General features: G+C 45.1%; 1 protein-coding gene across 1 annotated transcript; it reads right to left on the bottom strand.

Moving 5' to 3' along the window:
- Positions 1–30,216: 30,216 nt before the first annotated feature.
- LOC123398257 (zinc-finger homeodomain protein 9-like) lies at positions 30,217–32,322 on the bottom strand. Its single transcript, XM_045092747.1, has one exon. The coding sequence runs from the start codon at positions 31,784–31,786 to the stop codon at positions 30,626–30,628; it is 1,161 nt and encodes a 386-aa protein (XP_044948682.1). The 5' UTR covers positions 31,787–32,322; the 3' UTR covers positions 30,217–30,625.
- Positions 32,323–72,089: the final 39,767 nt, after the last annotated feature.

The following is a 72,089-nucleotide window of genomic DNA, read 5'->3' as shown; positions in this document are numbered from 1 at the left end:
AATGAATCTTTTATACTACCTTGAAGGCTAGTGCACTGGTCTTGTTTCTGAATCTGCCCAAGGTTAGTGCACTGAACGTCATTGGCTCCTGCACATAGAGCCCTACAGTATTGTTAGTCTAGACCATTGCATTTGTTGTATATCTACCAAAGTCGTTCAGTATTCATTGGTGCATTGGTCAGTGGTGGTACTGGGTCACTTCTTTCTAGTATTGATATTACATGTACTTGCTTGTTACATTTCTACCGAGATGATCATTTAGCTAGCAAACTTTATACCAGAAGCAGTATCTAGCAAACCTACGAGTGGCCTGGCAACTTGGCAAAGAAAGGCCTGCTAATTTGTAACTTATGTCATCCAATCTTCAAAAAAACCCATTTTCCTGTCCTGAACTAGTAAAAGTAAGATTATGACTTCATTTTCCTGACTATAAACTGTAGCGTACTTGACATATTTTTAATCAATTTCGAATATAGCCTTAGGATAGTATGGCGCATCAGATATTATGTGTTAACTAAACTTATAGCCATTCAAATCAGCCCTCTATACAAGTCCTTCCACACCTATATATTTGTATCATTTCAGAACCAAAAAGGAGAAGTTATGTAATAGAATGTAGTAAGTGATGCCATTTGCCTATTTTTTTTAGCAAGCATCTTCCTATTTAACAGTACATAGCAGCTGTTGCATCATGTATGGCTGACGAGCGATGGCTACTGGAGTACCTAGCAAACACAACTTACTACAAATTCTATAGCATTCAGAAATATGATGTTGACAGTTCTTTCTTTACCAACCCAGTATATATAGTTGCAACCATAAATTACTGCTACAATCAAATCAGCAGACTAAAATTCACATGGACAGAAAACATTGTAGACAAAAACATTCGACGACACATAACGGAAACAGAGATTGCCAACAGTTCATGTTGATTTTTTCTTAAGGAAAAGGTAAAGCACCTGCCCTGTTCTACAATAAACTGACAGATGGACTCCACCTACTGTTGTCGTTCTCTTGCAGATGAAGGCTGGTTGACAACTCAGCTATAAGTATCACCAAGCAAGCCGTATGAGCTTGACAAATAACTGAAGCGTGCGAGAAAATTTGAGAAAGTTATGGCGCAAAACAAATAGATACACTTACAGCTCCATCCGCACATGCTACTGCCTTGAGAAGAGTAGCAAACATATAAACATGAAACAACGAATTCAGGGAAGCAGCTGTGATTGGTCGACCAAGTGTGACGTTATGCAAACTGGATGATTGGTGCCGAGGTGGAAACTGTTTAATTTATCACTAAGGCGTGCCGTATCAGCCAGACAAATAAATGAGGCTTGCCATATCAGCCAGACAAATAAATAGCCCATAGGAGGGGAAATTAAAACGTTTCTGTGCGTAAGCATGATAGATCCTGATCGAATGGGAGGCTGAGGGTAGGCTCACCGGTGGTTAGGTTGCAGGCGTCGCTGGAGAAGTCAAGCGCAGTGACGCAGTCGGTGTGTCCCCTGAGGATGTTGAGGTCGAGGTGGTGGTGCTTCTTGGCCGCCTCCTGGAAGAAAACACACAATTCAGCTGAGACCACACTCACCGCACATTCCAATATTTATATGGAACTATGAATGTCTACATTTCAACAGAAAGTGCAGGAATGGATGAACTATGAAGATTATGTTCTCCTAGGATACACTCTGAATCGAATCTATTGGACTGTAATCGGAGACACCAGTGACTGATCCCTGTGTGTGAGAGCGAGATCGGTAGTAGCTAGCACGTGTGCGGAATCATGGATCCCATCCGAGTGTGCAGTATGCGCGCGAGCGAGATGGGGGTGGAGACAAGATGAGATGGGGGTGGACCTTGTCGGCGGCGGAGGCATGGTGGTGCTAGGGCCGTCCCTTCTTGTTCTGGGCGGCGGGGCGGACCTGCTTGGGCAGGTCCAGGGCAGCGGCGACGGCGGAGGGGGGCACGTGCGCGATGTCGGCGCGCTTGCGGCGCAGGTAGCCGGCGAGGAAGACGAAGGCGACGGCCCCGCCGAGCAGCACCGAGAGGATCGGCTATTTACTGGTGTTGCGCTGCAGGGGCGGAGGAAGGGGCACCGCCGGTGGAGAGGACGAGGACGGCGTGGGTCTTGCAGGGGGACTTGAGGTGGAGGCCGAGGAAGGTGAGGTCGGGGAGGTGGTGGCCCTCCGCGGCGGCGGAGCTAGGGTTCGGGGAGACGACGGGCGCTACTGGGCGGTGGAAAGGGGGTAGGGGGAGGCCGCGGGAGAAGAGAGGAGGGCGCGAGGGCAGCCGGCTTAGGAATGGCGCACCCCGAGCGGTGCGCCATTATAATTTTTTTTATATAGTAATGGCGCATGTATATGAGGTGCGCCTTCTCTACGTTGTTAATCTGCGAAGTAGTAGCACAGTGGTGCGTGGGTTTTGCCTGCTAGCAGGAGGTGGCGGGTTCGAATCCTCTTCCCCCCTCCTTTTATTTTTTTCCTTTTATTTTTTTCTATGCATTGTTTTCTTGTGCTGGTTCCACCTTGGTTTGAGAAGTTGATGTTGTGGTGTGCATCACACCATGAGGGTGATTTATCTTCCCTCACAACAACATCTAGTTCCTAGTATTTTTTTATGCTTGCAAGTAGATGCCTATTGATAGGAGTTGAATCTTGTGAATAGGTGTTCTAGTGGTAAGTATGCCGACAGCAGCGGCGGTGGAGCGGGGGAGGGTGCGGGGGGTGCTCGGCGGCGAGGGGGATCTTGCGAGGGGTGATAGAGATCGAGATGGAGGGGATCGAGATTGAGTGTCCTCATGAATATTCAATATGAAAAAATATCATCAAATTTGAAGATGTCGAAATACAATCGAGAAATGAAGGCTACAATTTAAATACAATCGATCTTAGCTAGCTATTTATTCACAATCTTCTTGCCCTTATTTTTCGTAAATGGAGTTCTTCTCTTAAACGGACGTCCTTTAGGTAGGGTGGTCCTTCTTCTTCTTGTGGTGTATGCTGGTACTTCATCATCGTCGTCATGTTCCATCTTCGGGTCGCCGTACTTGTCGAAGTCTTGCTCATTGGCGACTCCATCCATTCCGATGATCTTCCTTTTGCCTCTCCTCACGACAACACGACTGGGCTTTGGCGGGTCGGTAATGAAGAAGCATTGGTCCACTTGGGAAGCCAGTACCCATGGCTCATTTTTCGCGGTGACGTTTGCGCCCGCGGTCTTGGATTTGGCTTCGGGTATAACCATGGTGGTGAAATACCAGTCTTCTTTTATGACGCTCTTGGCCCATCTGACACGGAACATCGGGACCTTCTCTCCAGCGTAGCTCAGCTCCCAGATCTCCTCGATCCTTCCGTAGTATCTGTCCTTGTCGTTACCGGTGTAGGATTCCATCGTTACCCCGGAGTTCTGATAACCATCGCTCTTCATGTCCTTTCCCTCGGTGTAGAATGTGTAGCCGTTGATATCGTACGCCTCATACGTCATCAGGTTGTGCTCGGCGCCCTGTGACAAGGCGAATATGAGTTGTTCTTCCACGGAAGAATCCTCATGTAAAGGGTACGACAGAAGCTTCTGCTTGAACCAACGCGTGAAACATGAGTTGTGCTCTTTGATTATATCTCCGTCCGTCCTCTGTTGGCCTCGGCCATTGTACGTCTTATCAATAAAGGTTTTGTGCTCTACGACCCAAGGATCGACCACGTCTATGTGTTGTAGCGCGACTAGGTTTGCTCTTTCAAAGTCGGCGAGTCGACCCTCGAAGTCGACATGCATTTCGCGGCGACCCTCACAGTGACCCCATCATGCGAGCCTGCCGAGGTGCCTGTTGACGGGCAGACCAACGGGGTTCTCGATGCCTAGATAATTTGTGTAGTAGGAGATGTACTCTTCGGTCAGAAAGCCCGTGGCTATGCTTCCCTCTGGACGTGACATGTTGCGAACGTATCCTTTGATGACACCATTCATCCTTTCGAACGGCATCATGCTGTGCAGGAACGTCGGCCCGAGTTGGATGATATCCTCCACGATATGGACCAGCAGATGCACCATAACGTCGAAGAATGCAGGCGGGAAGTACATCTCAAGCTCGCATAGTATCACGACGATCTTTTCCTGTAGCCTTCTGAGTTGCCTCACGCCAACCGACTTCCGAGAGATGACATCGAAAAAGTTGCATAGGCCAAATAGCATTTCACGGACGTGCGCGTCCATGATCCCACGGATTGCAACTGGAAGTATCTGCGTCATCAGCACGTGACAGTCGTGAGACTTCATCCCGCTAAACTTCTGCTTCGCTGAGTCTAGGTATATGCTTATCTTCCCCGCGTAACCGTAAGGAAGTTTTACTCCTATGAGGCAAGTGAAAAACTGATCGATCTGCTCCTGACTTAGTGTGAAGCACACGGGAGGGAAGTCATTTCCGGTCTTCTTGGAATTTTTGCCTTTGCAACAACTTTCCGTGTCCTGCTTCGCCTCATCATCATCATCATTAGCGTGAAGCTCCTCCCTGATGTCCATTGATTTCAAGTCTGCCCTTACTTTCGGTCCATGGTCCTCTCTGGCATGTTGAGCAGGGTACCAAGCAAACTCTCGCACATGTTCTTCGTGATATGCATGACATCAAGGCTATGAGGCACACGGAGGATCTTCCAGTACAGCAAGTCCGAGAAAACAGACCTCGTTTTCCATACGTTCAACAGTGGCTGTGGCGCCTTTCGCTTCTTTCCCGGCTCTGGCGCCTTTCCCGGCGGTGGGCCCTCTTTCCAATTTTTCAACAGCTCATATATTTCCTCGCCGCTCCTCATAAGGGGGCGTCTTCGGGGTTCGGTTTCACCATCGAACAGATCCTTGCATTTTCTCCATGAGTCATCGTCGCAAAGCCACCTTCGATGTCCCATGAACACGGTTTTTGAAGACCCGGGATCTCTATCTAGCTGGCGATACATTGTGTCATCCATGCACCTGACGCATCCAGAAAATCCGTGGACCACCGGCCACGCGACATATCCGTAACCGAGATAGTCGTGCACCGTCGTGAGCAGAGTGGCTCTCATAGGGAAATATTCTTTCTCTGCGGCGTCCCACGTATTGGCTCCCTGGTTGTTTCGGCCCTTCAATTAGCATACTCGTGTGAATGTACTTCCTCTTCATGCACAACCAGGGGGGAAGGTTGTACATCCACACAAACACAGGCCAGGTGCTATGTGTGCTTATCTGGCTGCCAAACGGATTGACTCCATCGGTGCTCGCGCCCAGCACGATGTTCCTTGGATCGTCCCCAAATTCTGGGTATTCGTAGTTCAACGCTTGCCACTGGCTCGCATCCTTAGGGTGACTCAGCATCTTGTCTTTTTTATTTATCTCCGGATCATTTCCGTCATCTTCTCGCTTTTTATCCTCCCTATCCGCATGCCAACGCAGGAGCTTTGCTACCTTAGGATCCGCGAGATACCGTTGCAGATGAGGAGTGATCGGAAAGTATCACACCACTTTTCGAGGAGCTTTCTTCCTCTTCTTGTATCGACTGACGCCGCACACCGGACATATGGTAGACTCCGCGTGCTTGTCCCGATAAATGATGCAATTGTTCATGCACACATGGTATTTCACGTGCGGTAAATCCAGAGGACACACGACTTTCTTTGCCTCCTCGAAACTGGTCGGGCACTTGTTCCCCTTGGTAAGACGTTCGTGCCAGAATGACATGTTCTCGTCGAAGCATGCGTCGGTCATTTTGTGTTTTACCTTCATCTCCAGAGCCATGAGCGTTACTTTCAGGCGGGTATCCTCGGGCTTGCATCCTTCATACAATGGAGTAACCGCGTCTATCTCCAGTTGATCCAGCTTGGCTTTCTCTCGGGCGGCAGCTCTTGCGTTGTCCCTCTGCTTGAGAAGCAGCTCTTGAATATGAGGGTCCATCGTCGTCTGCTCCGGCATCTTCATCTTCATGATCATGCCCTTCGTCTGCTCCGGCATCTTCCTCATCATGATGTCCGGCATCTTCTACATGATGACTGTGTCCTGGAGATTCTTCGTCTTGTCGCCCGCCCTCGCCGCGGTTGTCTTGCTCATGCCCTTCCTCATTTCTTTCCCGGCCCCCATGGACGACTTCATAATCATCTTCATCACCTTGCCACCAATAGCCATCCATGAAACCACGCAAGAGCAGGTGGTCCCGCACCTTTACGGAATCCGGGTCCATAAGGCTCTTCAGCTTGCATCTTCGACACGGACATCTTATCTCCGTCTCGTTCTTTTGAAGCATCTCGGCCTTCGCGGAGCTCAAAAACCTATTCACGATGCCTTCATTCATCGTGCGGACCATGGTCGCCTGCGTGGTAGAGCAAAACGATATTTTAGAACCAATTTTTTTTTGGCATGACTTTGCCTAAAAATAGGACAAAAAAGAATGCATAGTGCCAAATTCTCGCCGAAACGAAAATGAATCAACATTCCGGGAAAATATTGGCAACTATCGCATTTCAAATACCGGTACCTGCAAACACAAACATATATGCAACACCACAAACATATGCAACACCACAAACATACGTAGATCTAGCTAGGCCATAAAAAGTGCATGTGCACATTGTTGGAGGGAGAAAAAAGTAGATCTACAACATAAAAGCTTTCCCCTTACTTACCTATCAAAAAAAGGTAATTTAACCACTTAATTTGGGTGAATCTATGATGCAAATGAGGTGAGGAGGAGGAGGCACCCGAGACAAGCTTGGAGGAGGAGGTGGAGAGAATGAAAGTGGGGAAAGTGAGTGTGGTAGGTGGCTCTCCAAAATATCTAGCTGCTCCCAGGTTACTAATGGCGCACGACCTACATATGCGCCATTAGTAACCCTGGTTACTAATGGCGCACCTCATGTGGTGCGCCATTAGTAGTTCTGCAAAAAAAATAGTAGTGGCGCACCACCAACAGATGTGCCATTAGTAACATTGGTTACTAATGGCGCACTAGCTGTGGTGCGTCATTAGTAGTTTGCAAAAAAACCAAAAAAAAATTATATTAGTGGCGCACTACCAACAGATGCGCCATTAGTAACCCTGGTTACTAATGGCGCACCAGCTGCTGGTGCGCCATTAGTAGTTTTGCAAAAAAATAATATATATAGTAGTGGCGCACCGAGTGTGTGGTGCGCTAGTAGTGTCCATCACACTAATGGCACACCTGCACAAGGTGCGCCACTACTATATAGTAGTGGCGCACTGCTTGTGTGGTGCGCCATTAGTATCTATATCATCTATAGCCCTTTTCCTAGTAGTGCAACTTGCTTGCTCACGAAGACCTAAGGCAATTTTGAGGAAGCCCATCATTGGAATATACAAGCCAAGTTATATAATGAAAATTTCCTACTAGCTATATGGTGGTGACAAAACGAGAGACTCTCAATCATGAAGATCATGGTGCTTAATAAGCACAAGTGTGGAAAGATAGTAGCATTGTCCCTTCTCTCTTTTTCTCTCACTTTTTTGGTGGGCTCTTTGGCCTCTCTTTTTTGTGGGCATCTTTGGCCTCTTTTTGCAAATGGGCTTCGGTGCCTCTTTTATTTCCTCACATGGGACAATGCTCCATCAATGATGATCATCACACTTACAAATCAAAACTTAGAGCAATGTTGATTCTATATGGAATGCCTTCGGTAGTGTACCGTGACAACGATCTAGCATGGCATAGACATCAATGGAAACATCATGCTAGCTATCTTATGATCATGCAATGGTAATGTAGAAGTTGTGGCACATGTCATGGTGCTAGTTGCATGGCAATATATCTCGGAATGGCTTTGAAAAATCCATAGTAGATAGGTATGGTGGCTGTTTTGAGGGAGGCTAATGGTGGGTTTTATGCACCCGCGTAAGTTGCACGGCACTAAAGAAGATAGTGATGGTGGAAGGTGAAAGTGCATATAAACCATGGACTCAACATTAGTCATGAAGAACTCATATACTTGTTGCAAAAGTTTTAGTAGTAATCGAAACAAAGTATTCAACACATACTCCTAGGGGAAGGGTTGGTAGGTATAAACCATCGTGCGATCCCGACCGCTACACAAAGGATGACAATCAATAAACTAATCATGCTCAGACTTCATCACATAGCGGTTCACCATACGTGCATGCTACGGGAATCACTAACTTCAACACAAGTATTTCTAGATCCACAACACCTTACTAGTATAACTTCAATATTACCACAACCACAACTCAAAACTAATTGAGATGAATCAAACTTCTCTAACTACTCAATGCACGTGAAGGTGGAAGTTTTCATATCCCTCTGGATAACTACCCCTTTTGAGACTACTTTCGTAGCATAGATCAACTACCACGCCACGCGCTTCCGTGCTCTAAGAGACAGAAGTGAAACACACAGAGCAAAATCTGTTGGGGAACGTCGCATGGGAAACAAAAAAATTCCTACGCGCACGAAGACCTATCATGGTGATGTCCATCTACGAGAGGGGATGAGTGATCTACGTACCCTTGTAGATCATACAGCAGAAGTGTTAGTGAACGCGGTTGATGTAGTGGAACGTCCTCACGTCCCTCGATCCGCCCCGCGAACAATCCCGCGATCAGTCCCACGATCTAGTACCGAACGGACGGCACCTCCGCGTTCAGCACACGTACAACTCGACGATGATCTCGGCCTTCTTGATCCAGCAAGAGAGACGAAGAGGTAGAAGAGTTCTCCGGCAGCGTGATGGCGCTCCGGAGGTTGGTGATGACCTTGTCTCAGCAGGGCTCCGCCCGAGCTCCGCAGAAACGCGATCTAGAGGAAAAACCGTGGAGGTATGTGGTCGGGCTGCCGTGGAAAAGTCGTCTCAAATCAGCCCTAAAACCCCACTATATATAGGAGGAGGAGGGGGAGACTTGCCTTGGGGTCCAAGGACTCCCAAGGGAGTCGGCCGAGCCAAGGGGGAAGGTCTCCCCCTCCCAAACCAAAATCCACTTGGTTTGGAAGGTGGAGTCCTTCTTCCCTTTCCCACCTCCTTCTTTTTTTCCTTTCCTCTTTGATTTTCTTTCCTATGCGCATAGGCCTCTATTGGGCTGTCTCACCAGCCCACTAAGGGCTGGTGCGGCACCCCAAACACCTATGGGCTTCCCCGGGGTGGGTGCCCCCCCCCGGTGAACTCCCGGAACCCATTCGTCATTCCCGGTACATTCCCGGTAACTCCGAAAACCTTCCGGTAATCAAATGAGGTCATCCTATATATCAATCTTCGTTTCCGGACCATTTCGGAAACCCTCGTGACGTCCGTGATCTCATCCGGGACTCCGAACAACATTCGATAACCAACCATATAACTCAAATACGCATAAAACAACGTTGAACCTTAAGTGTGCAGACCCTACGGGTTCGAGAACTATGTAGACATGACCCGAGAGACTCCTCGATCAATATCCAATAGCGGGACCTGGATGCCCATATTGGATCCTACATATTCTACGAAGATCTTATCGTTTGAACCTCAGTGCCAAGGATTCATATAATCCCGTATGTCATTCCCTTTGTCCTTCGGTATGTTACTTGCCCGAGATTCGATCGTCAGTATCCGTATACCTATTTCAATCTCGTTTACCGGTAAGTCTCTTTACTCGTTCCGTAATACAAGATCTCGTAACTTACACTAAGTTACATTGCTTGCAAGGCTTGTGTGTGATGTTGTATTACCGAGTGGGCCCCGAGATACCTCTCCGTCACACGGAGTGACAAATCCCAGTCTTGATCCATACTAACTCAACGAACACCTTCGAAGATACCTGTAGAGCATCTTTATAGTCACACAGTTACGTTGCGACGTTTGATACACACAAAGCATTCCTCCGGTGTCCGTGAGTTATATGATCTCATGGTCATAGGAACAAATACTTGACACGCAGAAAACAGTAGCAACAAAATGACACGATCAACCTGCTAGTCTATTAGTTTGGGTCTAGTACATCACATGATTCTCCTAATGATGTGATCCCCTTATCAAGTGACAACACTTGCCTATGGCCAGGAAACCTTGACCATCTTTGATCAACGAGCCAGTCAACTAGAGGCTTACTAGGGACAGTGTTTTGTCTATGTATCCACACAAGTATTGTGTTTACAATCAATACAATTATAGCATGGATAATAAACGATTATCATGAACAAAGAAATATAATAATAACTAATTTATTATTGCCTCTAGGGCATATTTCCAACAAAATCAACTAGCTCAAAAGATATAAGTGAAACACATGTGAGCTGAATTGCCTAACCAAAGGATATAAGTGAAGCTCAACAAAATCACGGTGACTGCATGTCTCTCTCTCTAGGTGTGCAGCAAGGAAGATTGTGACACAAAAATAATAAAAGACTCCTACGATACAAGACGATCCAAGAAAACACATAAAATGTGGTGAATAAAAATATAGCCCCAAGTAACATTACCGATGGATTGAAGACGAAAGAGGGGATGCCTTCCCGGGGCATCCCCAAGATTAGGCTTTTTCGACATCCTTGAATCAACTTGGGGTGCCTTGGGCATCCCCAAGCTTGAGCTATTGCCACTCTTTATCTCTTTTTCTGTAAGAACTTCACCCAAAACTTGAAAACTTCACAACACGAAACTTAAACAGAAACTCGTGATATCATTAGTATAAGAAAAGCAAACCACCACTTCCTTAGGTACTGTAGCAAGCTTAAATTCTACTTATGTTGATGTTGGGTTACTGTATTTTCAATCTTCCATGGCTAATACCCACCCCCCGATACTATCCATAGTTTCATCAAAATAAGCAATCAACTCAACATAAACATAATTTGTTAACAGCAGACCAGTATGTAGCAATCTGTATACTTCGTATACTTCTGGTACTTCAAAACTTCTGAAAAATTACGACAGCCTGAAGAATTTGCATAGCAATCAGCAGCAAAATGAATCAACTCAAAAGCTCTCACAGGAAAAAATGGAAATTATTTTCGTGAGTAGAAAGTTTCTGTCTTTTCCAGCATGATCAAACGATCATCCCCAAGACTAATCATAACGATTTTACTTGGCACAAACGAAAAAGAAACACAAAAAACACAATCATAACATAATTATGAAAGTGTGGAAAACACAAAACAGAAAGAAAAAGGATAGATTTGTTGGGTTTCCTCCCAACTAGCGTTATTGTTTAACGCACTTAGCTAGGCATAAGGTGATGGAATCACGTATAGTCATCTTTGGTGCTCAAACCATAAGTAGTGTGATCATTTATCATCTTAAGATCTTCATCTTTATTGGATGACTCACCACTAGCTTTAGGAACAAAAACAGACTTGACGGTCTTTTTGAGAGTGAGATTTGGAGTATTTTGCACAGCGGCAAAAGCGGAACCCAAGTTGGTTATGACATCTTCTAGTTTGCCAATTCTAGAGGAATCATTAACTATAGGTTCCTTCTCCCTTAAATTTTTCAAAACCATTTCCAACTTGGATCCGTACTGAGTAATTTGATTGTGGATCTTTCTATCCAAATTATCAATAAGTTCAATTGTGGCAAAAAAAAATTCAATGGCGTCAAGCCTTTGCATCACGTGTTCCAAGGTCAAGGTAGTTCCATTAACCATGAGCGGGGGTGAGCCTACCAAATTCATGATAGCTCCATAGGAGTCAACAGTATGGCTCCCCAAAAAAATATCCACCTACGATGGTATCAAGAATATACCTATTCCAAGCAGAGATTCCAAAGTAAAAACTGCGAAGAAGAACGGTAGTGGATTGCTTACGAGTAGATCTACTTTGAGCATTGCAAATCCTGTACCAAGCGTCCTTTAAATCTTCTTCCTCATTCTGCTTGAAATTGAGAATTTCGTTCTCAGGGCTATCATTTGGAGTGGTGGGTCTAACCATTGATGGACTATCCCACACACAAACGAGCAGGAAGTAAGCGAGTGAAACGGGCAAAAGAGAACGGCAAAAAGGCAAATGAAAATGGCAAAGGAGAAAGGCGAATGAAAACGGCAAATGTGAAGTGGGGGAGAGGAAAACGAGAGGCAACTGGCAAAAAAGGTAAATGCAAGAGATGAGTTTGTGACACTTACTTGGATAGATCTTGACTTGAGCTCTCCCCGACAACGGCGCCAGAAATCCTTCTGCTGCTGGCTACGCCTATAGGAATTTCCTTGCCAAATATGCAAAGGATTCCCCCGCGGCCTTGGAGCCTTCCGTTGGTGTTCCCTTGAAGAGGAAAGGGTGATGTAGCACAACGGCGTTAAGTATTTCCCTCAGTTTGAGAACCAAGGTATCAATCCAGTAGGAGGATCGCGTCAAGTCACAAGTACCTGCACAACCACAAAGAGCTTGCACCCAACGCTATGAAGGGGTTGTCAATCCCTTATACATTGTTTGCAAAGTGAGAACTGAAAGCCAAAATTAAACAAAGCAAAGTAAAAGTAAAAGTGGAGATGATAATTGTGAATAGACCTGGGGGTCGTAGTGTTCACTAGTGGTTTCTCTCATGAAAGCAAGTAGACGGTGGGTGAACGAATTACTGTCGAGCAATTGATACAACCGCGCAAAGTCATGACGTTATCTATGGCAATGATCATACATATAGGCATCACATCCAAAACAAGTAGACCGATACTTTCTGCATCTACTACTATTACTCCACACGTTGACCGCTATCCAGCATGCATCTAGTGTATTGAGTTCATAAGAACAGAGTAACGCCTTAAGCAAGATGACATGATGTAGATGGACAATCTCAAATCTATGATGAAAGCCCATCTTGTTACCCTTGATGGCAACAACATGATGCATGCCTTGATGCCCCTTTTGTCACTGGGAAAGGTCACCGCACGGTATGAACCCAGAACCAAGCACTTCTCCAATTGCAAGAATCATAGATCTAGTTGGCCAAACAAAACCCAAGACTCGGAGAGACTTACAAGGATATCAAATCATGCATATAAGAAATCAGCAAAGACTCAAATATAATTCATAGATAATCTGATCACAAATGCACAATTCATCGGATCTCGACAAACTCACCGCCAAAGAGGATTACATCGGATAGATCTCCATGAAGATCATGGAGAACTTTGTATTGAAGATCCAAGAGAGAGAAGAAGCCATCTAGCTACTAACTACGGACCCATAGGTCTGAAGTTGACTACTCACGAGTCATTGGAGAGGCAATGATGTTGATGTAGAAGCCCTCCAACTCCAAAGTCCCCTCCGGCACGGCACCGGGAAGGGTCTCGAGATGAGATCTCGCGGAAACGGAAGCTTGCGGCGGCGGAAAAGTGGTTTCGTGGACGCCCTGATTTTTTCTAGGATTTTAGGGAATAAATAGGCCAAAGAGCTAGGGCAGGGGAGCTCCAGGGGGCCACAAGCCTGGTAGCCGCGGGCCCCCCTGGCCGCGGCTACAGGCCTTGTGGGCCTCCTACCTTGGCCCTCAAGTCCCCCGATCTTCTTCTGTTCTGGAAAAATTCATTTCGGGGATTTTATTCCGTTTGGACTCCGTTCTAAAATCAGATATGAAAAGAGTCAAAAACACAGAAAAAATCGGAACTGGCACTGAATTAATAAGTTAGTCCCAAAAAATATATAAAAGGTATATAAAACATCCAAAGTTGACAAGATAACAGCATGAAACCATCAAAAATTATAGATACGTTTGAGACGTACCATTGTCCTCACCCAGTGACAGAAGGGGTAGAGAGGCACACATTGTTTTGTTGCCATCAAGGGTAAAAAGATTGGGTTTATATCTATTGCATGAATTTATCCCTCTACATCATGTCATCTTGCTTAAGGCGTTACTTTATTTGTTATGAACTCAATACACTAGATGCATGTTGGATAGCGGTCGATGTGTGGAGTAATAGTCATAGATGCAGACAGTATCGGTCTACTTGTCTCGGACGTGATGCCTATATGTATGATCATTGCCTTATATATCATCATGACTCTGCGTTGTTCTATCAATTGCTCGACAGTACTTCGTTCACCCACCGTAATACTTTCTATCATGGGAGAAGCCTCTAGTGAACACTATGGTCACCGGGTCTACTTCACATCATATTTTTAGCTCTACACTTTTACTTTGTTGCACTTTCCACCTTCAGATCTCACCTTGCAATTAATCGTGAAGGGATTGACAACCCCTTTATAGCGTTGGGTGCAAGTTTGTTTGTTTTTGCGCAGGTACATTGGTGACTTGTCTTGATACTCCTACTGGATTGATACCTTGGATCTCAAACTGAGGGAAATACTTACTACTACGGTGCTGCATCACCCTTTCCTCTTCAAGGGAAAAACCAACGCAAGCTCAAGAGGTAGCAATTAACTTCTAAGGTAATGGGATTTGGCAAGGTGGTCATATCTCAAGATTTATCTATGGAGAAGTTTATGCTTGTTGAGTCCCTTGCATACAATTTGCTTTCGGTTCGTCAGCTTGCAATTATGGGCTTTGCGACATTCTTTAATCTTGATATCGTGGCCCTTTTGTGGAGCAAGACTCTTAAAGTAGCCTTTGTTGTACATGTCAAAAACGGTCTCTATGTGGTGAACTTTTTAGAGCGACATGCTAAGATCACGACTTGTCTAATGGCTAAAGTTAATATGGGCTGCTTGTGGCATCGCTGGCTAGATCATGCCAATATGAGATCTTTGCAAAGTCTCCTCAAAGGGGACCATGTTCGTGGACTAACCAATGTGTTTTTTGCCACAGACCTTTCTTGTAGTGCTTGTATTGAAGGAAAGCTTCATGAAAGAGCTCACCGTCCCACAACTATCATCTACTCTAAAAGGACTTTGGATCTCCTTCACATGGATCTCTTTGGTCCTCCATCGTTTGATAGTATTGGGGGAAGAAAGTATTACTAGGTGATTGTGGATGATTACTCAAGATACACTTGGGTATACTTCTTCAAGACGAAGAGTGAGACTCAAGAAACTGTCATGGACTTTGCTAATGAAGCTCAACGTCAACATGAGGCAAAGATGTTGATGATTAGAAGTGACACTGGCACCGAGTTGAAGAAACATACCTTAAATGAGTTCCTTAGGGACGAGGGGATTAAGCATCAATATTCAGCACCCTATACCCCCCAACAGAACGGTGTGGCATAAAGGAAGAACCGGATGTTGATGGACGCGGCAAGAACCATGATGGCGGAGTTCAAATCTCCATACAACTTTTGGTCCGAAGCCATTAGCACCGCATGTCACGCATCCAATCGGCTCTACCTCTGCAAAGTCTTGAACAAGACTCCATATGAGATTCTTACCGGAAACAAGCCCAATCTCAAGTACTTCTGGGTGTTCGATTGTAAGTGTTTCATACTCAAGAAAAGTGTTCGTTTGTATAAACTCTCAATCTTACCGTGTTCTCAACAAGTCCATCGGACTCATTGAGGAGACGTGTAACATGGAGTTTGATGAAAATAATGGCTCCCAAGTGAAGCAAAGTGGTCTTTGTGATGTAGGTGATGAAATTCCTCCTCAAGCCATAAGAAGAATGGGGATTGGTCAAATACTCCCCATTGAGGAACCCCTTGTGGCCGGAGGAGAAGGACAATGCTCTACTCAAGTGGAGCCATCACCCTTGCTAGACCCACACGCTTCCGAAGAACAAAGTGAAAGCCCTCAACCCCACGAACATGATCAAGGACAAGATCAACCTCATGAAGATGGTGTCGCACCAAATGATTTCCAAGATCATGCTCAGGACTCCGAGCTTGCTCAAGATGTAGTGCAGCCACAAGATCAAGGGCAATCTATCGAGCAAGCTCAAGACGGTGCTCAAGATGTTCAAGCAGAAACCCCTAAATTATCAAGTAGGGAAGTCTTGAAGCGTCGCGTTGCCAGGATAGCTAACAGGCTCCGATTTCGACAACATATCTTAAAGAATGTGCTTGGTAGCTTCAATAAAGGGGTAACCACTAGTCAACAATTATCAAACTTTTGTATGCATCACGCGTTTGTTTTGTGTGTTGAACCCCAAAGGGTACATGATACGCTCGATAATGAGGACTGGCTTGAAGCCATGCATGATGAACTTAACAACTTCGAGCGCAATAAAGTATGGGAATTAGTGCCCAGGACAATGAAGGAACATAATGTGATTGGAACCAAATGGATCTTCAAGAACAAGGAGGATACTAATGGTGTTGTCATTCGAAACAAGGCAAGACTGGTGGCTCAAGGCTACTCCCAAGTCGAGGGTATCGACTACGGTGAAACCTTTGCTCATGTCGCTTGTCTTTAATCTATTTGCATGTTGCTTGCATTTGCTTCTCATCATGATTTTAAATTGCAACAAATGGATGTGAAGAGTGCTTTTCTTATTGGTCCTTTAAATGAGTTGGTATATCTTAAACAACCCCAGGATTCGAGGATCCCAAGTTCTCCACTCATGTATACAAACTCAAGAAGGCACTTTACGGCCTTAAACAAGCCCCACGTGCGTGGTATGAGTACCTTACTTAATTGTTGCAAGATCGTGGGTTTGAGATTGGGAAAATTGATCCCACCCTTTTTACCAAAAAGGTCAGAGGGGATTTTCTCATATGCCAACTATATGTTGATTATATTATTTTTGGTTCTCCTAACGAATCTTTCAATGAAGAATTTGTTGCACTAATGACCGAGAAGTTTGAGATGTCTATGATGGGAGAGTTGAAGTTCTTTCTCGGGTTTGAAATCAAACAAGGAAGAGAAGGTACCTTCATGAAACAAACCAAGTACACTCAAGCCATGCTCAAGAGGTTCGAGCTCGATGACGACAAGCCGTTAAAATTTCCCATGCTAACCAAATGCAAGCTCGACAATAATCCCAATGGTAAAGCAGTGGATCAAAAGGTATATCGCTCCATGATTGGATCCTTGCTTTACCTTTGTGCATCTAGACCAGATATCAAGCTGAGTGTGGGAATTTGTGCACGGTTTCAATCCGCACCAAAGGAAAGCCACTATGCGGCAGTCAAACGAATCTTTCGATATTTGGGTCATACCCCAAACTTTGTCTTATGGTACCCCAAAGGAGCAAGCTTTAGTTTAGTAGGTTACTCTGACTCAGATTGGGCTGGAGACTGTGTCGGAAGGAAGTCAACCTATGAAGGATGCCAATTCCTTGGTCTTTCTTTGGTAAGTTGGTCTTCGAAGAAAAAAAACAGTGTGTCACTTTCTTCCACCGAGGCTGAGTATGTAGCTGTCGCAAGTTATTGTGCTCAATTATTACGGATGAGGCAAACTTTAAAGGATTAAGGTGTCACTTGTGACAAAGTGCCTCTTCTGTGTGACAATGAGAGTGCCATCAAGATATCTCTAAATTCGGTGCAACATAGCAAGACCAATCATAAATATTCGTCATCATTTCATTCGAGATCATATCAAGCAAGGAGATATTGAGGTCCTCTTCATCAACACTCAAGAGCAACTTGCTGATATTTTCACTAAACCTCTAGATGAAGCAAGATTTTGCGAGTTAAGGCATGAGCTAAATATCATTGATTCAAGTAATGAGGATTGAAACTAGGCACATCACACCTAACTCATCATTATATTTTGCTCTAGGTGTAGGCATGGACATAGGGGGAGTGTTGTTCTCTCAATGAACTTTCCCTCCCCCCATTATGCATAAATTGTTCAAGTCTTTCACATCAGCCATTTGTTGATGGCACTTGTGCTTCAAAGACGAGTTGTGGTCATGAACCCAAGGATAATTCTTCGCGGTGTCATACAATTTGTCTCAAACATTGGAGGCTCCGGCCACCGCCCTCTCTTTGTTAGAAGATTTGGTTCTGTGTTCCAATGCGTGCGTGTCTATTCTTATCTTCATTTGGGTTTTCTGTGCTTCTTCTTTTTCACTCGCAAGGTTCAAAGTTTTTCATTATTTGAGGAGAGTGGAGCAAAGTTTCCATGTATTTTCACCAAGAGGGGCATGGTACTACCGCTTCTAGCACGACAGTAAATTTTGACTGCCGCTGGATGAGCGGTACTACCGCTCAGCTAGCGGTAGTAAAATTTTACTACCGCGATGAATGCGGTACTACCGCACCGCCAGGGCCGCAGGGGGTTATTTTAGGGCAGGGGCAGTTCTTTCTCCCCCATACCCATTCATCTCGTGGATCTCTCCTTCTCCTCTCTCTCCTCTCAACAGCTGTTGTTAGTGGGACTGATGACGAGTTGATGGATATACTTCTCGCCCCTCGTTGGTTACCCCAAGTGGAAGGTGGAGATGTAGTCAGCACCAGATTTCCCTTACACGGGGATTGTAAGGTTTATCGAACTAGGAGGACTCCGAGGATCAACAAGTAGGTGTCCGCTGCTCTAGCGCTAGCAGAAGACGTGGACCTGCACACACAACAAATAACTTTTCTCCCAAGGAGTACAGAGAGGTTGTCAATATCTCCGGCCTTGTAGTTTGCAAAGGATCAAAACACAAGCGGGGATAGTGATAGTGATTGCAACGGAAATGTAAATAAAAACAGTAAATGGTGGAGGTGTAAACAATGGTGGTGATATGGACCGGGGTCACATGATGTTCACTAGTGATGTCTCTCTCCCAAAATATGATAAACAACTATGCATGGGTAAGCAAATTACAGCTGGGCAATTGACAGAATTATAAAAGCACCACAATGCTAATCATGCTACTAGAAAGTTCGAGGCTCAAAAGTAAAGGGCAGTACGCCAAGACAAGTACACCGTTTATTCATCAGCATCTACTTACTAATCATCCACTTTGAGATATCTATCCAGAACATCTCGCTGGTATTAAGTTGCAAGCCCCATCCAAAGTGTAAATTCAAAGCAACGGACAACTGCATTAACGAACTTTGCATAAGGTAAACAATCCTTGCAACCGTGGTTACAAGCACCGTTGTTTTCTCCCTAGTGGCAATAGCACATCCCCTAGTCTCATGTTTCTGTCACTCAAGCTAGACATCATGGGGCATGAACCCACAATCATGCATAACGCTCCCTCTTGGAGTTACAATCTACTACTCGGCCAAAGCAATAAAAAGCAACGGAGAACATGCATGAATTACCCAAGAACGTAATATAAAAGGAGAACCAAATATATAACTCATCACAATCTGAACATAACCTCATAATCCATCGGATCCAGCAAACTCAGCATAGCAACAACAGGTAAATTACATAGATGCATAGATCATGTAGGGCAGCACACAAGGGCTAAGCATTGAAGCACAAGATTGGAGAGAAGACATCACATAGCTATTGATCATGGACTCATGGTCCAAGGAGGACTACTCACGGCACGTCCAGGAAGCTTCCATGGTGGTGGAGAAGCTCCCGGAGGTCAATCCTCCCTCTGGCATGGTGCCGGGAAGAGGTCTTGTGGCGCTCCCAATCTCGGAAGTGTTGTGGCGGCAAAACGGTGGAGAAATTCACGATTCTGGATCTATATTCAGGGTTTTTCGTCCAAGGGGTAAATATAGGCCAAAGGAGGGCGCCAGGGGGTGGACCAGCCGCCCAGGCGACCTGGTGGCGCGGCCAAGAGGGGGGAGGTGGCCGCCTGGGCGAGGCCTGGCTCCCCTCTGGCCCACCTTTGTGCTTCATGAAGCTTCCGTCACGCTGTTTTTTATATATTTTTCTCGGGATCTTTGTGGCTCTGAAAATTGGGGTAAAGTCCGTGCAATTAAAAGATTTCAGCACACAGACACTGGCACTGGGTGCACCGAGTTAGTGGGTTAGTCCAATATGTGTAAAAAGGTATGAAAGTGTAGCAAAACATATAACAATGTCACCCAAAATAGCATGGAACAAACAGAAATCATAGATACGTTTGGGACGTATCAGGGACTCGTTGGATCTCCTTCTCCGGCCACCCTTCTCTGATTCTTCTTGGTGGGATCCTCTCCCTCGTGTCATGGACCTCGGTACTGCCCCTCGTTCCCTTCATTTTTGCCTCGTTTTTGTTGAATCTATAATTAGGGGCATGTATGTTTGTTCTTTGTATCATGGCACCATATCTTCATGCTAGGAGGGTTGAGGAGTTCTTGTATGGTAGATCTTTCGTGTGTAGGGTGAAATACGTGAGTTTGGGTCTTCGGCAGTACCGGATCTGCCAGTTCCATGGTCATATCTAGCACTTAGTCGCCCGTGCGGTACTACCGCTCCTCCTAGAGCGGTACTATCGTTGTGGAGCGGTACTACCGCTATCAGAGTGGTAGTAAAATTTTACCACCACTCGAGCAGCAGTACTACCACCGTTCCGCGGCACATATGTTTTGCTCTTCTAGCTCTCTTTTATCTGGGATTTTCTGGTTCATTGTGATATTTGCCTTGACCTTTTTCTTTGTCGCTTTCTTGTGTTCGTGTGTGTATCATAGGTGCTGGCTCCACGTGCTCTAACACACCTCGGGATGCCAGTTCCAAGAGACCTCGCTCTTCAGATGTACCCGAGGGTTCTCAAGCTCCAAAGCGCAATTTCAAGAAGCTACCTCACAAGAACAAGAATAGTGTTGATTGGGATGTTATGCCTCTTGCAGAGTTTCAGCTTCGCCGAAAGGTCAACCCCTATGACAGCGATAGGGTTCAGTTCCCTGGAGGTGACATGTTCTAGTCTAAGCATTAGTTTCTTATTTATGAAGATGCCATCAAAACAAAGAAGAATATGTATGTACTTGTGTGGTGGATTGATATGAACCATCTCAAGAAAGATCCAGCATACTTTGGTGAAGCTCTAGCCATGGTGGAACAACTTCAGATTGAGGAGCTCATCACATTTCATCATGATTTTGATCCTGAGATAGTGGCCCAATTCTTTGTTACTATCCACTTTCACCCTGATGACTACCGCACTATGACCTCGATGACAAATTGGGAGCAAGTGACTGCTACATGGAGGGAGTTCATGGACCTTCCGCACGTTCATGATGAGGGGCTTGAGCACCCAGTTGGCTTGCGCCCACACGCTAAGTCTTCTGCTCTAGCCAAGGAGAAGTTGCTACTGTACTATATTGTGAAGGAATCCCCATCTGGTGAGGTCTCCTACGTTATGCCCCCATTCTTCGATGTCATCCACCGTATATTTTGCAACACACTGTTTCCACGCATTGGCAACAAGGACCAGGTGCATTCTTATCTGATGGATATGCTTATGATGTGTCAGAAAGGGCGGACTCGCTCCTCTGGACCACTTGATGTATCTCACATCATGTGGAGCGAGCTTCACTCAGTAGTCATCCACCATAAGGTCCCAATCTACCGCCCTTATCTGTTTTACCTAATCAAGATGAAGTGGGCCAAGGCCTTCCCAGCTATTGAGTTGCATGCTCCTATGTGGATTCGCCATGAGCCTATCAAGCTGCGATAGAAGGACAAATGGGCCAACACCACCACTACACCTGCTGCTGCCACTAGGGATTCTGATGAGGATGCGGTTGTGGCTGAGGATGAGGCCATTTCAGCGTCACGTGTCCCTTCCTCTGCTGAGCCATCATGGGCCAAGAAGCTCACGGATAGGATGAAGACCTTGTTCTGCATGCACACGAAGGGGCGGTACATGACGCATGTTGCTCAGAAGGAGAGCCGTCAGTGTGACAAGCTGATTATGAGGAAGCTTGACGGGCACATCTCGAGCGGGTCTGAGCAAGACTTCACTCCTGAGGCTGTGTGGATGCAAAAGAACAATCTGCAGTGGGCTGAGTGTGACAAGTCGTCTAATGAGGAGACCGAAGACACGGCTCATGATGAGTATGTTGCGGGGTCAGACGACTGAGTCCTCTCCAGTTCGAGCTACCACATGTGTCGTATGTGTCCTCTCATCCTTTTTGGTGTCCCTATGCCAAAGGAGGAGAGAGAGTGTAGGATTTGCGAGTTTCCTCGTTTTTGTTGTTGATTTATTTGTTGAACTTTAGTTGCTTTGCTGGTTGTCTTTGCTTTGTGTGTGAGACTACGAGACGTCATACTTTATCATATGGTGTGAGACATATGCTATCTCTTCTCTATCTTTATTGTCTCATTATTATCCAGTTTATCAATAGCTTGTGAGTCTTATTATCTTGTGCCCTTATCTTCATGCTGACATGCTATGCCTTGCTTCCATGCCTAATGTTTATTCTATTTGTTGCAAGGATTGCCTTGTCTATAAAATCTAGGGGGTGCCTTTCTTCGGTTGTGTGCTGGGCAGTCTATATCCTTGTTCTTAAGTATGCACATATCTAGGGGGGTTGTCTCTAGTTTGTAGATTTTGGGTTTGCATATGCTTTCACTATATCCTTTTTGTGCAAATCATGTATTGTCATCAGTCCACCATAAAGGGGGACATTGTTAGGGCATATTTCTCCCTAAGTGGTTTTAGTGATTGATGACAATGCTTGTGTGGACTAATCGTGTGCATTGAGCATTTCACATAATTCATGACTAGGCACAAGACAATTCGATGCCCCTCGGAGTCTTTTGAAGACGGTTGCTTTCTACGTTTCTCTTTGGTGGATTTGAGTCGTAGGAACGTCGTACTATTAAGAGGGGGTCCGCGTCGGAAAGGTTTGTGTGGAATCATCACGCACACATTTCTATTTGCACCACCTTTCCCTTGATACAAATGGAGCTCCAACCTTGTATTCCTTGTATGTGCAAAAGGGCAGTGGTAGTACCGCTGGCACAGCGGTAGTACCACCCTGAGGGCGGTATTAGTTTTCTACTACCACTGTGTGGGTCGTAGTACCGCTCCCAGAGCGGTAGTAGTTTTTTACTACCGCTCCATCAGACTTTTTGTGCATCCTTTTGCCTCCACAGTGGTAGGCAAGGTAGTATTTTCTTACTACCGTGGTTGGTGAGCTGCTCGGCGGTAGTACCACTCTTAGGAGCGGTAGTACCTCTTGGCTAGTGCAGTTGGTGGGTGGGTAATCGTTGGATTGTACCCCCTACTACATAAAGGTGCCTTCTTCCCTGAGAAGCTCACCTCTTACCTCCCCAAGCTCCATCGTTGCTCCAAAGCTCATTCTTCCCCGATCTCTCTCCCTAGACAATCAAACTTGTTGATTTCTTAGGGATTGCTTGAGAAGGCTTTGATCTACACTTCCACCAAGAGATATTTGATCCCTCACTAATCTCTTGCGGATCTTGTTACTCTTCGGTGTTTGAGCACCCTAGACGGTTGAGGCACCTCAGAGCCACATTCCATTATGGTGAAGCTTCGTGGTCTTGTTGGGAGCCTCCGAGATTTGTGTGGAGATAGCCCCAACCTTGTTTGTAAAGGTCCGTTTACCGCCTTCAAGGGCACCAATAGTGGAATCACGACATCTCGCATTGTGTGAGGGCGTGAGGAGAATACGGTGGCCCTAATGGCTTCTTGGGGAGCATTGTGCCTCCACAGCGCTCCAACGAAGACGTACTTCTTGTAAAAGGGAAGGAACTTCGGTAACACATCCTCGTCTCCACCGGTTCCAGTTGCGGTTATCTCTTACCTTTACTTTGAACTTATTATGGTTGTGGTGTATTCCTTGCTTGCAATTGTTATCTTTGTTGTTAGCATCATATAGGTTGTTCACCTAGTTGTTCATATAGAGAAACTTTTGTTGCTAACGCTAATTTTTTAAGACAAGCTAAAAATTGGTAGTTGCCTATTCACGCCCCCTCCCTCTAGTCAACCATATCGATACTTTCACTTGGCTAAGTCGGTCTGAGGGTCCCAGCTTGGATTGTCGATGTAGCAATCGCCACGGCGGTTCTTGATCATCATAGCAACCATGTAACTCCCGAACCCTGGGCGGTTTCCCTCCGAGAACTCAACTCCTCCTCGCGATAGCCCCACGGTGGACGCGAGCCGTCGTGGGTTTTTCACGGCAGATGTCCTCGTGAAAGGACTTAGTGGTGAGGCCATCGTCGCTATGTGACGACTCGAAGAGGTTGATCGGGAATGGGAGACGGATTTACCCAGGTTCGGCCCCTCCGATGGAGGTAAAAGCCTATGGCTTGCTTTGGTGTCTATATTGATGGAGATCTCGATTACAATGATGCGGAATAGCTAACCTAGTTCTCGAGAGTTTCTTGCTTGATCTTGCCGGCTCGAGGGATCCCCTTTATATATAGGTAGAGGCCTTGAGATTACAACAGAGTTTGGGTCGATAAACGCCCGTGACCACCTATTACAATTCTACTTTATCTAGTTTCCCAAGTTTGGAAAGCTTCTCGCGTCTTCCGCTTTGTGGGCCTTAACTCGCCATCTTCTGGTACTAGGCCGCCTGGTGGCTCAATTGGTAAGTTGCCGTGTTCAACCTCGTGTCTTCTGTGTGGCCTTCAAACACACGCTCCTTAAGCCGCACATGGCCTAACCCGACCCAAACGGCGGGTTATATCGTGGGGTCACATCTCCCACAAAATCGGCAGAGTATGTGGTCTTTGTATTTCTCGACCCATGCCCTACTCTTTCTCGACGGAGTACGTGGCCTGGACATCGTCTAGCCGGTCTCATGCTCGTTGCGGTCTGACGACGATCCCGCGGGCGGCGCAAGCAGTGTAGAGCTGCCGACGTTTTCATCCACGATTGCTTGTGCGGTCTTTGACTTTCTCACTGGCGAACTGCGGCTTTGATTGCTTGTGCGGTCTTTGACTTTCTCACCGGCGAACTGCGGCTTTACTAGCGTGAGCTCACGTGCGGCAAAGATGTTGGACGTTGGGAATAAGTACTTGGGACACGGACGTCGACGAATATTTAGGTCTAGGTCAAATTTTATTTAATGAAGTACGTCAAAACTGCCGTGACTTTTATCAAATTTAAATAAAAATCATTCCATTTGGACGAAAATTGTCTGGTTTGTTTAAATTCCGTCCAAAATATGTGTGAACGTTTGACGAGCACGATTGGATGGCCACCTCATGTAACCGATATTACGTGTGCTGCTGGAGTCCGCGTTTGGAGATGCCTAAGAAGAAAAAAACCACGCGTTCACATGGCGGACACCATCACCTTGCTACACCAACCTCCATTATTATAATCCCAGGTATTTTAACTCGCTATCATCCGTACCTGGGAAGAGACACCCTACGATAGGAGGAACATGCTTTGATTAAATTAACATATGCACGCATTGGGAACCTATCCAAAGGAAGATCAGCATAGGGAGAAGACGAATCTAGGCTGGCAATGCATCAAGCAGCAAGCTAAGGCAGGGCTTAGATTTGATTAGATTATTTGCTAGGGTTTGCCATCACATGAACCCCAACAACCCAGCAGCCAAATCTTTCAAGACCTTGCATGCCCATCACCATCACAAGATAAAGCATCATCCTCAGGAGCATTCGAATGATGAGTTCCCCTTAAAGAGGCATCACCAAATCTGACACAACAATATTTTTGAATCATTTTCGACAGGAAGAGTCCGAGTGTTTATTAAGTCCATAATGATCCGCAAGATGCATTCAAAATGTTAGAGCAAATTGAAATAATGGCCATAGGTATAACAAAAAAGGCCGAATCATAAAACATTTTATTAATAGGTTTATTTTATTAAATGGAAAATGCATGCCCAGGTAACCTCCACACGTCGACGTTGCTCTACAATTGACTGAAACTAGACTAGTGTTGTACAGTACAACAGTACTGTTTTGATAGCACGCTAGTTTTTTACGATAGGAGAGTGAGACAACACTAGTAGGTGCCCATAGGAAAAGAACCGTTCATTAAAAAGAAAACATGTTTGTTGTCCCGGCTGAGGTGACACGGACGAAACCTAGCGCGCGCCGTCAACCGTCCTCATGTCCCCCTTCATCCCCTCGCCGTCGGAGGAGGAGGCCACCCGAGCAGTGGACGACGGTTAGCGGGGTCGACTCCTTCTCGTGAGGTCGCACGAGCTTGGATTGGGGAGGCTCAGTCCCCTTTTTCTTTTTCTGCCTCAAACGACGGATCTAAGGTCGATGGTTTAGGTTGTGTGCGTGCGGGCCTCAAGGCTTCCTCCCGACTGCTATTCTCCGGCGTGGTGATTTTGTGGCATTCTCTCTTGTGAGTGACACTCGCGACAACTTTGTCGGGACACGTCTGGTCTTCGACCCACCTGCTCTTCTCCGGCGAGTCACGGCTGATGCGGCCCCCCACATGCCTTGTTGGATGCGTCCTCAAGTTGGGTCAGCGTCGTGCTACCCTTTGGTGGCTCCTGTATGGGAACTGGCTCGTCGACACATTTTAACTCGTGGGAAGGTGTGGTGCTTGGTGGCTGTCTGGTGTTGTTGGCATGGTTGCTCTACGAGAGTTGGGCGAGTCAACGGAGGTGCAGTGTGTGAGGGTATTGGTGGTGTTGGGTATGCTTCGAGTGAAAGTTTGACCCGTCTTGTCGGCTTGCAGTGTCGGCGTATGTGGGCATCATTTCACCGCTCCGAAGGCGTCGCCATGAAGACACGTATCCTTCTACACCTTTGGATCCTTGTGTTCAAGTGAAAAACCTCAGCCCTGGTCAAGTCGGGTGATCGACATTGTTGCTGCCCTCTTTGGGGAATTGCCTTGAAGAGCTTCAGATCCCTTTTGCATGCTCCATGGGTTGGGCGCTCAATGTATTGTGTTCATACCGCTATGCGGATGTTTTCGTGCCTTCATATACGTGACAATGATGGTGGCCTCGGGCAGTGTCCTGACTGCGGCTGTGTTTTGGTGGTCCGTCTCATCCGATGTGTTCGAGGGGTCGCCATGCCTCATTTTGTTTGTACGAAGTCGGATCTGCTGGGGAGGGGCGTTGCGGTGATGATGACACGAGACGGGTGTTCAATTATGGCGTTGGCTCAACGCACGTCCAATGCTTTTCTATTGCAATGCTCATCGATAGAGTCGAGTTGCGTGGTCGCCAGCGTGTGTGGTTGACTGTTTGTCATCGACCGGTGCTGGCCTTGGCGCTTGTTTGCGGTGAGGGCTATGTTGGTGGTAGTCGATGGAGGAGTCGGAGACGCACTCGCGGAGGTGTGATGACGATGACACAATCTCACCGACTCTTTTTCTCGTCCACGGTGTGTGTGCGTCCTTGCGTGGGTTTCCATATCACCCAGGCTGCCTTTGCTTTTGCGGGCATATTGTGACGATTTTATTCCGATTTTCCATTAATTAACCGAGCAACTCTAATGAATTTGATATCCTTTCCATCCGACTTAAAAACATGTAGTAAGTTCTTATGATCATAATTTCCATCTCTGAGTTTATTAGTTTAAGTTGTTTTGACTACAAATATAGCATGCTTGTTTTGGTGCTAACGAATTGGGCCTCCAATGTTTAGGCAAGGCAAAAAATTGGCTACCAGTTTGCGTTTTCAATCTCTCAATACTTGCCAAATGTTACGGTACTAACTTAATGGCTAGCTAATTTTTGGCTACCAATCAAGCATATACCCCTAATAAGATTATAATTTTAATAAGGGGAACTAAACCCAATTGCTCTACGTGCCTCATCCATACAAAATTATTTTTTCTAATTAATTTAGGATTGCTAACCACGCCCACGGCATGGTTCGAGCATACAAAATCCTCATCTCATTTGCTCCAACATAAATCTAGTCACGACCTTACATTGCGGTATGTATCCTCATATGCCTCCATGTGACATCTCTTCCACTATGTCAATCGAGATCTCCACCCTTCACAAAAAACCCTCTCTTATTTTATATTTCCAAGTTACAAAACCAAGACATGGCCACAACCTAAGCATGGATAGCCCGATCCGACCAACCTGACCCGAAAGCCTCATGTCTCACCCAGGCTCGGCCCTCATTTTCAAACCCAAGCCCACCCCCCCACCACCGTAAGGAAAAAAAGCTACGACGGTATTTTTAAGGTTTTTTCTAGATTTTTGTTTACTATATCACCTTGAAATTAGGTAGTATTTTTACCTGATCGGCACGGCTCATGCTTTGGCTCAATGCTATAGACGGTAGAGCAAAAATGCTTGGTCGCATCAGTCCATGACATAACGAGGGGGCTAAATGCATTTGTCATCCAAGACGATGAAGGAGATGATGAACTGATCCATGAGCATATCTTACAACATGCGAGGAATCAATCCATTGGAACCATCAAATACTTTACTTGAATGATGTATGGTTTCTCCGTAATTTTCAATGAGTAGTTTCTGGTACAACTATGTCAACATCATTAGATGTTGCACCAAGTAATTGCATTGCAAATTGATCTGCAATGCCTATGACAACAAAGACAACCATGAACAACAATGTGGGGATGGGGATTCTTGCCCATCAGGGTTCAAGTTAGACTTGACATTGATGCTCACAATTTTCTAATTTATTTCTAGCCTTTTGATAATGCGCGTTCAGTGGGAGGGATGTTCTTGTCCACTACGGAGGTGTGTGTGTGCCAATTTTATCAATCTCAAGGTGATGGTCCGTTTCGGTCTCTCAAAAATGCTTAGGATGTGCGTGCGTGTGTTTGTAGGAATGAGTTTATGCATATGTGCCATGTTAAAAGCAACTCTTAATTCCTTGGGAAAATTGTGTAAATGTACAAATTTATGCCTTGCTCATTTCCTTTGCGGCTTGTTCTACTTCTACCATACTCACATTAGGGAACACCGGCTTGTTCTACTTCTACCATACTCACATTAGGGAACACGATTGCCCACTCCTTATAAGTGGGACGGGGGATACTTGCATCAAGAAATATATGGAAGAGTTAGCAATGGTTAGAAATATATAGAAGTTTGAAGCTCTCTTTAACCCCACAAAAGAAAATCCCCCAAGGAAAAAAGCTTGTATGATTATAGTGGTTATAGTAACCGAGCAAAAGGGAGAGAGCTAAAAGAACCTTTACAAACATGTTTTTATTTTCCTTTCTGAGGGAACCTTTACAAACATGTTGGTTGAGGAAGCAAGCATGTTGGCAGCAACCCAGCATTTTATTTTTATAAGGACCTGACAACCTAGGAGGTTTTATCAGGCGAAGCAGCGGCGCAGGGATCGCTCCGGCATGCAGAAAATACGGCCCGGCCCGGAGCGTGGCCGCGATGCGATCACAATGGACGTCTTCCCGCAGAAAGAACCAAAAAGAAGAGAGCGGCACGCACGCACGGACACCACCACCTGCACAAAGTGCATCATCGAGACGAAGGGATTGAGAGCAAATCATGCGCTGGGGTTAAGGGCGCAGGGCGCAGCCGGGGGTCGGATCCCATCGATTGCATCCTTCCTTCCTTCGGGAATTGGGCAGGGAAGATCATCATCACTCATCACAGGCAGAGGACCGGGGAGGAGCACAACAAGACATGTGAATTATACGCCACAGCGAAGTAAGAAAAGAAAAAAGAAAGAACCTGCCGTGTCAGGAGGCCATGCCGAGGCTAATGCCATCACGAGGGTAGCTGCATGATTTGGCTTGTCAGCGGGCCTTTTCAGTGTCAATGCCGCCATCAGCTTTTCAAGCGCGAGGGCGGGCGCCCAGGCCAGCGCGACAAAAGGCATCCCCCCCTCACACTACTCATATTCCCGTCCGGTCACCAGCAACAGTAACACGGGCATGCGCCACTGCTGTGCTCTGGTTAAGGGCATGCAATTGCAAAGCCGGGTTGGTTCCTGCCTAATTGCATGGTTGCATGCCTACCCTGATCCGGCCCCAACCCACATCTCGTCACCCGCGCGCCCTAACCGCACGATCGACTTGATGGCTATCTTCTGCGTGCGCTTTTTTTTGTTTCCGCCGTGTAGAAGCGTGGCGTGGATGGAGTTCATTCATCTATAATGGTGTGGTGGGGGTGGATGGATGGGTGGTGGGGTGCCCAAACGGGACGGGTTTGGGAGGAGCTAGACACCAGAGAGAGAGAAAGGCAGCATACACGGAAGTAGAATTACACGAGACAAGAAATGTGTTGTGCGTGCGTGGATGAGAGAGAGAGAGAGGGGGCACCGGCGACTATTCTACTCCTATGTTTCTATACCAAGTAGGTGGTGATAGCGAGCGTGCGTGCGTGCGAGGAAGATGCTAGCTTCTATAGATGGCGCAGCAAAGGTGATGCTTTGTTTAGGCGCACGTTAATCCGGCCCAACGCCGCTCGTAGCGTAGTAGGGATGATGCATGCCGCTAGCATTATAAAAATGGCGCTGATGATGATGGGGTTTAGGTTTAGGTTAGGGAAACCGCGCAAAAGGCCCATTATTCTAGCAGGAAAGCGCAGGCGCAAGTACAGTCTAAGCCAATTGATTAATGGACGAACAGGAGTAAGTAAGTAAGCAAGCAAGCAAGTGCTGCTGTTTAGCACAGAGGCTGCCTCCGATCTGTACACATTCCATCACGAATTCATTAGAACAAGGGAGCATGAGATGATACTACAGCTGCTACTGGTAGTACAAAGCCTAGCAAGGAAATAAAATTCTTGTGTTACGGACTGACGGACGGACGGACGGACGGAAGCTGAGCTTACAGTTACAGGGACAAGAACAGACCAAGAAAGGTGCCACTTTTGAGATCAGATAATCTAATTAATCCTAAATCGCAAGCTTCCATCGGATCCCAAGATGAGATAAAGCTTAGATTTCTAGACATGCATCAGGCGGCGCCCTTTCTTGGGGTTAATTTCTTAGTAGAACCAACGATCCAAACTCTAAAGAAAGAAAAGTAATGCAATGATAACCGAAATGAAAGCTAAATGTCTTTGTCTTTCTCTTCGCTGCCTCTGCTCTCCCTTGTTCACGCCGACTGCGGCGATGAGGCTCCGTTCACCGTGCGGCCGGCGGCGAAGATGGGGGCTGGGGTGGCGGTGGCGGTTGAGGCGGAGGAGGCGGTACCGTTCATGTTGAAGCCGGTGGCGGTGGGGGCGGGGGAGCTGTGGCTGGCGGAGGGGTTGAATGGCGCTGCTGGTGGTGCGCCGGTGGCCGGGGAGAGACGGAATGGTCCGCCGGCGGCTGGGGCCGTGGGGGTGGTCGCCGCGGAGGAGGCCGCTGCCGAGGCGCTGCGGCGGGCGCTGTGGCCGCCGAGGTAGTTGTGCTTGTTGTTGTGCATCCATACCTTGAAGACGCCCTTGCTGACGCCGATGTCGCGGCACCACTCGTCGACCACGCCCTCGTCGCGCTTCTGCAGGCGCCACCCCAGGCGCTCCGACAGCTCCTGCATCCGCTGCTTCTGCTCCGCCGTGAACTTGGTGCGGAACCGCTTCCTGGCCGGCATCATCGCGTGCGGCGGCGGCGCCGTCGCCGGCGAGAGCTGGGCGGGGAGCCTACTGTGGCCCTGTGCCGGCGCCCCCGGCGCGCTGGAGTTCAGGGAGAGCAGCATGTGTGGGTGTGGCGCAGAAGACATGTACGGCGGTGGCTGCTGCGCCACCGGCGCCAGATGGTGCGCGGATGGAGGATGCTGCGGCGGGGAGACGGAGCGCTCGTCGTCGTACTCGGAGCCATCCGAGTCGGAGTCAGAGTCGTCGCCGTCGACGCCCGGGAGCCGGTCATCAGGCGTCTCAGGAGCGCGCTGCGGCAGGCCATGGAGCACGGTCGCCGGCATGGGCATGGGCATGGGCATGGGCGGCGCCGGCAGCAGGGCCGGCTGGGGCTGGGGCGGGGGCGGGGGCGGCGAGCCCTCCACCATGACGAGGCGGTGGAAGTTGCGGTGGCAGCCGCAGGCCGCGCACTTGTACGAGGCTGGGTCGGCGGTGTTGAGCTCCACGACCGGCATCCACTCGCCGCAGCCGTCCACGGCGTGCGCGCCGATGGCCGCCGCGTGGTTCTTGAGGCACTCCTTGTACGCGGGCACCGCCTCCAGCACCGGCGGCGGCGGCGACGGCACGGCCGCCTGCCGCACCTTCTTGACGGAGCCGTTGGGGTAGAGGGCCGGCCTGTACTTGACGTCCATGGCCTCCATGCTCCGCTCGGCGCTCGGCGCTCGGGGTGTCACTCGGCTTGACAAAGATTACTACCACTAGTGGGCTTTAGTTAGGGACGGGCGGGGGTCAAGGGAGTGAGGGAAAACTACAGGTAAGGATGTGAAGCTAGCGAGGCCAAGGCGAGGAGATAATAAGAGTATAAAAAGGCCGACGGCGACGCTCAAAGACCAACCCCCATTAATCCATGTCATTACTCATAAGACTATATACATACATATACATACTCCAGTACACAAAACAGAAAATTTTCCAAAGATCCTAGAGATAGATGGATGGATGGATAGATAGATAGATAGATCATGACGACACACTGTGTTGAATCGGTTGCAGCTGCAGCTGTATCCCGCGTCACGCGCACCGCCCAGGAGTAAACATGGACCGCTGATCAAAGAAGGTGAATCAACCAAGACATGCGCCACGGAAACCCCGGCCGTTTTTGGTTGACCTCCGTCGTTTTTCCGCTGTCAATTTGAAGCATCGCAGGAGATGGACCCGACGACGCGTGTACACCACTGTTGTACATTTGTCGCCCATGTATAGCTGTTAATTAATTAATACCATGACACCGGGGTGTATTTTTGTTATTATAATGGTCCTCAATTTGAGCTGTCAATGTATGTTTTTCATTAATTAGGTAGAAATTTGAGTACAGTAAGCATGCACTGTCAACCACATTTAACGATGGTCACCAACTACAGAATGCATACTACTCCCCCTCTGTACCTAAATACTAGTAATTTAAAAGAATTAGACTTAGCTCTCCCCAACTACAAGTATCTAGACGCGGAGGGACTAATATACTAGTAATAAATACTCCAAAACCTTGATTTAAAGTTGCTAGTACAAAGTCGAGACATTTATTTTGATACGAAGAAAGTACTAATGTATGTGACCAAGTAAGAAAATTTGTCAAATATTCTTATCAAAAGTTACAGACATTAACAAATCTTAAAACCATATTGCAAGTAATGCATTTGTAATCAACAATAGTAAATCTCAATACACAATCGGAAACCCTGCCGTTTTTGTTTGACCTCCATCACTTTTGCAGTGTCAATCTGCATATCACATAATAGATGAACGCGACGGTGTACCCCAGTGTTGTACACGGCAGCACATCTTTTTTTATTAATGGTCCTCAATTTGAGTTGTCAATGTATATTTTCATTAATTTGGTAGAAATTAGTAAGCATCAACAATCACCCACATTTAACGATCATCACCAACCACACAATGCATACTAGTATACTACTCCCTTCGTTTGAAAATACTTATCATAGAAATGAATATATCTAGATGTATTTTAGTTCTAGATAAATACATTTGTATTCATTTTAATGACAGTTAATTCCGGACGAGGGAGTAATAAGTACTCCCGAACCTTGTTTTGAAGTTCATATGAACTATATGTAACCAAGTAAGAAAATATGTCAAATGTTTTTATAAAAAGTTTCACACATTAGCAAATCTTAAAACCATAATGCAAACAATGCATTCACAACCAACAATTGTAAATCTCAATATACAATCATCAATCTTATGATATAAGTATATATCGCTCGTATTCAATCATCACCACTACTTATGTCGGTCCCAAGCACATACATGTGTTGGGAAACATAGTAGAAAACAAAAAAAGTTTGCCCTATGATCAACTAACACTATGACAATATAATAACAGTTGTGATCAGATCGTTACCAACTCCGAGTTGCACCACAAGAAGACGAGTTTGTGTAGATCGTTGATGAAGTCCCTCGAATCGTAGAAGAACGATCATGCGAACGGCCCGAACAATCCCTCAAACGGAAGACCGAAAACACGACCTCTCTACTTGGTTGCAAGCGTACGGTCTTCACGATCCGACAGCGCTGCACCGTCCAGAGCTAATTGTCACCAGAGAATTAAAGGAAGGAGATTAGAACCATACTAAGCTTCTAATTATGATTATTAGTGGATATAGGTCTAGCTCTAATTTACCAACGAGGATCAACTACAATTAGAACGAGAGGAGACTTCAAAAGTTGTGTATACAAAAGGATGGAAAACCTCTGGTATATATAGGTGGAGGGGAGAGGAGGAGGCAACACAAGGTGAAACCTCCCACCTTACGGTGGTCAAGGAGGGGGTTTTCTCCTGCAATTCGGCCTCCTCTCCCTCCTTTCATAGGAGGGTAGGCGCCACCTCCACTTGGGCCCTTGTGGCCCAAGTTGCCTTCCACCTCTTGCCCTTTTAAGCCCCATTTATATTGAATTAAATATAAAATCCTTCTAAATAATATAACAACCTTTTATTATTAAATTAACATCTCTAAAATTATTTTCCACCTATATATTAATTATCAGTAATACCCGGTATTGCCCGATAGTCTCTCAAACCCTTCAGGTGACCCCAAAATGCTTTCGAATCCTCTTGAAATTATTTCAAATATTAATGAGACAAATCCACAAATATGTTTTCATTACTCCAGCACTACTAACACTCAGCAGATAGCAATTACCTTAAGCTTGTCACCCTGTAGGTTTGGTAACTCATAGACATGAACAAAACCCCTCCGTTCAATGATAGCGGAACCGTGGACATCCATGTTGATCTCTATGAGTACACGAATGATATTCGAGTGAACCTTCGATTATCATGTTATATTATCTTTGCTTTGCAATACTTTACAAAACCGGTATATATCGACATCCTCTTCAATCATTCACATGCTCACTATATCGGTATCCTCGTTACTGGTTTTGTTCTTCTTTCTCGTTGATGTGTTTTGGCATCTCCGTGGCATAGTCGCCTGTGTCTAGCAAGACGATGATGGATGTCGTCACACCGGGAGGGGCCTAAGAATATCTCTCCGTCATCGGAGGTGCAAATCCCATTCTGGAGCTATCTAGTCCTTTGTCAAACTTTCAGATGAACCTGTAAGTTGTCGTTATGATCACTTAGTTACAGATGACGTTTCAGCGACCCCAAAGACCATGTTACGGTAAGAAGTGACTACAGTACTCTCACGGTATAAGGAACATAAAATACGTGTTGACACTCTGTTATAACAATTGATTTGAGACGATATTATCTCAAAGTATAACAAAAAAGTTTGGGCCAATTCAATATGGTCGCTTTTCTAACATCATACACTCAATGTTGTTTTAGGACTATTTTATACTTAACGATATCCTAAGATCCAGGAAACATGATCAACAATAACACTTGATACAATCTTAGAGGCAAGACTAGGAACCTTATTTTACCATTTATCATTCCACACATGCATATGAGTTTTCCACTAAATCACATATTCTAGAATCATACTCATGTCTACCACACAATTTTATTCTTGTAGACGGTCTTGGGCCTCCAAGTGCAGAGTTTTGTAGGACAACAACAAATTTTCCTCAAGTGGATGACCTAAGGTTTAGCAATCCGGGGGGTGGTGGTGGATGAAGATGGTCTCTATCAAACAACCCTCAATCAAATACAAGAAATCTCTTGTGTCCCCAACACACCCAATACAATGGAAAATTGTATAGGTGCACTAGTTCGGCGAAGAGATGGTGATACAAGTGTAGTATCGATAGTAGAAATATATTTTTATACTCTGAATAAATAAAAACAACAAGGTAAAAACTAATATAAGTGAGCATAAACGGCATTGCAATGCTTGAAACTAAGGCCTATGGTTCATACTTTCACTAGTGCAATATCTCAACAATGCTAACATAATAAAATCATATGATCATCCCTCCACATGTGACAAAGAATTGTTGGGGAACGTCGCATGGGAAACAAAAAAATTCCTGCGCGCACGAAGACCTATCATGGTGATGTCCATCTACGAGAGGCGATTTCCGATCTACGTACCCTTGTAGATCGCACAGCAGAAGCGTTAATAAACGCGGTTGATGTAGTGGAACGTCCTCACGTCCCTCGATCCGCCCCGTGAACCATCACACGAACCGTCTCGCGATCCGTCCCGCGATCCGCTCCGATCTAGTGCCGAACGGACGGCACCTCCGCGTCCAGCACACGTACAACTCGACGATGATCTCGGCCTTCTTGATCCAGCAAGAGAGACGGAGAGGTAGATGAGTTCTCCGGCAGCGTGACGACGCTCCAGAGGTTGGTGGTGATCTAATCTCAGCAGGGCTCCGTCCGAGCTCCGCGGAAACACGATCTAGAGGAAAAACCGTGGAGGTATGTGGTCGGGCTGCCGTGGCAAAGTTGTCTCAAATCAGCCCTAATACCTCATTATATATAGGAGGGAGGGGAGGGGCCTTGCCTTGAGGCTCAAGGAGCCCCAAGGGGTTCGGCCGAAGGGGGGAGGAGGAGTCCTCCTCCAATCCTAGTCCAACTAGGATTGGAAGGTGGAGTCCTTCTCTCTTTTCCCACTTCCCCTTTTTTTTCTCTTTGATTTTCTCTTATCCTGCACAGGGGCCTTCTTGGGCCTTCCCACCAGCCCACTAAGGGCTGGTGCGGCACCCCTAAGTCCTATGGGCTTCCCCGGAGTGGGCTGCCCCCCGGTGAACATCCGGAACCCATTCGTCACTCCCGGTACATTCCCGGTAATGCCGAAAACTTTACGGTAATCAAATAAGGTCATCCTATATATCAATCTTCATCTCCGGACCATTTCGGAAACCCTCGTGACGTCCGTGATCTCATCCGGGACTCCAAACAACATTCGCTAACCAACCATATAACTCAAATACGCATAAAACAAACCCGAACCTTAAGTGTGCAAACCCTGTGGGTTCGAGAACTATGTAGACATAACCCGAGGGATTCCTCGGTCAATATCCAATAGCGGGACCTGGATGCCCATATTGGATCCTACATATTCTACGAAGATCTTATCGTTTGAACCTCAGTGTCAAGGATTCATATAATCCCGTATGTCATTCCCTTTGTCCTTCGGTATGTTACTTGCCCGAGATTCGATCGTCAGTATCTGCATACCTATTTCAATCGTTTACCGGCAAGTCTCTTTACTCGTTCCGTAATACAAGATCCCGTGACTTACACTAAGTCACATTGCTTGCTGGGCTTGTGTGTGATGTTGTATTACCGAGTGGGCCCCGAGATACCTCTCCGTCACACGGAGTGACAAATCCCAGTCTTGATCCATACTAACTCAACGCACACCTTCGGAGATACCTGTAGAGCATCTTTATAGTCACCCAGTTACGTTGTGACGTTTGATACACACAAAGCATTCCTCCGGTGTCAGTGAGTTATATGATCTCATGGTCATAGGAATAAATACTTGACACGCAGAAAACAGTAGCAACAAAATGACACGATCAATATGCTACGTCTATTAGTTTGGGTCTAGTCCATCACATGATTCACCCAATGGTGTGATCGAGTTATCAAGCAACAACACCTTGTACATAGCCAGAAGACCCTGACTATCCTTGATCAACTAGCTAGCCAATTAGAGGCTTGCTAGGGACAGTGTTTTGTCTATGTATCCACACATGTATCTAAGTCTTCATTCTGTTGGGGAACGTCGCATGGGAAACAAAAAATTTCCTACGAGCACGAAGACCTATCATGGTGATGTCCATCTACGAGAGGGGATGTGTGATCTACGTACCCTTGTAGACCGTACAGCATAAGCGTTAGTGAACGCGGTTGATGTAGTGGAACGTCCTCACGTCCCTCGATCCGCCCTGCGAACCGCCCCGCGATCAGTCCCACGATCTAGTGCCGAACGGACGGCACCTCCGCGTTGAGCACACGTACAGCTCGACGATGATCTCGGCCTTCTTGATCCAGCAAGAGAGACGGAGAGGTAAAAGAGTTCTCCGGCAGCGTGACGGCGCTCCGGAGGTTGGTGATGATCTTGTCTCGGCGGGGCTCCGCCCGAGCTCCTCAGAAACGCGATCTAGAGGTAAAACCGTGGAGATATGTGGTCGGGCTGCCGTGGCAAAGTTGTGTCAAATCAGCCCTAAAACCTCCGTATATATAGGGGGAGGAGTGGGAGCCTTGACTTGGGGTCCAACGACCCCCAAGGACTTCGGCCGAGCCAAGGGGGTAACCCTCCCCTTCCAAACCGAGTCCATCTAGGTTTGGAAGGAGGAGTCCTTCCCCCTTTTCCCACCTCCTCCTTTTTTTCTTTTCTCTTTGATTTTCTTCCTATGGCGCATAGGGCCTTCTTGGTCTGTCCCACCAGCCCACTAAGGGCTGGTGCGCCACCCCCAAGGCCTATGGGCTTCCCCGGGGTGGGTCCCCCCCCCCGGTGAACACCCGGAACCCATTCGTCATTCCCGGTACATTCCCGGTAACTCCGAAAACCTTCCGGTAATCAAATGAGGTCATCCTATATATCAATCTTCGTTTCCGGACCATTCCGGAAACTCTCATGACGTCCGTGATCTCATCCGGGACTCCGAACAACATTCGGTAACCAACCATATAACTCAAATACGCATAAAACAACGTCGAACCTTAAGTGTGCAGACCCTGCGGGTTCGAGAACTATGTAGACATGACCCGAGAGACTCCTCGGTCAATATCCAATAGCGGGACCTGGATGCCCATATTGGATCCTACATATTCTACGAAGATCTTATCGTTTGAACCTCAGTGCCAAGGATTCATATAATCCCGTATGTCATTCCCTTTGTCCTTCGGTATGTTACTTGCCCGAGATTCGATCGTCAGTATCCGCATACCTATTTCAATCTCGTTTACCGGAAGTCTCTTTACTCGTTCCATAATACAAGATCCCACAACTTACACTAAGTCACATTGCTTGCAAGGCTTGTGTGTGATGTTGTATTACCGAGTGGGCCCCGAGATACCTCTCCGTCACACGGAGTGACAAATCCCAGTCTCGATCCATACTAACTCAACTAACACCTTCGGAGATACCTGTAGAGCATCTTTATAGTCACCCAGTTACGTTGCGACGTTTGATACACACAAAGTATTCCTCCGGTGTCAGTCAGTTATATGATCTCATGGTCATAGGAACAAATACTTGACACGCAGAAAACAGTAGCAACAAAATGACACGATCAACATGCTACGTCTATTAGTTTGGGTCTAGTCCATCACGTGATTCTCCTAATGACGTGATCCAGTTATCAAGCAACAACACCTTGTTCATAATCAGAAGACACTGACTATCTTTGATCAACTGGCTAGCCAACTAGAGGCTTGCTAGGGACAGTGTTTTGTCTATGTATCCACACATGTATATAGGTCTTCATTCAATACAATTATAGCATGGATAATAAACGATTATCTTGATACAGGAATAATAATAATAACTATATTTATTATTGCCTCTAGGGCATAATTCCAACACATTCAACACAATTATAGCATGGATAATAAACGATTATCTTGATACAGGAATTATAATAATAACTTATTTACATTGCCTCTAGGGCATAATTCCAACAGTCTCCCACTTGCACTAGAGTCAATAATCTAGCCCTCACATCACCATGCGAATTACATTGTAATAATTCTAACACCCATACAGTTGTGGTGTTGATCATGCTTTGCCCGTGGAAGAGGTTTAGTCAGCGGGTCTGCCACATTCAGATCCGTGTGCATATATTCACGTCCTCCTCCTCGACGTAGTCGCGGATGAGGTTGAAGCATCGTTTGATGTGTCTGGTCTTCTTATGAAACCGTGGTTCCTTTGCTAAGGGAATGGCACCCGTGTTGTCACAAAACAGGGTTATTGGATTCAGTGCGCTCGGCACCACTCTAAGATCCGTCATGAACTGCTTCATCCAGACACCCTCCTTAGCCGCCTCCGAGGCAGCCATGTACTCCGCTTCACATGTAGAATCACCTACGATGCTTTGCTTGGAACTGCACCAGCTTACCGCACCCCCATTAAGAATAAATATGTATCCGGTCTGCGACTTAGAGTCGTCCGGATCTATGTCAAAGCTTGCATCGACGTAACCTTTTACGACGAGCTCTTCGTCACCTCCATACACGAGAAACATCTCCTTAGTCCTTTTCAGGTACTTCAGGATATTCTTGACCGCCGTCCAGTGATCCACTCCTGGATTACTCTGGAACTTGTGTGCCATACTTATGGCCAGGCTAACGTCCGGTCTAGTGCACAACATTGCATACATGATAGAACCTATGGCTGAAGCATAGGGGTTGGTGCTCATGTGCTCTCTATCTTTATCAGTTGCTGGGCAGTGAGTCTTACTCAATCTCGTACCTTGTAAAACTGGCAAGAACCCCTTCTTGGACTGTTCCATTTTGAACCTCTTCAAAACTTTATCAAGGTATGTGCTTTGTGAAAGTCCTATGAGGCGTTTTGATCTATCCCTATAGATCTTTATGCCTAGAATGTAAGCAGCTTCTCCTAGGTCCTTCATACAGAAACTTTTATTCAAGTAATCCTTTATGCTCTCCAAAAACTCCACGTTGTTTCCAATAAGCAATATGTGTAGCGACCCGACTCAAGACGAGTCAAGCCTCTGGTGTTTCCGTACCATCCCAAGATCATGCTGGTACACACTCAGTACATCAATGTATATATCAAGAGTTCAATCACACAGCTTTATTAATCGAAATCTCATATCGAGTACTTTATTACAATAATGGATTACAATAAAGTGGCTGAAGGCCATCTCATGAGATATCTAACGAAGACTAGCGGAAGCATCAGGTAGACGAGTCCATCCGACTCCAGGGCATGTCGCTGAGCGTAGATCGTAGCCTCACTCCTGGTCAGAAAATTACTCTGCAACATGATACGTTGGAGCCGTGTAGTTCAGCATATGGAATATGCCGGCAAGTCATCAAAGAGGGGGTAAAAATAATAATCAACTATCTCTACATGCATATTTGGCAGGTGGGGCTATAAGTTTTGCATAAAGCCAATTTTCTCCTACAACAAGAGGGGCTGGAAGCAAAATATTACTACATTGTTTGTTGTTAACGAGATGGCTCCGCCAACCAATTCTCGTACCCGAGTTGTTGTTAACACCCACATCATTATTAAGTTGTGTCGAGAGTTCAGGGGAATTTCAATGCCTTCGGCTCAAGTTGTCCATGACCGTGGACACGGCTAATCGATTAGGTTGGGCACTCTGCAGAGTTTTGCACACGTTCCCCACAAGATTTGATCGCCTCCGAGTATGTCCTCGCACTTTAGGGTGTTTGAAGACCGGATGATCAAAACATGGTCTTTCAACGGGTCCCTCTGAATCCCTGTCGGTGCCCATCCATTCCTACCGTTCTTCTACATCTGCTAGCACCGCCTGTCCAGACTCGCCGCGTTGTCCAACCAAGCCAGAGCCCATAATGACTTGTGGCTGTGCAAGTAAGCCTTGGGTCTTGAAGCCTCCGCCCGTCTCTTCGAGCCTGGGTGAAGCTTTCCGCAAGATGTCATGGCCGTCTCCAGCATCCTGGGTCATCCACTGGTTTCTCCAGGGAGCCGATCAACCGTCCTTCACCTAGAGTTGCATTGCATCACGAGGTCTTGAAAATCTTGTCTTAACCGGTCTTGGTTATATAATCAACCTCGCATCACTCGTGTTATGCACTCAACCGAAATCCCGTCTACTCAAGCATAGCAATATGAAATTTGTCGTCCCGGGGCCAAGTATCGGGGTTTTTGTGTGCCTACCACATGATACTACAACCTATACTAAAATTTCCAAGTACCTAGGCAGCATGCAATTGGGCAAAGAAAGGTGAAACTACCATGCATCAAAAAACATAGGAGATAATATGATCAAAATGACTTGCCTTGATGATAGTTGTCTTGATCGAGCGCTTCTAAGTAACAAGCTTCGCACTCCGGGTGATCTACCGATACAAACAAATACACACGATAAGCACTACAATCAAACAACAAGTAAAAATAACATCACAAGTAAATAGTTGCTATGGCCTAAGTGAAAGAATTCACTACACGTCACTAAGGCAGAAACTTGTTTCTGTTAAAACCCCAAGTAAAAATATTTAAATTTTTTTAAAACTTATACCACAGTAAGATATAATCACTAGGAAGCAGTAGCAAAAAGAATCAAATCAAAATTATTTTTTAAACTCCTGGAATAAGCAAAACAAGGTTTAAACTAAATCTGATCTAATTCAAATTTGAAAATTTCAAACATAGACAAATTATATGTTTTTAAAAACTACAGAAACATTGTGATCTACTGGAACAAGTTTCAACTCCATTGGAATTCGGGATCAAAAGCTATGATCACAACAAACTTGAAACTTTTCTGTTTTGGAATTAAACAGAAAAAAGAAAACAGATTCTAACCGATACGTGGCAGTCCCTGATTGGTTAAGGGGGGTGAGTGCTGCGGGAAAACTAACAAACGGCCGAAACTTAAGAAAACCCTCTCGGCTAAAACTTAAGTGAAGTAAAACCGTCTCGGTCTTTGTCTGAAAACCGAAAGGGTACCTAACTTCTAATCTCAGGCGTTGGTGCAAGATCTAACGGTGGAATGAGAAACAGAGGGAGAGGCTCACCGTGGGCAGTGGTCTCCGACGAAGACAGAGGCCGTGGCGGCTCGGTGGTGGTCGGCGGCGAGGTATCCGTGGGCGGGGACGGCTGCGGGGGGGCCCAGGGGGTGGAGGCGGTCCTCCGGCGAAGAGTGGCAGCGCCGGCGAGGTGAGGGAGGCGCCGGGGTGAGCAGTAGGGAGGCTCCTGGCTTCGGTTTGCCGGCCGAACTCCGGCGGGCAGTGAGGTGAGGCATGGGGCGGCGGGACGGCGTGGCGAGGTGGGGAACGGGGCGAGGCGGCGGTGGGGAGTATTTATAGGGGGAGAGGAGGGCCGGGGAAGGAAATGGGAGAGAGATCCGGGAGAGGGGATCGGGCTGCCATGGGAAGGAAAGAGCACGGGGCTCGAGAAGGAAATTCACGTGAGAATAGGGAAGGAAGGAAGAAAAAGAGGGAAGGAAATAGAGAGAGAAAGAAATAAAAAAACGAAAGAAAGAAAGGGCAGGGGAAGAGAAAAGAAAAAAATAAAAATAAAGAGGAGGTGGCGTGGGGGTGGCCTGGCGCTGCGGTTGGGCAGGGGAGGCGCTGCGGTTGGGGAGGCAGCAGATCTCTCGCTTCCCTTTTTTAACAGAAATTAAAACGAAAAAGGAAACAAATAAAATAATTAATATAGGATATTATCTACCAAAATGATCAGAAAAATATCCTCTACCCGTTTAATATTTTTTCCGAGGCAAAAATAAAAACTAAAAAAAATGTTTTTTTCAGAAAAATAATAATCCCTTATGCTATATTTTCTTTTTGCAATTATTTTCACGATAAAACTTTGGCTTTCTTGGCTCAAAATATTTCAGAAATGCCTCACACTTTGGAGGGTCATTTTCCTGTGCTCTCTCTTGCGTGCAAGAGCTTATTTCCCGGCACTTCTCGTGTGAAAAAAAATAGAAACGCAAAAGCAAAAGTCGAAAGAATTCAAACGCAAACTTTATTTAAATCGATATGCATAGATGCTTAGCTACAATGTAAAACATTCCCAATTAGGAAAATGGGGATGTTACAATATGTCATCCACATATAATATTAGAAACGCCACACAACTCCCACTCACTTTCTTGTAAATACAAGATTCTCCAACCATTTGTATAAACCCAAATGCTTTGATCACCTCATCAAAGCGTTTATTCCAACTCCGAGATGCTTGCACCAGTCCATAAATGGATTGCTGGAGCTTGCACACATTTTTAGCATTTTTAGGATCGAAAAAACCTTCGGGTTGCATCATATACAACTCTTCCTTAAGGAAACCGTTAAGGAACGCCGTTTTGACATCAATCTGCCAGATTTCATAATCGAAAAATGCAGCTATTGCTAACATGATTCAGACGGACTTAAGCATCGCTACGGGTGAGAATGTCTCATCGTAGTCAATCCCTTGAACTTTTGAAAAACCCTTTGCCACAAGTCGAGCTTTATAAACGGTCACATTACCGTCAGCGTCCGTCTTCTTCTTAAAGATCCATTTGTTCTGAATAGCTTTGCGGCCTTCAGGTAATACTTCCAAAGTCCACACTTTGTTTTCATACATGGATCCTATCTCGGACTTCATGGCCTCCAGCCATTTGTTGGAATCCGGGCCCACCATTGCTTCCTCATAATTCGCAGGCTCATTGTTGTCTAACAACATAATAGATAAGACGGGATTACCGCACCACTCTGGAGCAGTACACAATCTCGTCGACCTGCGAGGTCTGATAGAAACTTGATCCGGAGTTTCATGATCATCATCATTAACTTCCTCCTCAACCGGCGTCGCAACGACAGGGGTTTCCCCTTGCCCTGCGCCACCATCCAGAGGGATGAGAGGTTCGACAACCTCATCAAGTTCTATCTTCCTCCCAGTCAATTCTCTCGAGAGAAACTCTTTCTTGAGAAAAGCTCCGTTCTTAGCAACAAACACTTTGCCCTCGGATTTGAGATAGAAGGTATACCCAACTGTCTCTTTTGGGTAACCTATGAAGACGCATTTTTCCGCTAATGTTCTAGGTTTTCAGGCTGAAGCTTTTTGACATAAGCATCACATCCCTAAACTTTAAGAAACGACATTGTTGGTCTTTTGCCATACCACAGTTCGTATGGTGTCATCTCAACGGATTTTGATGGTGCCCTATTTAAAGTGAATGCAACCGTTTCTAATGCATAACCCCAAAACGATAACGGCAAATCGGTAAGAGACATCTTAGGTCGCACCATCTCTAACAAAGTACGATTACAACGTTCGGACACACCATTACGCTGTGGTGTTCCAGGCGGTGTCAACTCTGAAACAATTCCACATTGTCTTAAGTGAGCACCAAACTCGAAACTCACATATTCACCCCCACGATCAGACCGTAGGAACTTGATCTTCTTGTTACGATGATTTTCAACTTCACTCTGAAATTGCTTGAACTTTTCAAATGTTTCAGACTTGTGCTTCATCAAGTAGACATAACCATATCTACTCAAACCGTTAGTGAAGGTGAGAAAATAACGATATCCGCCGCGTGCCTCCACACTCATCAGACCACACACATCGGTATGTATGATTTCCAACAAGTCACTTGCACGCTCCATTGTTCCGGAGAACGGAGTTTTAGTCATCTTGCCCATGAGGCATGGTTCGCATGTGTCAACTGAATCAAAGTCAAGTGACTCTAAAAGTCCATCAGTATGGAGTTTCTTCATGCGCTTTACACCAATATGACCTAAGCGGCAGAGCCATAAAAACATGGCGCTATCATTGTTAACTCTAACTCTTTTGGTCTCAATGTTATGTATATGTGTATTATCACTATCAAGATTCAATATGAACAATCCTCTCACATTGGGTGCATGACCATAAAAGATATTACTCATAGAAATAGAACAACCATTATTCTCTGACTTAAACGAGTAACAGTCTCACAATAAACAAGATCCAGATATAATGTTCATGCTCAAAGCAGGCACTAAATAACAATTATTTAACTTCATAACTAATCCTGATGGTAACTGAAGTGAAACTGTGCAGACGGCGATTGCATCAACCTTGGAACCATTTCCCACGGGCATTGTCACTTCATCCTTCGCCAGCCTTCGCTTATTCCGCAGTTCCTATTTTGAGTTGCAAATATGAGCAACAAAACCGGTATCGAATACCCAGGCACTACTACGAGAGCTGGTTAAGTACACATCAATAACATGTATATCAAATATACCTGATTTTTCTTTGGCCACCTTCTTATCAGCCAGATACTTGGGGCAGTTGCGCTTCCAGTGACCCATACCCTTGCAATAATATCACTCCGTTTCAGGCTTAGGTCCAGCTTTTGGTTTCTTCGTTGGATTGGCAACAGGCTTGCCGCTCTTCTTTGAACTACCCTTCTTTCCTTTGCCGTTTCTCTTGAAACTAGTGGTCTTATTCACCATCAACACTTGATGCTCTTTACGGAGTTCTGACTCTGCGACTTTCAGCATCGCGAACAACTCGCCGGGTGACTTGTTCATCCCTTGCATGCTGTAGTTCAACACAAAGCCCTTATAGCTTGGCGGCAGTGATTGAAGAATTCTGTCAGTGATAGCCTCTTGCGGGAGTTCAATCCCCAGCTCAGCTAGACGGTTTGAGTATCCAGACATTTTGAGCACATGTTCACTGTCAGACGAATTCTCTTCCATCTTTCAAGCATAGAATTTATCGGAGGTCTCATACCTCTCGGTCCGGGCGTTCTTCTGAAAGTTAAACTTCAACTCCTGGAACATCTCATATGCTCCATGATGCTCAAAGAGACGTTGAAGTCCCGGCTCTAAGCCATACAAGACTGCACATTGAACTACTGAGGAGTCCTCCTTACGTGTTAACCAAGCGTTCTTAACATCTTGGTCAGCCGTAGCGGGTGGTTCATCTCCTAGCGCAGCATTAAGGACATAATCCTTCTTCCCAGCTTGCAGGAGCAACTGAAGATTACGAGCCTAGTCTACAAAGTTGCTTCCATCATCTTTCAACTTAGCTTTCTCTAGGAACGTATTAAAATTCAGGGTGACTGTCGCGTGAGCCATTGATCTACAACACAAATATATTCAAAGTGGACTTAGACTATGTTCAAGATAATTAGAGTTTAACTTAATCAAATTACTTGCTAAACTCCCACTCAAAAAGTACATCTCTCGTCATTTGAGTGGTTCATGATCCAATTCCACTAGCTCAAGTCTGATCATCACGTGAGTTGAGGATAGTTTCAGTGGTAAGCATCCCTATGCTAATCATATCAATTATATGATTCATGATCGACCTTTCGGTCTCATGTGTTACGAGGGCATGTCTGCACATGCTAGGCTCGTCAAGCTTAACCCGAGTGTTCCGCATGTGCAACTGTTTTGCACCCGTTGTATGTGAACGTTGAGTCTATCACACCCGATCATCACGTGGTGTCTCGAAACGACGAACTGTAGCAATGGTGCACAGTCGGGGAGAACAAATTTTTGTCTTGAAATTTTAGTGAGAGATCACCTCATAATGCTACCGTCGTTCTAAGAAAAATAAGGTGCATAAAAGGATTAACATCACATGCAATTCATAAGTGACATGATATGGCCATCATCACGTGCTTCTTGATCTCCATCACTAAAGCACCGACACGATCTTCTTGTCACCGGCGCCACACCATGATCTCCATCAACGTGTCGCCATCGGGGTTGTCGTGCTAATCATGCTATTACTACTAAAGCTACATCCTAGCAATATAGTAAACGCATCTGCAAGCACAAACATTAGTTTAAAGACAACCCTATGGCTCCTGCCGGTTGTCGTACCATCGACGTGCAAGTCGATATTAACTATTACAACATGATCATCTCATACATCCAATATATCACATCACACCATCGGCCATATCACATCACAAGCATACCCTGCAAAAACAAGTTAGACGTCCTCTAATTGTTGTTGCATGTTTTACGTGGTGACCATGGGTATCTAGTAGGATTGCATCTTACTTACGCAAACACCACAACCGAGATATATGAATTGCTATTTAACCTCATCCAAGGACCTCCTCGGTCAAATCCAATTCAACTAAAGTTGGAGAAACATACACTCGCCAGTCATCTTTGAGCAACAGGGTTGCTCGTAGCGATGAAACCAGTCTCTCGTAAGCGTACGAGTAATGTCGGCCCGAGCCGCTTCGATCCAACAATACCGCGGAATCAAGAAAAGACTAAGGAGGGCAGCAAATCGCACATCACCGCCCTCAAAAATTTTTGTGCTCTACTCGATATGACATCTACGCATGAACCTAGCTCATGATGCCACTGTTGGGGAACGTCGCATGGGAAACAAAAATTTTCCTACGTGCACGAAGACCTATCATGGTGATGTCCATCTACGAGAGGGGATTTCCGTTCTATGTACCCTTGTAGTTCGCACAGCAGAAGCGTTAATAAACGCGGTTGATGTAGTGGAACGTCCTCATGTGCCTCGATCCGCCCCGCGAACCGTCCCACGTACCGTCCCGTGATCCATCCCATGATCCGCTCCGATCTAGTGCCGAACGGACGGCACCTCCGCGTTCAACACACGTACAGCTCGATGATGATCTCGGCCTTCTTGATCCAGCAAGAGAGATGGAGAGGTAGATGAGTTCTCTGGCAACGTGATGGCGCTTCCGAGGTTGGTGGTGATCTAATCTCAGCAGGGCTCCGCCCGAGCTCCGCAGAAACGCGATCTAGAGGAAAAACCATGGAGGTATGTGGTGGGGCTGCCGTGGCAATGTTTTGTCAAATCAGCCCTAATACCTCAGTATATATAGGAGGGAGGGGAGGGGCCTTTCCTTGAGGCTCAAGGAGCCCCAAGGGGTTTGGCCGAAGGGGGGGAGGAGGAGTCCTTCTCCAATCCTAGTCCAACTAGGATTGGAAGGTGGAGTCCTTCTCTCTTTTCCCACTTCCCCTTTTTCTCTCTTTGATTTTCTCTTATCCTGCGCAGGGGACTTCTTGGGCTTGCCCACCAGCCCACTAAGGGCTGGTGCGGCACCCCTAAGGCCCATGGGCTTCCCCGGAGTGGGCTGCCCCCCCCCCCCCCGGTGAACATCCGGCACCCATTCGTCACTCCCGGTACATTCCCGGTAATGCCGAAAACTTTCCTGTTATCAAATGAGGTCATCCTATATATCAATCTTCGTCTCCGGACCATTTTGGAAACCCTCGTGATGTCCGTGATCTCATCCGGGACTCCAAACAACATTCGGTAACCAACCATATAACTCAAATACGCATAAAACAACGCCGAACCTTAAGTGTGCAGACCATGCGGGTTCGAGAACTATGTAGACATGACCCGAGGGATTCCTCGGTCAATATCCAATAGCGGGACCTGGATGCCCATATTGGATCCTACATATTCTACAAAGATCTTATCATTTGAACCTCAGTGCCAAGGATTCATATAATCCAGTATGTCATTCCCTTTGTCCTTCGGTATGTTATTTGCCCGAGATTCGATCGTCAGTATCCGCATACCTATTTCAATCTCGTTTACCGACAAGTCTCTTTACTCATTCCGTAATACAAGATCCCGTGACTTACACTAAGTCACATTTCTTGCAAGGCTTGTGTGTGATGTTGTATTACCGAGTGGGCCCCAAGATACCTCTCCGTCACACGGAGTGACAAATCCGAGTCTTGATCCATACTAACTCAAAGGACACCTTCGGAGATACCTGTAGAGCATCTTTATAGTCACCCAGTTACGTTGTGACATTTGATACACACAAAGCATTCCTCCGGTGTGAGTGAGTTATATGATCTCATGGTCATAGGAATAAATAATTGACACGCAGAAAACAGTAGCAACAAAATGACACGATCAAGATGCTACGTCTATTAGTTTGGGTCTAGTCCATCACATGATTCACCCAATGATGTGATCCAGTTATCAAGCAACAACACCTTGTATATAGCCAGAAGACCCTGACTATCCTTGATCAACTGGCTAGCCAACTAGAGGCTTGCTAGGGACAGTGTTTTGTCTATGTATCCACACATGTATCTAAGTCTTCATTCAACACAATTATAGCATGGATAATAAACGATTATCTTGATAGAGCAATTATAATAATAACTTATTTATCATTGCCTCTAGGGCATAATTCCAACAAGAATCACTCTAAAGTTTCTATTACCGAAGAACATAAGAAGAAATTGTTATAGCCAGTGAACAACCTCAAGGTTAGCCTTTCTGATCAATCCATTGAGCTACTCCTATAAGTGTCTCAAACAGACCTAGAGTTCGTACTAGAATAACACCTGTGATACATATCATGTTGGGTAACGTAGCATAAATTCAAAAAAATTCCTACGCATGTTCAGATCTTCCTATGGAGAGACCAGCAACGAGAGAGGGGTAAGAGCATCTTCGTACCTTTGAAGATCGCTAAGCGGAAGCGTTGCTAGAACGCGGTTGATGGAGTCGTACTCGCAGCGATTCCGATCTAGTGCCGAACAACGGCACCTCCGCGTTCAACACACGTGCAGCCCGGTGACGTCTCCCGCACCTTGATCCAGCAAGGAGGAGGGAGAGGTTGGGGAAGAAGACCAGCAACACGACGGCGTGGTGTTGGTGGAGAGACGAGGTTTCCCGGCAGGGCTTCGCCAAGCGCCGGCAGAGAGGAGGAGGAAGAAGTGCAGGGCTGCGCCGAGGGAGAGGGAAAACCGTGTCCTCCAAAGGCCAAAAGAGCCCACTATATATAGGGGAAGGGGAGAGGGGGTGCCACCCCTAGGGTTCCCACCCTAGGGGGTGCGGCAGCCCTCCCAGATGGGGGGAATGGCGGCCAGGGCAAGGAGGAGGGGTGGCGCACCCCTCTGGTGGGCCTAAGGCCCACCTTAGTTAGGGTTCCCCCCTTCCCCCTTTTTCTGGTGCACATGGGCTGGGTGGGGGGCGCACCTGCCCACTTAGGGGCTGGTTCCCTTCCCCACTTAGCCCATCTAGCCTCCCAGGGTCCTCACCCCCCTTCGGTGGTCCCGGTGGTCCCGGTACGTTACCGGTGATGCCCGAAACACTTCTGGTGTCCGAAACCATCCGTCCTATATATCAATCTTTACCTCCGGACCATTCCGGAGCTCCTCGTGACGTCCGGGATCTCATCCGGAACTCCGAACAACTTTCAGTAATCTCGTATAACAATTCCCTATAACCCTAGCGTCATCGAACCTTAAGTGTGTAGACCCTACGGGTTCGGGAGACAGGCAGACATGACCGAGACACCTCTCTGGCCAATAACCATCAGCGGGGTCTGGATACCCATGGTGGCTCCCACTAGCTCCACGATGATCTCATCGGATGAACCACGATGTCAAGGATTCAATCAATCCCGTATACAATTCTCTTTGTCTGTCGGTATAGAACTTGCCCGAGATTCGATCGTCGGTATACCTATACCTTGTTCAATCTCGTCACCGGTAAGTCTCTTTACTCGTTCCGTAGCACATCATCGTGTGACTAACTCCTTAGTCACATTGAGCTCATGATGATGTTCTACCGAGTGGGCCCAGAGATACCTCTCCGTCACACGGAGTGACAAATCCCGATCTCGATTCGTGCCAACCCAACAGACACTTTCGGAGGTACCCGTAGTGCACCTTTATAGTCACCTAGTTACGTTGTGACGTTTGATACACCCAAAGCACTCCTACGGTATCCGGGAGTTGCACAATCTCACGGTCGAAGGAAAAGATACTTGACATTAGAAAAGCATTAGCATACGAACAATACGATCTAGTGCTAGGCTTAGGATTGGGTCTTGTCCAACACATCATTCTCCTAATGATGTGATCCCGTTATCAATGACATCCAATGTCCATGATCAGGAAACCATGATCATCTATTGACTAACGAGCTAGTCAACTAGAGGCTTGCTAGGGACACATTGTGATCTATTCATTCACACATGTATTACTGTTTCCTGTTAATACAATTATAGCATGAACGATAGACGATTATCATGAACATGGAAATACGATAATAAGCATTTTATTATTGCCTCTAGGGCATATTTCCAACATATCAATCAACCCTAATGTCACCTAGATACTCCAATGTCACCTCAAGTATCCGTGGGTTAATTATTGGACATGCATCAAACAATTTCCCATTCATCGTATTCAATCCGACACAAATAACTTCAAAGAGTACCCCAAGATTTATATCAGAGAAAGTAGGACAACAACGTGTGTCAACACATATGCATAGATTACCCCTATTGTCACCACGAGAATCCGCAAGTTGAGTACTGCTACTGCAACAACAGACCTTCCCTGATAACGGCGCCAGGAATCCTGCTGCTACGGGCTACGCCTATAGGGACTTCCTTGGCAAATATGCAAAGTATTTCCCCGCGGCCTTGGAGCCTTGCGTTGGTGTTCCCTTGAAGAGGAAAGGGTGATGTAGCTTAGCGGCGGTAAGTATTTCCCTCAGTTTTGAGAACCAAGGTATCGATCCAGTGGGAGGATCGTGTCAAGTCACAAATACCTGCACAAACACAAAGAGCTTGCACCCAACGCTATGAAGGGGTTGTCAATCCCTTATAGATTGTTTGCAAAGTGAGAACTGAAAGCAAAAGGTAAAACAAAGCAAAGTAAAAGTGAAAGTGGAAACGATAGTTGTGAATAGACCCGGAGGTCGTAGTGTTCACTAGTGGCTTCTCTCATGAAAGCAAGTAGACGATGGGTGAACGAATTACTGTCGAGCAATTGATAGAACCGGGCAAAGTCGCTACATTATCTATGGCAATGATTATATCTATAGGCATCACGTCCAAAACAAGTAGACCGATACTTTCTGCATCTACTACTATTACTCCACATGTCGACCGCTATCCAGCATGCATCTAGTGTATTAAGTTCAAAGGAACAAAGTAACGCCTTAAGCAAGATGACATGATGTAGATGAACAATCTCAAATCTATGATGAAAGCCCATCTTGTTACCCTTGATGGCAACAAGATGATGCGTGCCTTGCTGCCCCTTCTGTCACTGGGAAAGGTCACCGCACGGTATGAACCCAAAACCAAGCACTTCTCCCATTGCAAGAATCATAGATCTAGTTGTCCAAACAAAACCCAAGACTCGGAGAGACTTACAAGGATATCAAATCATGCATATAAGAAATCAGCAAAGACTCAAATATAATTCATAGATAATCTGATCACAAATCCACAATTCATCGGATCTCGACAAACACACCGCCAAAGAGGATTACATCGGATAGATCTCCATGAAGATCATGGAGAACTTTGTATTGAATATCCAAGAGAGAGAAGAAGCCATCTAGCTACTAACTACGGACCCGTAGGTCTGAAGTGGACTACTCACGAGTCATTGGAGAGGCGATGATGTTGATGTAGAAGCCCTCCAACCCTAAAGTCCCCTCCAGCAGGGCACCGGGAAGGGTCTCCAGATGAGATCTCGCGGGAACGGAAGCTTGCGGCGGCGGAAAAGTGTTTTCGTGGATGCCCTGATTTTTTCTGGGATTTTAGGGAATATATAGGCGAAAGAGATAGGGCAGGGGAGCTCTAGGGGGGCCACAAGCCTGGTAACCGCCGCCCCCTGGTGGCGGCTACACGACTTGTGGGCTCCCTGTGGCTCTCCCGCCTTGGCCCTCAAGTCCCCCGATCTTCTTCTTTTCTGGAAAAATTTGTTTCGGTGATTTTATTCTGTTTGAACTCCGTTCCAAAATCAGATCTGAAAAGAGTCAATAACACAGAAAAAGCAGGAACTGGCACTTGGCACTGAATTAATAATTTAGTCCCAAAAAAGATATAAAAGGTATATAAAACATCCAAAGTTGACAAGATAACAGCATGAAACCATCAAAAATTATAGATATGTTTGAGGCGTATCAAGTACCAACACATATATCAAGTGAATCAATAGAACACCCCATTGTCACCACGGGTCTTCACATGCAAGACATACATCAAGTGATCTCAAATCCAATATTCAATTCGACATAACAAAACCTCAAGGGGAAGATTCATATCATCCCATCAAGATAGCAAGGTACATACACCATATGATTCAACTATATTAATAAAGCCTGTGATACATCAAGATCATGCCATCTAAAGAGCACCAGAGAGAGAGGGAGAGATATCAAACACATAGGTACTCATACAGACACTCAACCCCGAGGGTGATCTGATGGGGAACGTCGCATGGGAAACAAAAACTTTTCCTACGCGCACATAAGATTTATCCATGGTGATGACCATCTACGAGAGGAGAGAGTGCATCTACATAACCTTGTAGATCACTAAGCATAAGCGTATATAACGCGGTTGATGTAGTCGAACATCTTCGTGATCTAAATAGCAATCCTTCCCGCGATCCCATCATGATCGGTCCCGCGATCTCATCACGATCCATCCTGATCAAGTGCTGAACGGATGACACCTCCGCGTTCAGCACACGTACAGCTCGTTGACGATCTACGCCTTCTTGATCCAGCAAGAGGGGCGAGAAGGTAGCTAAGTTCTCCGACATCTTAACGGCGTGGCGGCGATGGTGGTGGAACTGATCTGGCAGGGCTTTATCGTGTGATGCCGAACCTAATCTAGAGGAAGAACGAACTAGAAGGAGGGAGAGGGGCTGCGCCTTAGATTATGTGTAGGTGCCCTCTCTCCCCTCTAGTATATATAGGAGGGAGGGGGAAGTGGTGGCGCCCTAGGGGATTCCCCTAGGGTTGGTTGGACGAACCCAAAGAGGAGGAATCCTCCTCCAACAAGGGAGGTGGAGTCCTCCTCCTAGTAGGATTCCTTCCCCGCTTGGCCTCCTCCCACCTCCTTGGCGCAAGGGCCTTTAGGGGCTGGCTGCCCAACCCACTAAGGGCTTGTGCTTCCTCTTAGCCCCATGTGGCCCCTAGGATGGGTGGATCTCTCCCGATGGACCCATGAGACCCATTCGCCATTCCCCGTACACTACCAAAAATGCTGGAAACCATTCTCAAGCCCAAATACCCCCTTCCTATATATAAATCTTTGTTTACGTACCATTTAGGTGACGTCCGGGATCTCATTCGGGACTCCGAACAATCTTCGGTCACCAACATTCATAATTAAACTATACCAAAACGTCACTGAACCTTAAGTGTGCAGACCGTGTGGGTTTAAGAACTATGTAGACATGACTAAGACACTCTTCGGTCAGTAACCAACATCGGAACCTCGATGCTCATATTGGCTCCTACATACTCTACGAAGATGTTTATCGGTCGAACCTCTATGTCAAGGATTCAGTTAATTTCGTATACTATTCCCTTTGTCCATCGGTATGTTACTTGCCCAAGATTCGGTCGTCGGTATCTCCATACTTAGTTCAATCTCATTACCGGCAAGTCTCTTTACTCGTTCTGTAATACAATATCTCGTGACTAAATCCTTAGTCACATTGCGTGCAAGGCTTGTTGTGATGTTGCATTAACGAGTGGGCCCTGAGATACCTCTCCGTCACACGGAGTGACAAATCCCAGTCTTGATCCATGCGAACCCAACATGCACCTTCGGAGATACCTGTAGAGCACCTTTATAGTCACCCAGTTATGTTGTGACGTTTGATACACACAAGGTATTTCTCCGGTGTCCGGGAGTTGCATGATCTCATGGTCATAGGAACATATACTTTGACATGCAGAAAACGGTAGCAATAAACTAACATGATCATATGCTATGTTTATAGTTTGGGTCTTGTCCATCACATCATTCTCCTAATGATGTGATCCCATAATCAAACGGCATCTAATGTCTATGGTTAGGAAATCTTGACCATCTTTGATCAACGAGCTAGTCCATCAGAGGATCACTAGGGACAATGTGTTGTCTATGTATCCACACATGTATATGAGTTTCCAATCAATGCAATTCTAGCATGGATAATAAACGATTATCATGCACAAGGAAATATAATAATAATAAATTTATTATTGCCTCTAGGGCATATTTCCAACATGAACTACTCCCTCTTCATCACGGAGACCGTTGGGTTGATGAAGGTGGCCTCCGATGATGATTGCCCCCTCCGGCTCGGTGCCAAAATAGGGCTCCCGGTGATTTTTCTTTATTACAAAGGCTTGAGTTGATGGAGCAGAAGTTCTAGGTTTATTTCTAAGGGTTTATGTATATATAGGATTTTTCAGCGTTGGAATCACGTCAAACGGAGTCACAAGTTATCAGGGCGCGCCCAGGGGGTGAGTGCGCCTTGATGGATTGGGGATATGTGGTGTGCCCCCTCTGGTGGTTCTTCGCTCTGATATTTCACATATGTTCCAGAAAAATCATCAAACTGTTTTGGGAAATTTCTGATAACTTTCATTTTTTGCACAAAAGGCAAAACCATGGTAATTCTGCTGAAAATAGTGTTACTCCGGGTTAGTTCTATTTAATTCATATAAATTGCATAAAAACCATATAAAAACTATTGTAACCATAGGTGAATGTGGCATGAATACATCATAAATTATCGATACGTTGGACACGTATTAGCATCCCCAAGCTTAATTCTTACTCGTCCTCGAGTAGGTAAATGATAAAAGGAGTAATTTATGAAGTGTGAATGATAGCATAGAATATATGTTTGATCAATGTTAATTCCAATCATTTTTTCTATCATCATATCGACAAAATTTTCTCATAAAACTCATCCTCATAGAATAGCAATCAATTCACATGTCATGGTTCAAACAATGCGTTCTCTTGAAACTTAACAACCTATGTTATTAGTCATCAAACAATTTCAATGCATCTTATTTTTAGCAAAGTCTAACTAAGAGCTTCACATACTCAAATATCATATAGTGTCCTATGATTGCTAATACTCAAAGCATATTTTAAAGAGAAAACAACATCCATCGAACAGAGAGAAAGATAGGGGCTTAATGTTTTGCCTACCAACATACTTTTCATGAATATAATTGTGAACAATAATGAATCATGATCAAATATATTTGACTGGATATATCTGTTTGGTTCTGTCCCCACCACATGGTGCTTGCCAGCCAATAGATTTAGGTTGGAATGAGAAGTTGACTCGACATGAAAAGTAAATACATGACAGTAAATAACATAAAAGTAAATAGATTGTCCCTTCACCGAGGGAAGCATGGATTTGAAGAGGTGATAGAGCTCATTGATTAAAATAGAGATGAATATATTTTGGGTGGTGTGCCTTTCCTGTCAATGTTACAACAATGGATTTCAATATCTTCCGAATCACATTATTGGCGGTTCCCAAACAGAATTGAAATTTGCCCGCCCCAACCATTCAAACACTTTCCATGACTAGTCGTATCCATGGGTGCCCTCCAAACAATCGACTTTCTAGGGGAGTTATTGTTTATTTATTTTTTGTATTATGCAGGACTGGGCATCTTTTTTACTAGCTTCTCTCGTGTAATGACAAGTGAATAAACACTCATCATGAGAATAACCCACTTAGCATTGAAGATATTGACCACAAATTGAGTACCAAATCATATATCAAGTGAATCAATAGAACACCCAATTGTCACCACGGGCATCCACATACAAGACATACATCAAGTGACCTCAAATCCAATATTCAATCTAACATAACAAAATCTCAAGGGGAAGATTCAATTCATCATATCAAGAGAGCAATGGACAAACACCATATGATCCAACTATATTAACAAAGCATGTGATACATCAAGATCATCACATCTCAAGAGCACAAGAGAGAGAGAGAGAGATCAAACACACAGCTACTAGTACATACCCTCAGCCCTGAGGGTTAACTACTCCCTGTTTGTCATGGAGACCATTGGGATGATGAAGATGGCCTCCGGTGATGATTTCCCCCTCCGACAAGGTGTCGAAACAGGGCTCCGAATGAGTTTTATGTGGTACAAAGGTTTGCGGAGGCGGAGCGGAAGTTCTAGGTTTATTTTTGAGGGTTTATATATATATAGGATTCTTCAGCATTGGAATCATGTCAAACAGAGCCACAAGGTGGTCCCAAGCTATCACTGCACGCCTAGGGGGTGAGGTCGCTGTGATGGCTTGGGGGCACCTGGTGTCCCCATGCTGGTGATTCTTCGTTCTCATATTTTCATACATTCCAAAAAATCATCAAAAAGTTTTGGGAGATTCCGAGAACTTCCATGTTCTGCATAAAAAGGCAACACCTTAGTAATTCTGCTCAAAACATAGTCAGTGCGGTTTAGTTCTAATTAAATCATAAAAATTGCATCAAAACCATATAAAATATTGGTAAACATAGGTGAATATAGTATGAATACTTCATAAATTATTGAGATGTTGGAGACATATCACATAGCACTTATAATACATAATATAAACTCTTAGTTATGAACATGGAAAATATAATAATATAATAGTATTGCCTCTAGGGTATATTTCCAACAACATGTATATACATAACATATTTGCCATTAGCCATAATAAATTTCAGTAACAAAATGCAGTTTTTCAACACTCAATGATTGTGCGAGAAAACATGAAACCATTTGAGGCAACTATTACTCACCATAGCTTATTCCAATGCGTTTAATTTAGCATAACACATTATCACTAGCTATAGAAATATTGACGGCATAAAAAAGTGTCAATTTTTCTTAGCCATGGATTTGATATCTCGCTTGCGTCACAAATAATCAAGAAATGCATAAATAATTACCCGGTATTTGTTGTCACGAGTGTAGTCACAAAAAAGAAACATGTAAATCATTACCCTGATTTGATATGCCGTCATGTAATTATACAATCAAGAAATGTGCAAATCATCACCTTCGATTTTGAGCTATAATTGACACACATAATTATATAGTGAGGAGATGTATAAACCATCAAGAAATGTGCAAATCATCACCTTCAATTTGAGCTATTGTTAACACACATAATTATATAGTCACGAGATTTATAAACAATTACTCAAGATTGAGTTGGCATTGGTGTCACTAGAGAGTACAATGAACTTAGCCATTTTTATGAACCTTTTCCAACTATAATAATCCAAAAGCCAGAGCACACAAATAACAATAAGACGATTGAAGACCTCAAAACACACAACATCAATATTTGCCTATAATTCTCAAGCGCATAAAATATTATTTCTTTGCCATAAACTATAACAAACTCTAGTAACACAATGTCGATTCTCCCGTAATGCTCCATCTAAGTTGTGTGATTAAGCAAGAAAATGTGTAAACCATTTTAGGAAACAATAAAAAACTATGGAAAATGTGGGAACTTATACCTAGCATAAAAATGACCATGTGTATGAAATCTTAATACCATAATAAATGTGGCCTTTCTTTAAATTGTGAATTGAGCTGTCATTGGTAACATTAAACAATAGAGACATGCAAATGATAGGTTTGTATACAAGTTTTCATCAATTTAATTAAACAATCAAAATACCTATGAATCATTAACCTATAGTTGGGTTGTCATCGGTGTAATTTAGCACACAAGAAGAATGTAGAACATTCTTCCAGATTTTAGTGACACTCGTGTCATTAGATAGTCAAGAAACTTGTAAATCATTCTTATCAAATTTCAACAACTATTGCTAATACCAAGATATAAAACACAAATAAAACATATGTACCTAGCTCTTCAAAATCTCAAACCGTAGTCTCAAACTTTTCTTATAACGCTCCAATATTGATAGACAAACTATGTAAATAATTTATTATCAATTCTCACCAACTATGATAAATCTCAAGGATGTGCAAAACGTAGCCTAATATGGCTTGGCAAATACAATGAGATTTTTTACTAATCCTGAATTTGAAATATCACTTGCATTGTGTAATACATGGAAATGGATTGTTTAAACAATATTTATCCTCTATCATAGGCTGATGACATAACATAATCCGAAACACATGACATCTCAAAAACTCATTTGCTCACCAACTTAATTAGGAAATCTCAAAACCACAATGAATCATAAGTTTTCGCTTGAACATTTGTTTTAGAGTTGCCATATGAACCATGAGATTGTTAAAAGGACATGTTAGTTTTTATCAACTATATAGTTTTTGTGCCTTCGACTATGGAGAATCTTGAAATGACTATGCAAGTGTTGTTAATTTTAGTCGTCATCTTTATGCTTGGAAAGTCAATAGTCATGTACCCCCTTTGGAAAAAATATAAGAGTGTTTAGATCACTAAAGTATCCATCTAAGCGCTCTTATATTTATTGATGGAGGGAATTTTTGGATAATCAAGGAAAACCTCAAAATCGTATTAACCATCTAAATAGAAGTATTGTCTCTCTCTTTAAAAAAATAATCACACAAGAACGACGATCGGTTTTGCTTGACCATTTATTCTAGTTGCACATTTGTCACTCATCAATGAAGAAATTTAAAGCTATGTTTTGGTTATTGCTACCAATTATAGTGTCAAAGCAACAACATCATAAAACTAGGTTACATGGATAATGTTAAGCATGTGATTAGTGAGTAGTAAGTCTTCATTAAGAGTAAACGTCACAATGAAACACTAGGGGAGAATGTTAATCATGCGATTAGTGAGTGACTAACTAATCACATCTCCATCTCCGCGCATCACTCCTGATTTGTATCTTTAGAAACTAACCGATGCATCCTAAGTTTTCTAAGTATATCTCCCCAACTCCTCTTGCAACAATTTTCATTTGTATATTTAGAAACTAACGAATGCATACTAGTTAACGTTTTATTTATATAAACCAAATTGTTCCAAATCAATAACATATGCATACTAGTTAATTGTCATCCAATAATGAAATTTTTTATAAACCAACTAAAAAATATCACACCACAACGACGATCAATTTTGCTTGACCACAATGTCACGTGTATATGTTTTATCATTCTTAACTTGTATTTTTAGAAGCTAACCAATGTGTCCTAATTAACTATATATCTCAATCTCCACTTGCATCACTCTTGATTTACATATTTAGAAACTAATTACCCTAGTTCCTATTGTGTATTTCTCCTCTTGCATCATCATTGATTGGTACAGTATATGTATACATCTTGATAAACCAATGTGTCGTACTGGAAACACGCTTTTGTCTTGATTTTATAAATAAATTCCAAAATAACCAAAACGGTACAAGGCGCCGGAGAACACCCCATACAAGCAAGTTAAAAGATAAAAGAAATCAGGAAAACAAGAGTCGCACACCTAACAAGAGACAACCTAGACTACTGAACCAAAATTGAGCCGTGCCGCCATGGAGAATCCCGTGAGTTGGTGCACTAAACACACCAAGCTATCGTCGGGGAGGAAAAGCATATGTCCTCTCTCTCTGGGTTGTGGAGCTCTCATCTTGTGAGTTGATAGCAAGGCCCCCAGGATGGTAACTACGGGGACCCATGAAAATGATACGAGACCAACGAATCCACTCTATGTTAGAGCCGAAAAAGCTTCATGCCAAAATAAAGGCAAACCATAAGTCGTGGACTGGAACCAGATGGTACCTGAGTTCCCCGATGATGCCCCAAGAGGGTAAGGATGCAGAGCGTCGTTGTCGAGCGCAAAATGACGTTCTAAGGGTTTTGCGTGTAAACTTGCCATGAAGAAGGAACCAACTACACCCGCAAGAGGTAAGTGACACCCGCACACATCACCGTCGCCAACACCAAAAGCATAGATATTTCATTCAAATCCTCACCAAAGCCACTCTATGTACCACCGGACCCAACCCAACCTAGGGAGGGGGCTACATTGCCATCATGATGCCTCTAGATCCATATGAGGGAGCTGCCATCATCGAAGACACGAGAATACCACGATCACCGCCACTCCTCCCCTCGCCACCCTCATTGCCAAGGGAAGGTGCCACCATCACTGACGCACTGCTCGTCGTAGAGCCAAGTGCACAAACTGACCATCGAGGGCCACCACCCCTGCATCCAAGATGGGCACACCAGCACAACTTAAGCAATAAACGTTTTGAGGATGACGCACCAAGGCACATACAGTGATAGAGTGCAACCATCATCGGCCACGACTACACGTTCGATGCCAGCCCACGCACAAAAACCAAAAAAATCTAAGGGCACGAACCCTTGAGGTCAGTCGGTATCATCTTCCGGGAACCCTAGAAGACGACCGCTGGAGCGGCGGGCCAACACGGGGAGGATCCGGTCCAGCCCACAAGGCCCATGACAAACTAACCCTAGATTCACCACATCGTTGGATGCGGAGTCCGTGCATGCCACCACACCACCAGTGTCGGCCATGGCATGTCCCGCGCCACCCAAAGTCATTGTCGCGCAATATACATCAGCATGTACTGTCAGCTAAACCTGTGCATGGGCGTCCTGGCCCGGTGACCTAGCCCGAAAAACCTGGGCCGAGACGGGCCGGGCTCGAGCTTAAAAACTAGGCCCGATTTGTATTTCAGACTCGACTAGGCTTTTTGTTCGGGCTCGGCTCGGGCTTGAGAACTAGTCCCGGTTTGTATTTCACGTCGGGCTCGGTCTTGGAAAATAACTATTTTACACAGAGGCCCGACCCGGTCCAATCCGAAATTCATCTTTTTGGCCCATTCAGACCGGGCACGGGCCCGAATATTCGATTTTTGGTTGGACCGGGTCGGGCTTGGGCTTGAGATTTTCAATTTGGGCTAGCTTTCTCAAGCCCGGCCCGAAACCCGGCCTTGTCCGGGGTATGCCTAGGTTTAGTGTGAGCCCGTATATGGGCAAAGCCGCAGCCGCAAGCACTCCGCAAGACCGTCACCTCCACCACCTTGGAGAAGACCCGCCACCACACCCGGCTACTCGACGATGCGCTACACCACCAGCAGACCTGCCTCCACACGCGTAGCCACCACGACGCCGACTGAGCACATGAGGTCCCATGCAACCAGTGCAACTCTGCCACCCGCCCACGCCACCATCCTGGCCGAGCGCGACGTCGCCGCCTTGCCCTCGCCTAAGCGCCACATCTCACGCTACATGCCACCCGACAAGGAGGAGACATAGCTCCACCGTCATCGATACTGCTCGGGCTTTGCTTGGAAAGCCCTCCGACCGCGGCGAGAGGAAGGAGAGGAGGTAGGGGAGGACGGGAGCCGACGGTGCTAGGGTGGGCCTCCCACTTGCGGGAGCGTATAAGACGCAAAGAGTTCTTTTTTTTCGAAACCATTGGGTCCTACCTAGTAAATGGCAACCATATAGATAATCAAAATAGCATGTTATATTGTTTTTACCAATACAAATTAATTAAAACAATTCTCGCCTACAAAGCACTATATAATTTTGTTCCCTCCGGCTATAGAAAATCTTCAAAAAGGGCAACGCAAGTGCTCTTAATTTTAGCTGTCATATTTATGCTCGAGAAGTCAATAGCCGCTTAATTTTTTGTAGACTTGTAGTTAATCAAAGCAAAACCTCAAGATCATAAGAACGATATAAGTAAAATAATTGCTCTCGCTTTGAAAAGAACGGTCACACCATACCACAATGACTAACTAAGAAAAAAGTAATTCCTCCTATTTATCAATTGCCACCAATCAGTGCCAAGCGATAGCAAACCATATAACAGTAGAGTCTACATGGAAAATATTCGTCATGTGATTAGTGAGTAGTAAGCCGCCATTAGGAGCAAATTTCCCAATATAACAGTCGGGGAGAAGGTTAATCATGATGTAGCTTGCAAGTAAAATATCTCTTGCAAGTCAAAGAGGGCATGACTATGTTGTACTACGCCAGATGACTCTGAATTTCTTATGACCGTAATCATCAACCGTGTAGTTGGTGAGTGGAGGGAATTATTTTCAAAGACCTCCTAAAGATGTTAGATCACCCTCCGGCGGGTTAAACAAAAGAAGACGCCCGGAAGTTTGTTGGAGCGAGAAGGTGACGACGCACCGCCTGGAGCTGTGTCACGCCCAGTCGTCCAGATGTGTGGCTCAAGCGTCAAACGCTACGTACCAAGCCATGCCATGACTGCATCCATCAGTTACAAATACTACGCATTATCTTTATATCTCCTATCCATCTATACGCGCGGTTGTCATCTTCTAGCTAGAACGCATTACCAGTTGCTAAAGACACAGGGGCGTATTCATCAGCGATGATGCAATGGATGGTGGAGCGATATACGCAACGCTACAAGTGTAGAGCGGCAAGGCTGCATGCAAGAGGCCACGTCTTGGGCGGTGCCACATATGGCTCTAGAGTATGATAATTTGGAGATTTGTAACTGCCGCAAGCATTTATCTCTGAAGGCTGATATATCTATCTGCTGGCTAGAACACGTTAATTATTTCTAGAGATACAAAGCGATGATGCAACAGAGGTTTAGATTAGAGATATACTATATGCTACGGTACACATGTGCTCAGCGGCAAGGCTCCATGCAAGGCCACGTCTTGGGCGGTGGCATACGGCTGTATATACGGTTGTCATCTGCTAGCTATGATGTATTTCGTCCATAAACTAATATAAAAATATTTAGAACACTATTTTAATAATCTAAATATTTTTATACTAATTTATAAAGGTAGTATTAGTTTCTTCCACCTATATCTTTCTTTATTATAAGATGAAGTATCTACTGTACTAGCTAACTATCCGCAAAAAGAAAAACAGCTACGATGTATTAGTTTCTCTACATCATATACAAAAATCGTACCTGTCAGCAATGACGGAAGATGAGACGGAGAGATATGCAATATAGGGACGCATTAGTTATTAGTTTCTGAAGATACACATGTGTATTGATGCACGAGGAGTAATTAGGATGCATTAGTTTCCATAGATACTCCTACAAAATATCGCATTGATGGAAGATTTTTATTTTGTATGGACATTGATGGAAGATGAGATGAGTACGCATTGGTTTCTTTAACATGATAAGATGAAGTACTGGTATACGAATTATGAGTGATGCATGCAACTGCAAGAGGAGACGGAGTATATACGTGATGACAGTACAAGTGTACAGCGGCCAAGCCTCTAGCACTAGCAGAGGACACGTTATGGATGGTGGCGTAGGGCTGGAACGTTAATTTGAAGGCTCTACCGCCTAGGGATGGGCGGATACAGGGAGCCAGGCCTGGCATCTAGTGACCATGGTCAGAAGTGTCATGACATGAAACGGGCTAATGGAGGGTGGCGTGTAATAAATTTGGCCATTACTCAGCTGATGCCACGGTGGTTGGAAGGCGGAGACGCTCCTCCTGGCCCCGATGCCCAGGGCTGAACCGTCTGATCCGCGTTCGCGCACGCGTTATGCATAAAAACTGGACCGTGTAAATGTACTCCGATGTTAAGCCCATGTTGGATCACTGGCCTGTGATTGTTGGGCTATGCATAGGTTGGACCCGAGCCAGACGTCCGCAGCTGTACACGCAGGTGTAAAGATGCTTTGGGCCTGTATGAATCACGCACTCTTTGAATGGTCATGTAACAAACGTACTCTTTCACTCAACAAGAAAAGGAGAACTCCCGGACCCTCTATTATATACACGAATTGATGGACTGCAAAGAATTAAAAGGAGAACTCCCAGTCCCTCTATTATATACACGAATCTGTGCGGCGTTTACCATGAAAGGCAGCGGTAAGCATGATGTTCAAAAGAACACATCGTTTTGTGTATTGCAAAAGGTTTTAGGTCATGGATTTGTTTATCCGCAAAAAAGGGGATTTGTTAAAAACATGTGAAGTCCAATTTCGCTAAAAAAGAAACAAGTGAACACCAATGTAAGAAACGCTATTCACCAAAGGATTGTTATGTAACAAGTCGGTCCGGTAAGGATAGGACATTTCGAACATTGATGACCTTTGTCCCGTCGCTTACTCGTCGTGCCTTCCATATATAATTATTTGTTTGGGGAATGTCGGATCTGAAGATCAGGGCCGACTCTATGTTTTCAGGGGCTTTAGGGAGAAGTTCAAAAATAAACCCTTACGGATAACAAATTTGTACTCATCTATAGATATACATGCATAAAATATTAAAGTTTACATCTAATGTCACATTCTTATTTAAAGACGTCTATAAATAATTGATAAGCGCTTAAGTTATGTCATATCATGACAAAAGGAATAAAGGAGTAGCGAAATATAACAAATAATATTCTCTCCTAGTTTGATTACCTCAAATAGGAACCAAATTCTTATGAGTTCCTTGACAATAATTTTCCTCTCCCGTATTATACTCATTAACGTCAACCTCCATATCTGCATTTAAATACAACAATATGTTGTTAGTTACTTACTTACTTCTACAAAAATTGACGCTAGTTAGTTACTTACTGTCATCCAAGGAATGTTCATTGACTTCAGGATCGTCCTTTGAATTATGATCATCATCTTGTCCGGGTTCAGATTCTTGCCTTTGATTATCAACACTAGTTACCACAAAAAAACTATTTAAAGCACCTTTTTGTGATTCAATGAATTGATTCTCTTTTTTTAATTTCTTTTCGCGGCATCAGAATTTTGTATCTACGACATTGTAACACCTAAGAATGTAAAGAATCATCAAATCAACTGATGTAAGAGGACTAGGGCACTAGACAAATATGTACGTAGACACGTAATGCTTAAATTACCTTGAGCGAATGGGCGATTAGGGACACGGATTCACGGTCTCGGCGATGTCCAATTAATGCAGGCGCACCGCGCACACGGGTTAGGGTCGGAGGCACAACCGCGCAGTGACGCAGGCGGTCGGCCGAGGCGAGACGTCAAACAGACGAACGAACATACAAACGTTCTGGATGATCGATCGATGGATGGATTGCGTAATGCGTACATGTGCCTTTTCCTCACCTGATCAGGTACCTTTTTTCAGCCCATTTAATAGAAGGGCTACGTGAGTATACATACACATATGCGATGATGGGCCCTCCCAAAACATGGGCCCTTGGCGTCGCCTATGTTCGCCTAGGGCCAGAGCTGACCCTTCTGAAGGTACCCAACTCCTGGGCATCCAAGGACCAATGGCGTCGTAGTCATGTATTAGATCGGTGGTCGGACGAATATATATAGCCGCGACGACAAGTGTGGTGGGCGGTAGTGTTGGAGGCGCTAGCAGGGAGTACATCTCAAGTTGCTAGCTGCGATGCACGGTTGAGGGCAATAGTAAAGGCTTGCGGCATGCAAAAAATGTTGGGAAGTTCACCGATGCAAGGTATTATGACAAGATGATGGGGGGGGGGGGGGGTAATAGCGAGAAAAATTGAAGGTGGTATTGTGGGCGATTGTAATGGAAGGTCACTATCTTAGACCGAGGTCATGTGAGACAATACGTTTGGATGCTCACTAAATGATCTTGACAATGTTTGAAGTGTACAAGAACATAAGCAAGAATAAAGAAAGGTAGAGAGGGCAGGTACTTCCAAATATCCACACGGAAGATGCATGCAATAGAGAGATCAATATAAGATTTTATTTATAAGCAAAAAGGCGCATTGGTAAATTAGGCCCAACAAGCATCATGGTGAAGAAACATCAAAGAGGGAATTCAGAGTTCCACAACGAAGGATATTAAGGTACCAAGGAGACTAGATCATCTCTAAATTACTATGAATGTTAATGGTGGAGAAGAACATACACAACAAAGAGGAAAGGATGAGGGGGTAATGTTGAGGGCATTTTAGAAAGCACCTAACAACACTATGATCATCGCACTTAGATTTGTTTCGTATTAGGTCGACAACCTCAGGTCGCCTGGAAAACACAAGACGCAAATTATACCTAGTTTTGGGCCCTCGTGACGGCTAACATCCCTTGCATTCCTTATTGAGGATTATCTAAGAGGATACTACAATGGAGGAGCACACAGCCTCTCCTAGCGTGTCAGACGTAAGCTTTTTAGATTATTTGGTGGACGATGTAGACGAGTGAGGGTGCCATGCACCAGGGGTGTCCTCCGAGGAGTGCCTCGCAATCGACCTGACAAGGGACCCAAGGAGCACACTAAGGAGTTCAAGATGGAAGGAGGCCCCTGTTGGCCCACGTGCACACCTAAGACCATCTTGGCCTCCAAGTCTACCTTGGCACACGTACAAATCACATCTCTCTCTCTCTCTTTATATATGTGTGTGTAAAACCCTACTCTCCACCGTGTATATAAGCGGAGGTTAGGGAGCTCTCATCCCAATCTACTCCCGTAGGAAACTTTTCCATTATAATTTCCCCATGAGGTTTTCCCACCATCAATAAACAGCAACAAGCACGACGTAGAGTATTAGTCCTCATGGAGTCCCAAATTTGGGTAAATTGTGTGCGGGCTCTACCATGGTACTTCCAGCCATGCTGGACACCCTAGAGAGGGTACTAACGGCTTTCCTCACCGTTAGTTAGCGTGCTAGACACGACTGCACTAGTTGGAGAATGAGCCTGATATGTCTCCAACGTATCTACTTTTTTAAACAGTTTTGCTCTGGTTTTGGACTCTAATTTGCATGGTTTGAATGGAACTAACCCGGGTCGGCGTTGTTTTCAGCAGAACTGCCTTGTTGTTATTTTTGTGCAAAAATAAAAGTTTTCGAAATTAGACGAAAGTTTTTGTGAATTATTTCTAGAATAAATAAGGAATTTTGGAGCGAAAAAAAATACCTTAAACTGAAATTGCTACTATGATTGCTAATTATTCTTTTGATGGTGGAGTACCTAAAAAGTTGGGAGATTGTGGCATACCCACTATACCTTGCTCTACTAAAAAACCATGTTAAAACTGCTCTATGTGATTTAGGAGCCGGTGTTAGTGTGATGCCCTTCTCTCTATATAAAAGACTAGATCTAAATAATCTTATACCCACTGAGATAGCAAATGGCTGATAAATCCATTGCTTTACCTATTGGAATTTGTGAGGCTGTTCTTGTTGTGGATGCAATGTTACTATCTTAATGGACTTTGTCATTCTTGACATGCCCGAGGACGACAATATGTCGATCATCCTTGGTAGACCCTTTCTAAATACTACATGGGCTGTTATTGATTGCAATAAAAGCAAAGTTACTTTTTATGTCAATAGCAAGCAACATACCGTGTATTTTCCGAAGAAGTAAACTTTGGTTAATAATATTAATGTCATTGAGCCTTGTGCCACGATTACCATTGGAGATTTTAAAATCCCTCTTTCTACTGCCAAGAAGAAATATTAGAATCTTATTGTCGGGGAGATGCAAATCCCCATTGAGGTAACCTAGTGATATAGGAAAATTCTTCGGTTTCATGCTAATCGAAAACGGTTATTAATAAGGCTTGATCAACTTTATTAATGGATCCTTTTTGAAATACTTGTGATTGAAGAATTGAGTATTCACAACTCTTTGTATCATAAGTTCATTCGCTGTTCTCTTAGCTATAGAAAAATAAAATGCCATGATTATCGTGTTTTCTGAGTTTTCTGTGCATTAGAAAAATGATCCAAAAATAAACAGCCTCAGGATGCCACAAAATTTTAACATAATTTTTTCTGGATTATTTAAGAATTTTTGGCATAAAAATTATAGGAGGGATGTGCACGTGTGGGTCACAAGGCAATAGGGCGTGGGCAGCCCCCTAGCCTCGCCCTCATGCCTTGTGGGTCCCACAAGGCCCCACTGCCTTATCCCTTTTGCTCACTTCGTCACCTACCTCCAAGGAAAAAAAATCTAACTCTGTCTCTCTCTTAATTTCTTCCTCGAGAAGCTGAAATTTTCGATCTCTCTGCTTAGAAGTCCGTTTCCGAAACCAGTTTGAGGAATTGCTCCTTGGTATGTGACTCTCCCATTCATCCAATTAGTTTTTGCTCTAGTGGTTTATATTTTGCATATTTTTCTGCACTTGGTGCTACTAAAAATGAGCTTGCATGTTTTATTATTTGAGTCCCAAGTAGTAGTAATGCTTGATATGACCTCTAGGCATCCATATGAGTAGTTTTTATCAATCTTGCAAGGTTTTACTCACATAATTTTGTGGTAAAAAAATTCAGAAATTTGTGTGTAGGAAGATGAATTTCTTCAGGAGTTCTTCAAGGAAGCGTTCTTCAAGCCGAAGCCCTAAGGGAGTTGTTGGTGAGACTCAGGATCGCGACATTAACATTTGTTGCAATCGCTGGGCTGATCAACTTCCTCGCAAACGAGTGTGATCTATACTATCGGTTGGAATTATGCCCTAGAGGCAATAATAAATGTATAGTTATTATTATAATTCCTGTATCAAGATAATAGTTTATTATCCATGCTATAATTGTATTGAATGAAGACTCATTTACATGTGTGGATACATAGACAAAACACCGTCCCTAGCATGCCTCTAGTTGGCTGGCCAGTTGATCGATGATAGTCAGTGTCTTCTGATTATGAACAAGGTGTTGTTGCTTGATAACTGGATCACGTCATTGGGAGAATCACGTGATGGACTAGACCCAAACTAATAGACGTAGCATGTTGATCGTGTCATTTTGTTGCTACTGTTTTCTGCGTGTCAAGTATTTATTCCTATGACCATGAGATCATATAACTCACTGACACCGGAGGAATGCTTTGTGTGTATCAAACGTCGCAACGTAACTGGGTGACTATAAAGATGCTCTACAGGTATCTCCAAAGGTGTTAGTTGAGTTAGTATGGACCAAGACTGGGATTTGTCACTCCGTGTGACGGAGAGGTATCTCAGGGCCCACTCGGTAATACAACATCACACACAAGCCTTGCAAGCAATGTAACTTAGTGTAAGTTGCGGGATCTTGTATTACGGAACGAGTAAAGAGACTTGCCGGTAAACGAGATTGAAATAGGTATGCGGATACTGACGATCGAATCTCGGGCAAGTAACATACCGAAGGACAAAGGGAATGACATACGGGATTATACGAATCCTTGGCACTGAGGTTCAAACGATAAGATCTTCGTAGAATATGTAGGATCCAATATGGGCATCCAGGTCCCGCTATTGGATATTGACCGAGGAGTCTCTCGGGTCATGTCTACATAGTTCTCGAACCCGCAGGGTCTGCACACTTAAGGTTCGACGTTGTTTTATGCGTATTTGAGTTATATGGTTGGTTACCGAATGTTGTTCGGAGTCCCGGATGAGATCATGCACGTCACGAGGGTTTCCGGAATGGTCCGGAAACGAAGATTGATATATAGGATGACCTCATTTGATTACCGGAAGGTTTTCGGAGTTACCGGGAATGTACCGGGAATGACGAATGGGTTCCGGGAGTTCACCGGAAGGGGGCAACCCACTCCGGGGAAGCCCATAGGTATTTGGGGGGGTCACACCAGCCCTTAGTGGGCTGGTGGGACAGCCCACCAATCCCCTATGCGCCAAGGAAGAAAAAATCAAAGGAAAGGAAAAAAAAGGAAGAAGTGGGAAGGGGGAAGGACTCCCTCCCACCAAACCAAGTAGGACTCGGTTTGGGGGGGGAGAGTCCTCCCCCCTGGCTCGGCCGACCCCTTGGGGATCCCTTGGACCCCAAGGCAAGGTCCCCCTCCCTCCTCCTATATATATGGGGCTTTTAGGGCAGATTTGAGACGACTTTCTCACGGCTGCCCGACCACATACCTCCATAGTTTTTCCTCTAGATCGTGTTTCTGCGGAGCTCGGGCGGAGCCCTGCTGAGACAAGATCATCACCAACCTCCGGAGCGCCGTCACGCTGCCGGAGAACTCTTCTACCTCTCCGTCTCTCTTGCTGGATCAAGAAGGCCGAGATCATCGTCGAGCTGTACGTGTGCTGACCGCGGAGGTGCCGTCCGTTCGGTACTAGATCGTGGGACTGATCGCGGGATTGTTCGCGGGGCGGATCGAGGGACGTGAGGACGTTCCACTACATCAACCGCGTTCTCTAAACGCTTCTGCTGTACGATCTACAAGGGTACGTAGATCACTCATCCCCTCTCGTAGATGGACATCACCATGATAGGTCTTCGTGCGCGTAGGAAATTTTTTGTTTCCCATGCGACGTTCCCCAACAGTGGCATCATGAGCTAGGTTCATGCGTAGATGTCTTCTCGAGTAGAACACAAAAGGTTTTGTGGGCGGTGATGTGCGTTTTGCTGCCCTCCTTAGTCTTTTCTTGATTCCGCGGTATTGTTGGATTGAAGCGGCTTGGACCGACATTACTCATACGCTTACGAGAGACTGGTTTCATCGTTACGAGTAACCCCCTTTGCTCAAAGATGACTGGCAAGTGACGGTTTCTCCAACTTTAGTTGAATCGGATTTGACCGAGGAGGTCCTTGGATGAGGTTAAATAGCAACTCATATATCTCCGTTGTGGTGTTTGCGTAAGTAAGATGCGATCCTACTAGATACCCTTGGTCACCACGTAAAACATGCAACAACAAAATTAGAGGACGTCTAACTTGTTTTTGCAGGGTATGATTGTGATGTGATATGGCCAATGATGTGATGTGATATATTGGATGTATGAGATGATCATGTTGTAATAGAAATATCGACTTGCACGTCGATGGTACGGCAACCGGCAGGAGCCATAGGGTTGTCTTTATACTAACATATGTGCTTGCAGATGCGTTTACTATTTTGCTAGGATGTAGCTTTAGTAGTAATAGCATAAGTAGCACGACAACCCCGATGGCAACACGTTGATGGATGATCATGGTGTGGCGCCGGTGACAAGAAGATCGTGCCGGTGCTTTGGTGATGGAGATCAAGAAGCACGTGATGATGGCCATATCATGTCACTTATGAATTGCATGTGATGTTAATCCTTTTATGCACCTTATTTTGCTTAGAACGACGGTAGCATTATGAGGTGATCTCTCACTAAAATTTCAAGACGAAATTGTGTTCTCCCCGACTGTGCACCGTTGCTACAGTTCG

This window comes from Hordeum vulgare, chromosome 5H (genome assembly GCF_904849725.1).
Source record: "Hordeum vulgare subsp. vulgare chromosome 5H, MorexV3_pseudomolecules_assembly, whole genome shotgun sequence".
NCBI classification, from domain to species: Eukaryota; Viridiplantae; Streptophyta; class Magnoliopsida; order Poales; family Poaceae; genus Hordeum; species Hordeum vulgare.
This window is presented reverse-complemented; position numbering and strand designations above follow the sequence as displayed.

Bases quoted from the DNA above. Each gene is read 5' to 3' on its own strand.
- LOC123398257 (XM_045092747.1), bottom strand. From the start codon at position 31,786: ATGGAGGCCATGGACGTCAAGTACAGGCCGGCCCTCTACCCCAACGGC.